Here is a 72,089-nt window from a genome sequence, read left to right on the forward strand (position 1 = left end):
TGTATGAGTGTGTGACGTTTACACAAGGTGACGTGCCTGTTTACCAGCATGTATAGCTCGTATATGGTTCTCAGACACGAGGGCTCACTAAGTTTTCTTTCTTGTTTAAGTGAACATAAACAGCTGTATGTTTATTAGTATATTGAAGCAGTGCCGTCTTAAAGCTGTCTTGGGTGTTCAAAGCTGTCTTAGGTGTTCAATGTTCATTACACAAAAAAAATGAAAACCCCTCACTACTATTAACTGAATACATTTCGCAGCTGCACATTTAATCCATACAGTGAGGACTGTCCAGTGTTTTATTTGTATTTATTGCTAAGGTTCATGTTAAAATCATGTTGACAGACAATTTCATAACTAATATATTTACATTTAATACAGATGCCTGAAAAGTAAAACAAGATGAGTATAGTATTATGATTAAGAGGAAATATTAAAAATTTGGTTGCTTTTCAGTAGCATTGTTGTAGTGACAGCCAAAATACATTGGCCTATATGTAATACACCCCAGACAGCACACGTACGTCTGCCCGACGTCGGCTCAAGAGCGTACGTCGGCCTCCTTATCTGAAACATCTAATAAGTATCGGCCAGGCATCGGCCAAATCTTCAGTCAAGTCAACGGTATTTCCCGCTCATCAAGCTTGTCTGTTACGTCGGCTTTGGGTCGGATGACTATACCGGAGGCCGATGCCGCGCTTCTCTCTGTTGGTGCGTGTCCAGTTACTCCTCCCTTTGCAATACAACCCACCAGAGCAAAGGCGACATCATGGGTGTATCAAGTATGTACAAGAACTAAGTAAATGATAATAAGTGAAGAAAATGGAATCCGTTAAGTAAATGTAAATGTTTTAATATAATATACATGTTGCGAATTCTTTATGGTTTATCTATTATTGTACGTAACTTATCTCGTTAATGTGTTGGGTTACGTGAAATGCGCAGTGCATAGTTTAAAGCACATACGTTTCTAGCGTAAGTGTGGTATTCTCTGTTACGAAAGTATACTAGCTGGAGTTTTCGTAGAGTTCGCAAGCTTTTCACTCGTGTGCAGCATCCTTCAGTGCAAGTTAAAGTTTATGACACAGTAAGTTCATATCATTATACTATGTTTAATGATTAATGTTTGTGTGCACCGTAACTATTTCTGGCATTACGCCAGTTTTGCCGCTGTTTCGTGATCTGTATAATTATCAGTGTAATCGCGCTAACACTTGCGTTAGCACGGGTGCTTATAACACTAATACCTGCAATATATGTTTAGTTCTTCTTATTATGGGCATAATCCTGTATTCTACAGTTTGTTATCTGTTGCTATAATAGTGCTGCATAACGTGATTTATGCTATTATATTTCTTTCCGTAGTTTATATCCTTGCTTAGTGTATATATGAGAGTTCATGATGTTTCATTTGTAATACGGTTGAATCCGTATGTAGACAGGTTATTTTTTATGTCTTATTTGTTTATTACAGAAACTACCTCAGTTGAATACTGGCATGTGTACAAGGTTGAAACTTGCATAAATAAAAGCGAAATCTGATGACTCCTCCCTAATCAGAGTACTGAAGTGGTTAACAATATTATTCAATGAATTCTCAACAATACAAGTAAAAATAAATAAAATAGCAGCGCTTTCTTTGCTTTTAATGACACACAGCTGCTAAGTTCCATTAATCCGAAGCAGGAGGGGGTAGTAATGTACATACGCTGGTTGCCAGCCGCCGTTAATACTCAAGTAAGTTAGAGAAAAGGCAACTCGGGAAAGTTAGTACAAATAAGGGATTATTGGCTTGTTTTACACGTATCATTGTTTTGTGTTCCCCTCCTTCGTAAAAAAACAGACAATTCCACGTCAACTCGAACACGCAAAACCCCCGTATGAAGCATTGTCATGAGCATGCCAAACCAACAGATGGCGATATATTCCTTAACCCAGAGAAGCCACTCCAGTCTCGTCTTGCCATGAACAAGGAAAAAATGCGGGAGCTGACTTCGCAGACGTACGTGGTTCAGGTAAGTTTTCGACAAAAATCTTATATTTAAAGTCTTAAAAGTTAGTATAAGGCACTCCGTCTACTACAGCACAGCAAATAAAGTCATAACGTTTGTAGTACTAGCAGCGCTATTCAGATTTGATGCATTTTTGCTAAAATGTTTTATTTAATAGAGATTATAATTTCCATTATTTTTATCAATCTAAATACCTTTCACTTGTTCAGTATTGTGTTTTTGTTGCTATGTAAACGATGAACTTAATATAGGCAGATGGCCATTGCTTTTCTGAACAGCAGTTGGAAGTATTCTGAGGTAATTTAAATTTTAGGAACAATATGAGGATGATTATCGATGATTATATAATTGAGTTCAATAACATAGTAATTTTGGTTGTTTCATTTCATTGTGAGTGTTTGTTTGATGTTTAAATGATCAACATAATATGGTTAATTGTTCTGTCCCGTTTGTTAGAAAAGCTTTTGCAAATATCTTGTCTGAGGTAAATTGTCATTTTAAACACATAGTGAGTGTGAATAATATCATTTTTGTCTCTATATATATTTATGATGCTCTGGCAGTTTTAGTTACTGTATAAAGTGTATTATTATGATCTGTATGATAGTTTGAGTGCTTACAATGGCAGCAAATTTAAAAACAAAACAAACAAAAGATGTTTACATTGACATTATTTAAGTTAGTTCAGATTTTTTGACAACCATTTTGTTATGCACAGTGCAATCTGATTTACGTTATTGTATATCAGATGCTCCCCCAGCAGAATTGCAGTCATTGGAACAACAGGTTTTGTTGTACTTAAGCACCAAACATATCGATCTAGATGATAGTATTATCTCTAGCTGCTATGCAATCCCAAACAAGAATCGTAAAGAGAAGCCATCTATAGTTGTACAGTTTGTGTCACAAAAGCACAAGATAGCGCTATTGCAACAGACCAGAAAGTTAAAAGGTACCGGAGTCTACATAAACGAGCATTTAACAAAGAAAAATGCAGAAATAGCAAACGCTAGCCGTATACTTAGGAAGCAAGACAAAATTCAAGCAACATGGACAAGGAATGGGAAGGTGTACATCAGACCAAATGGAGAGGATCAAAACAGGCCAATTATAATAAAAAAACTGCAAGAATTGGACAGCTATAAGTGATGGATCACGTAAGCAGGACTTTTTATTGTTATGGATGAACATGTTAAGAAATTGGGGAATATAACCATTGACGATATATCTGACTGGGATGAATTTAAGAGGTATGATTTTGACAATGATATTGATCCGGACATGCATTACTATAGCAATCTTGATATAAATTGTAATTATTACACAGAACAAGAATTTAATAAGAGTGTGGAAATGCATAATGCTCTGTCCGTTATACATTTCAATAGCAGAAGTATATGCAAAAATTACTCGGCTATCAAAGAATTTCTAAAGTCCCTTAAAAAATTTACTATAATAGCTATATCAGAGACTTGGCTTGATGATGGCAAAGTGGAGGATGTGGGTCTTGAGGGATATGAGCTGTATACCACCAATAGGAATAACAAAAAGGGCGGAGGAGTTGCTTTGTATATAGATCAATCATTAAGAAGTAAAATTGTAAAAAATGTTTCATATAGCATAGACAATGTTCTGGATTGTGTAACAGTGGAAATTGAAGTTGAACACCTTAGAAATATAATTATTAGCTGTGTGTATAGACCGCCAGGAACAAGTTTGTCAATATTTAATGAAAAAATAGCAGATTTGCTTAACAACATGACTACTGATAAAGTACAAATTTTGTGTGGAGACTTCAACATTGACACACTTAATCAACGTGTCTTTAAAGGTACTTCTGAGTTTATAAATATAATGTACAGTAATCATTTATGTCCACTCATTGATAAGCCAAGTAGAATTACAACAGAAACAGCAACACTAATAGACCATATTTTTACCAACAGATTTGAGGGAAAAGTTGTTGGGGGCTTGTTTATGTGGGATGTTAGTGATCATTTGCCAGTGTTTGCAATATTTCCAAATTATTTCATAAGAAAAAACGAATCCCAGACCATTAATAAATTTGTAAGAAGTTGTACACCAAAAAATATTGATGAATTCCAAAAGGAACTTAGTAATCAAGATTGGCGTGATGTTTATGTAGAAAGTGACGTAAATGTGGCATATGATACTTTCCTGAATAGATTTATTGAACTGTATAACATCAATTGCCCCATGAAGATGACCCAAAACCAAGAAAATAATTCAGCAAAAAAGCCATGGATAACCAAAGGCATTGAAAAAGCATCCAAAAAGAAGAACATGCTATATGCAAAATTTGTGAAAAATAGGACTATTGAGTCAGAAAAAAAATATAAAAAATATAAAAATAAATTGGTAAGCATTATCCGAAATAGTAAAAAGCAATATTTTGACACACTCTTAGAACAGCAAAAGCAAAGTATGCAAGGAACTTGGAAAGTACTAAACAAAATTATTAAAAAAACAAATAACAAACGAGAGTGTCCAAGTTATTTTATAAATGATAATGAAGTACCTATAAGAAATCCAAAGGGGATAGCAAATGAATTTAACGATTATTTTGTTAATGTTGGTTTCAATCTGGCAAAAGGAATTACTGATACAAAAAGTAAAAACATAAAGAGTTTTGAATATAATATCAGGAACTCTTCCTCTATGTATGTGTCTGACATTACCAAAAATGAAATACTGGAGATTGTGAATGGTTTCAAAAATAAAAGGTCAACTGATTGGACAGATATTGATATGAAACTAGTTAAAAATATAATACATTCAATATTAGAATCCTTGACTTATATTTTCAATTTGTCCTTTTATTCTGGTGTGTTTCCAGATCAGATGAAAACGGCAAAAATTATTCCAATTTATAAGAGTGGTGATAGTCATTTATATTCAAATTATAGACCAATTTCATTATTATCTCAATTTTCAAAAATACTGGAAAAACTTTTTTTGAAGAGGCTTGATAGTTTCATAGAAAAATGCAAGATATTAAGTGATGATTAATATGGATTCAGGAGCGGTCGATCGACTTCAATGGCAGTAATTAAATTAGTTGATCATATAGCATCTGCATTAGATAAAAAGTATTTTACTTTGGGTGTTTTTGTCGACCTCAAAAAAGCTTTCGATACCATAGATCACAAACTATTAACAGACCTGCCAACCTGTACGCATTTTGCGTAGCAGGTACTCATTTTGACCTCAAAGTACGGTGGTACGATTTGTCACTCTTAACTACGCAAAAACCTGATGACGCCCTTTGCCGCGCGAAGTACACAAAAGAAGCAACAGAAAAAAGAAAAATATGTCCAATCATAGCACTGGGCTCATCCACCACATAGAAAGTGGGGATGATTGACAAGTCGTATGGCCAATCAGTAACAAGAGTCTGTTATCGATGGAATCACAAAATCCAGCGTGATCTCCTTCCTCCACCCGCAGTTTCTGACCATCTTTTTCAACGGAGAGTCAAGACGTCTGACCCGCTAAGGTAAAGTGGTCAGGGTGGATGTGCAAATAATGAAATAATGCATTAGCTTAATTCTTTGAAGCCGACGGTCGCGCGGGCTCCGTTTCATACCGTGCACTTGACCGCAAGATGCGCTAACATTACTTCTGATTTGTAAATGAGCATCATTTATAATTGAGCGCTTACGAAAAAGTACAATGATTTTACCATGGGGAGAGCATCCAGTTTTAGTCAAATAAAAACGGAAAGTTCACTCTCAGTGAAGGGAATCCACCTGACATCCGAGTGAAGCGGATTAAATGCGTTCTGAAATAACGCGCTCTTGATAATTGTCAATAAAATAAAACGTCATATACAAACCACATCAAATAAAGTTTTATAAATGGAGAATATCTCGTGTCTCGAGCGCCCACGTGATAGGTGCCTATGCCGTACTGTACTGCACTGTAAACAAAGCTACAATAAATTACAGACAGACATACAGTTAACAGCACTACTGTCACAGTTATGGTTGAATTTAAAGCAGTGTTAACTCTAAAATACTGACTTAAAGATATAGTTAACTTAAAACATGTAATTCAGTCATAGTTTACATAACAGAACAGACCATCCAAACATTTATGAGTTTCTTTATTGTGTGATACACAAGTTATTTTAAAGAGTGTTGATAACCACAGTGTCTGGTCCCCACTCCATTGTATTTTTTGCTAGTCAGGGAAAAACAACATTTAAAAAAAAAATTTTTTTTGTGTGTGTTTCACTCAAGAAAGAAATCATGAAGGTTAGACACAATATGAGGTTGAGTAAATGATAACACAATGTCATTTGTGGGTTAACCATCTCCCACTATTTAACAGTAATATCACTTTTAACAGTGTTTGTGCAGACATGCTAAACTTTGGAGAATACAGTATTTAACATTAATAATGTTATTAATCACCATGTAAGGCAAATTTAGTTAAACATGATTTTATTCACATTTATAATTATTTTTAAAGCAGATTATGGCAGGATGGGGAAAAAAGTGCAATGTGCAGCATGTTACCTTGAAAGTTACCAAGAGGTGTGTGTGCGTGCATGTGCGCGTGCATGTGTTAAATTATATGTTAAAAACCCGTGTTCTGTCCTTTCGGCCGATGCTACTGTACTCAAAAAAAAATTCCAAGGTTGGCAGGTCTGTATTAATGAATAAATTAGAACAATATGGTTTTAGAGGCCGTGCCTATTCATGGTTAAAAAGCTATCTTGACAACAGACACCAGTATGTATATTTTAATGAGCATCAATCAGAAATGCGTAAAGTAACTTGTGGTGTGCCCCAGGGTTCTTTACTTGGTCCTAAGTTGTTTATTCTTTATATTAATGACATCTGTAAGGTATCCGACTTGCTAAAATGTGTTCTATTCGCAGATGACACAACACTGTATGTATCTGGGGATAATCTTCACCAAATAATTAGTGATGTGACTAGTGAACTATCCAGAATCAAGGAATAGTTTGACCGAAATAAATTATTTTTTAATCCAAGTAAAACTAAGTATATTATATTTGGTAATCGACAAATTGAAACTAGCATGAGCTTAAAGATCGATGATGTGGCACTAGAAAGGGTGAATGAAAACAAATTTCTTGGAATAATATTAGATTATAAATTATCCTGGAAACCACACATCGCTCATGTTCAATCAAAATTGTCCAAAACAATTGCTATATTACATAAAACCAAGTATCTTCTAAATACGTCTTCTTTGTATATGCTGTATTGTTCTCTTTTTGTTCCATATTTGTCTTACTGTGTTGAAATATGGGGGCATGCTTACATCACAAACACAGATCCAATTTTTACTTTACAAAAAAAAGCCATAAGGATAGTCAATCACTCACCGTATAATGAACCGACAAACTCAATATTCTGCAAATTTAAAGCAATGAAATTTACCGATCTAGTTAGTCTGAATACTGTTGTCTTTATGTTCAAAGTTAATAGGAAAGTAGTGCCTGAAAATATACTATGTTTGTTTGAAAATAGGGACCTGAAATATAACCTAAGAGGAGAGAACATGTTTAAAAAACAAATGGTCAGAACAAATCTTAAAAGAAATACTATTTCGGTAAAAGGGGTCAATTTGTGGAATGGTCTCACCGATAAACTTAAGAGGAGCAATTCCATTCATTATTTAAAAAAAACAATTTAAAATTTTAATTTTTGATAAATATATGAATACTTAAGAAAATTGTTTAATTGCTGTGCATAAAATAAAACAATGCAAGTAATGTATGTATATGAATATCTGTATGTATGTATGTTTGTATGTATGTGTGTATATATATATATATATATATATATATGTATATGTATATATGTGTATATATATATATATATATATATATGTATATATATATATGTGTGTATATGTATGTGTATATGTATGTATGTGTATGTATATGTATGTGTATATATGTGTGTATGTATGTGTATGTATGTATATGTATGTGTATGTATGTATGTATGTGTGTATGTACGTATATGTTTATGCAGGTATTGTTTATGTTTAATCTTGATTGGTAGATGTTGTTTTGTAAATAGGGTAGGCGCAATAAGCCGCGGCTTCAGCCTACACCTGTTCGGTTACTATTTTTGTTTGTATGTAATGAATTTTCTGTATATATATTTTGTTTAGTAACCGAATAAACAAACAAACATTCAAAACAGGTCATTGGCACTGCTGTGTAAGTGTTTCACTGACAGACACCTCAAGACATTTTAGTGGGTGTAACTGGACATCATTTATGTATCATTTAGGCAAATCATATCTGTAATATTCAATTATTATGTTTTATGTCTTTGCAAAACAGATCACAACATCATTTGCTGTAAGTTGTTTTTAACCAGCTGTTACAAACATTTTTATTATTTGACTTTAACCCTAAGTGTTTTTGATCTTAACCATACTGTCATATTAGTTTTATCGGAGATAGGGCATAGAGGTACTAAGCCATCTGTTTCTCTGTGCAGGGCATGTACATCTAGGATGCGATCAATCCAGATGAGATTCTCTCCAATGCCAGCAAACCGACAGTGGAAGACACGAGCCAGCACTTCTCCCACCACATTGCCTCAGGCTTTTGAGATACCGACTTATAACTGCTTCTCCCCCCTATGTTGGGATCACCGGGGCCTCCATCGCCCGGCATGTACACGCTACATTAGGTGTAGGTAGGACGCACACTCACTGCTTCCCTGGTGCTTGTGTTCTCAATGTTTCTGTGCAGGTGCCTGGGATAATGAAGACAATTTGGGTTGTCGTGTTACACGCCATGTGAACAACATCAGAGTGCGGCAGTCAGAGATCCTAAAGAAGGACTCCATATGTTTAGTCGAGACAGTACGCCGTACATCTCTTACGACGAGGATATTTGTTTCAGGACCGCTTTCCCGATACTGACAAGGACATTTAAGGTTCAATGGACAACTTGCTTTCAATGAATGGTTAATGTCTGTAGCCCTTTTCACACACATATTATGGAAAAAATACAGAGTACACATCCGGGAGTTGTTCGGGATTATTTGATTTTGGTTAATTCACGCTGCCAATAGTTATCTAGATTTGTTTGTGCTTTCACACACATGCACTTGGTAGGTTTTTCGTAGTATCTGTAGTTTGCTTATCCGTGATTTCTCTCTCGAGAAACCACACGTGTATTTTTTTGTTTATGATAAGATCATAAAGGAGTGTGTTACACCAGTGCTTCCCAATCCTGGTCCTCGAGCACGCCCTCTCAAAAAGTTTTAGATGTCTCCTTATTTAACTCATCAGCTTGTTAGGGAGACATGTTTACCATTTTGGAAGGAGGCTGATAAGTTGAATCAGGTGTTTTAAATAAGTTTTTGGGAGGGGGTGCTCGAGGACCAGGATTGGGAAGCACTGTGTTACACGCTGTTTTGTTATGCTGGTGAATGTTCATAGCTGATAGTGACGAGCCCCCTGACTTCTTCTTAAGTCCGGTTTGCAGATTTTTCTCATTGTGAATGTTAATCTGCATTTAAATCTGCCATGTCAAAGGGGAAAAGGCTATATTTTTGTCGTGATGACACAATATTTATGTTGACTAATTATCGACGTTGAAATTGACACCGCCGATTCTATCCACCAAAAGCAACAGCTCTAAGTCTAGCATACACATAATTGCATTCACTAACCTTTGCCTCAGGTTATAAATAACTTAATAATCACAACCATCCACTACCTAAAAAGCTATGAACAGCAGTCATGCAAATTTTCTCAATTTGCTTTTCTATTTCTACTAGCAATTATGTGAGCTGCAGTCTGGATCCTGCCTCTGTCAGATGACCTAACACAAATGGAAAGATGACATCGACCCTTGCAAGGACTTCAGACGATCCCAGCACTGGACTACATACAGTGGTAATCATGTGCGTTTCATGTTTAACTTTGGATACTTTTGGAGATCATTTCATCTTCCCCTCGCTTAAATGTTTACATTAACAGAATTTTTTTACCAGGGGTGCCCAAACTTGTGCATGTCCCTGTACTGATATATACTAAATAATGTAAGTTGAATTTACTTATTTGAAACGCATTATACTAAACACTACACTGCAATGTTGTTTTTAACGTTTGTGCATAATATATGATTTTTTGTCTTTTTCCTTCATTAGATTTTCAGTAGTCCGTGTCAAATTTTCTTTCAAGGTAAGATAGCTTTACATGTTTTTTATTGTGCTTTAGTGGTCACACAGGCCCGGTTTATGTTCTTAACCAGCATGAGTTTATTTATTGTGATATACACAAAACAAGATATTTTGATAAATGATGTTAAGTACACAGCTGCTCATTTACTTCAATAAAATGTCTTTTTCCTATTATGGAAGTCAATGGGTACCATCAACTGTATGATTGACATCATTTATCAGATTAAAGAATTTTTGGCAAGTTTATAACAACATGAAGGTGAGTAAATGATACAATTATAATTTTTACGTAAACTTTTAGCTTTGAAGGATTATTTACTCAACCCCATGTTATCCAAGATGTTTGTCTTTCTTTCTTTAGCCAAACACAATCAGAGTTATATTAAATACTGTCCTGGCCAGTGGCGGCTCGTGACTGCTCTTCTGAGGGGTGCGAATTCAAAATAAGTGTTCAGAGTGTCATGTGTGTTGCTCGTGTCTTCAAAAATATGTGTTTGTTACATCATGTAAACCATGTGCATCACGTGTCTTGTCAAAAGAAGTGCCTGCTGCACATGCGTCAAAACCTTTTATGATAAAAGAGATGCTCACGTTCACAAAATACACGCAACACATTCACTTAACATTAAACTCTGATTACGCATGAGATAATGCAGGTATCTTTTATCATAAACCATTATGACGTGTGTGCAGCAGGCACTTATTTTGAAATGACACGTAATTCACATGCGATACGCCTAACACATTTTAAAATGACGAACCACACACATGACGGGCTACATACATGTTGGGATGAGCTTCGCATTGCATTGTGCGCCCTCGGAAAATAAGTCATTGTCCGCCACTGGTCCTGGTTCTTCAATGCTTAAAGTAATAGTCTACTCATTTTCAATATTAAAATATGTTATTACCTTAACTAAGAACTGTTGAATCATCCCTCTATCATCTGTGTGTGTGCACGTAAGCGCTGGAGCGCGCTGCGACGCTACGATAGCATTTAGCTTAGCCCCATTCATTCAATGCTGCCATTTAGAGATAAAGTTAGAAGTGACCAAACACATCAACGTTTTTCCTATTTAAGACGAGTAGTTATACGAGCAAGTTTGGTGGTACAAAATAAAACGTAGCGCTTTTCTAAGCGGATTTAAAAGAGGAACTATATTTTATGGCGTAATAGCACTTTTGGGAGTACTTTGACTCGCCTGAAAAGTCCGCTCCCCTTCTCACTCTCATAATGGGAGAGGGAGGGTGTTACTGCGCCAAGTTGAAGTACTCCCAAAAGTGCTATTACGCCATAAAATATAGTTACTCTTTTAAATCCGCTTAGAAAAGCGCTATGTTTCATTTTGTACCACCAAACTTGCTCGTATAACTACTCGTCTTAAATAGGAAAAACGTTGATGTGTTTGGTCACTTCTAACTTTATCTCTAAATGGTACCATTAAATGAATGGGGCTAAGCTAAATGCTATTGTAGCATCGCAGCGCGCTCCAGCGCTTACGTGCACACACACATATGATAGAGGGATGATTCAACAGTTCTTAGTTAAGGTAATAACATATTTTAATATTGAAAATGAGTAGACTATTCCTTTAATAATGGCATTGACTGGGCATCAATGTTTTGAAGTTCCAAAAGTGCATCCATCCATCATTAAAGTGATCCATATATAACCCAGTGGGTCTTCTGATGCAAAATGATAGGCTTGTGAGAAAAACTTTATATTTTAAGCTTTAAGCGAGTTACGATGTATATGTAATGTAAACAGACTACAACAACTCCATCGCATTGTTTCTCATGTGTCTCTACTGTGTTTCATCACAATTCATTTTAGGACTAGTCATGAGCTGCATAACATCCAATGCGATAACACGTGCCGCCATATTTAAATTGTCTTTTTAACTTTGTAAATGTCTTGTCTCTATCATAAAAAGCTATAAATATGAATAGATTTTCTCACAAACATATTGTTTCGCCTCGGAAGACATTTATTAATCCACTGGGTTACATATGGATTACTTTAATGATGGATGGATATACTTTTGAGCTTTGAAAAACATTGATCCCAGTCAATGACATTATAAAGCAAAAATATAAATCCAATATATAAATGTAAAGAACCAGGAAATTATTTAATATAACTCTGATTGTGTTCTGTTAAAAAAGTTATAATCAGTCAATTTTCATTTTGGTGGGAGGAGTAATCCTTTAACTCATTCGAGTCATCAGACAGTCATCTTGTTGCTTTGACTGAATTCAGTTACAGATCAAAATCCCTGGTGGTAATTCAACACTGCTCAGTCTTATCTATTTAGGTACACTGACGATCCTGAAGGTGTGTTTAACATTAATAAAATAATAAAGTAATGCATAAAGTGATAATTGAACATTACTGATGATGTGTGCTGTTAACAAGCAGAAGGGTAAAGATAAACTAAAACAAAGACGTCAAAGCAACAAGATGACTTGGTTCAGACAACTCAACCCTTTTAAAATGTCTTTTATTTAACAGTGCATTTTATCCTTTATCTTAGACAAAGCAGACCATGTTATTTTCATTTAATACATTCTGGAACAAATCTGGGTCCACTTATCATTTCTACTTACAAATGAACATTTCTGTTCTGCTCCGTTTACAGTGTTTGGGTGAGATCTAGACCGAGGACTAAGGCGTATACTAGGACAGAACTAAGTGTTGTGGCCCACAGGTGAGACAAACTTTGCTACTTGGTATCTGTTAGACACGATACATTGAAGAAGGGCCCATTCATATTATACTTAAACTTGGTCCAGGACCATTTGATTTTTGGTTCATTCACACTGCCAATGATTTTCCGGAATCTGTGTTTATGCCGTAAAGACACATGATGTGTTTAAAGTCCTGCACTTGATAGGTTTTATCCACAGTGTCTGAAGGTTTGTTATTATTGGTTATTTCTCTCTGCAGAAGACTGCATTTTTGTTTATGATAAGACTATAATGGAGTGCGTGATGCGCTGTTCTAGTATGCACATGAATTAACCCAATTTCAAAGTGGATTTTTGAAACTCCCTGAACTCTGTTCTAGTCCAGTTTGCAGACATTTCTCATTGTGAATGTAAATGTTCATTTAAACCCCAGTTTTAAAGAGCTGAATGGTATATCTTGTTGCTATGACGCACATGTATTTTGTTTAATATAAGCTCATGTGAGCACCTGATGCGCTAGAACTGTTATGCTGCTAAATGATCTCTGCTTCAGCGTGGATAGTGACAAGCTCCCTGATCTCTGCTTCAGTCCAGTTTGCCGACCTTTGTAAAACCATTGTTTTAAAGAGCTGAACCATAACTTCAAAACTACGCCATTGTTTTTGCGTCTCATTCACAAAGAGGGCTTTCCAGGTATCTTACGGTAATGTTACTAGGTCCTCTTTCCTGGAACAATCCCAGAACATCTTTGCGTTCACACAAATGCCTGTCTGCCAATTTTATGGATATTTTCTGGGACCAAAGTGCTGTGTGAATAAGGTTATACTTTACTCGATTACATGAACACTGATGCAAGCACTTGTTCAACACAGTTTGGTGGTAAGCAAGTGGGTGACTGTTATCTTTAGATATCTCTAACAATAAAATGTATAATTTTCAAAATTTGCATTAATTCCTCCTATAGCACTCATTTTAAGTATAGCTGAGGATGCAAAGAAGAATTAACACTGTTAATAATGCACAGCCAGACACTCAGGAATGCAACAACACAGTAGACCAGATGTTTTATATGCTTACATAAAGTACCGTATGCTTTGTGGGTCCACTTTTTGATTATCTATCCAATATACACGATTGTTCATGTTTGCCATAGGCACCTAAATTTAAATATAAAAATGTGATCGTATGATTAATAATTTTTTGTTGGATGTTTCCATTTAGGTGATCCTAAAGCAACAAAGAGGAACCATGGAGAGGAAGAAGTGGTATCCAGATGTTTAAAAGGCGGTGTTCGGGACAGGAAACAAAGGCAACAAAGAGGAACCTCTAAGGTTTAAAGGCACTGCTTGCAGAGACGAGTGCAGAAAACAAGACAGAAGACCTGTCGAGAATGTTTTATGATTAAATGTTTTTGTTATGTACATGCACATTATTATTTACAATATATTTCTAAGATACATAAATATGTGACCTTGTATATGAAATCCAGGCTACTGTCTTAAAATCTAATGACATCTAAAGTTTGAATTTACTGATTTAACATTGAGTTCAGTCTTTGGCATGACCTTACTCAGTCAGTATTGAATATGTCAAGATTATATTTTCAGAGAATGTTTTCTGAATTGTGTAGGTTGATTTTATGTAGAAAACAGTAAGTCACAAAGAAATACTTTGCTGGGTTTTCACAGGCCGTGTCCCATTTGTACAACATATGTGAATTATCTTGAGACTAAAACTTCTGAAATCCAAACTGTTATATTTTAGCATTTCAAATGCAGCCACCCTTTGCCTAGAATTTGAAATATATACCCTTGGGTTTTTTCAGTACTTTTTTGACACCTCACCCTGAGATATTTTTAAAGAAATTTCTATGTATTATGGGCTTGAATTACTTGTTTATTTTATCATTTTGTCCAAGTAATTTGAAAAAAGTTTTAAATTAAATTTTAGTTCTCAATTGAAATAAATGTATATGTTGAGACTATATTTTTGTCCACAAACGTAATTGAATCATATACTTTAAGAGTATATTATTTTGAAGGGTATAAGAAATATTTTAGTTAAGTGTAAGTAAAACGTTTACACAGTAGTATAGCAGTGTATAATAGTTACAGAATATGTAATTTATGTGTGACACATGTAAATATTCTGTTACTGATTTATCCAAGTTGTTTATGTGTTATATTTGTCAAATGAATAAATTTGCAACGGTTATTGACAGTGGTGTACTTGTTTTTAGTTATTATTGCAAAGAAGCACATTATTCTGCATAAGTGTGAATGAATAAAGGTTTAATTTAATAAATAAATGCACGGTAAAGCCCGTGCAGAGCGGCTGTAATTGCATCGTTTAAACATCGGCCCGAGGGCATTTGCGACGAGATGCCGACATCTAGACGACATCTTCCCAATGAGCAAACGCTCCCTGAGCGACATCTTGCCGATGGAACTTTGAAAGTCGGCACAACGTCGGCCAGATGTATGTGTGCTGTCTGGGACATGAGTAGTACAAAGTCCATTTCCTACTTTGCAAACTCGACACAACAACAAAAAAACTAAACAAAAATGAGTGGAAGTGGCAACGAATATCCAAAGATGATAAATTGTGGACAAAAAGGTAGCACGAATTCCTTTATATGGAAGTGGTTTGGCTAGCTAAAAAACTGACGAGGCGCAGATTAAAATATAAATGAACCCTCTTATTTTTGTGGCTTCAGTCATTGTTGGCATACTGTTTTAAAGCTGGAAGCATTAACAACTTACATCGAAATATATATCATTATCGTTCAATATGGATTTTTGTCATATTGCCCAGCCCTAGGCCGATGTATTTTGGCTGTCACTACAACAATGCTACTGACAAGCAACCAAATGTTTTTTTTTTTTATCATAACACTATACTCATCTTGTTTTACTTTTCGCGCGCGCGCGCGTCTGTGTGCTTGATTCAAGATGGCGCCGGTGATGGCACGCCGTCTGCTTCTGCTTTGTTTGTTTGGGTTACTCCTGTCTTTGCTCTCACCCTGCCTCGCGCTATTGACTTATGATCGTCAATCACTGTTGGACGTTCGCCGTACACTCCTTGAAGCCGGCAAAGCCGAGCCCGCCGCCTTCATTTTCAAGCCGTGTGGATCACTGCCGTCGGAGCTACGAAACTGTACCTGCCGCTGGCATCTCGGATCCAAGCGGAAAAAACGCAAGAGAAAACGTGGCAGACGGGCAGGACTTTCCGTCAGATGGAGACTTTACGTGAGGGCCTGCTGCGCATCCAGCTCGTTATCATCGGCCAGGAAGTCGACTTACCGATCTGTGAGCAACGGGTCCTCGTTGGTTCCACATTCCCGTTGGCTTCGCCCGATTCTACCCCATCACAGTCCCTCACTTTCTCATATCGGTGGATATGGTGCCGGAGGACGACAAACTGGTGTAAACCTAGATAATCTTCGCCCTGTGCTGAGAGCTCCGACCACTGTTTTTAATACGATTTCTCCACCTAAGATGGCGTTGATAAACGCTCGCTCTCTGGCTAATAAGACCTTCTTGCTGAACGACTTTGTTCGCGATCACCAACTGGATTTTTTATTTATTACGGAATCCTGGACTCAGGTAGGAGATCTCACTCCTTTTTCAGAACTGGTGCCTAACGATTGCTCGTTTTTTAATTCTCCCCGACCACAAGGAAGGGGGGGCGGCTTAGTGACTATATTAAAAAAGTCATTATTTTCCCGTTGTCAGAAAGTCACTGTAAGAAACTTCTGCAGCTTCGAGGCTCAATTACTTCGCCTCGAATGGAAGTCCCCTATTATGATAGCGGTGATATACCGCCCCCCACATATGGTTCATAATTTCATTCTCGAACTCACAGAGCTATTAGGATACATTACAACAAACTATGATCGCTTTATTTTACTAGGCGATTTCAACGCCCACGTCTGCTGCCCTCTAAACTCCCTTTCAAGGGAGTTTTTAACTTTGATAGACTCTTTTAACCTTCAACAATGGGTAAATGAGCCCACCCATATACAGGGGCACACGTTGGACCTAGTACTAACGTATGGGCTATCGGTCTCTGAACTCACCATCTCTGACACTGTGATCTCGGACCACAAGCCAATAATTTTTTCTCTTTCACTTCCAAATTTAACGTGGCCGCGTGAAAGTGCGAAACTTTCTCGTGCCTACTCCTCCCATTTCCATGTGGATTTTAATGCCTTTTTTAATAATATGACCGCCCAGTGGCCTTTGGACAAGTTTGACACTGACCTAAATGCCGACCAACAGCTGGAACTGTTAAATAATTCCTGGATCACCACACTAAATGTGACTGCACCATTTAAAGTCTTTAAACCCAAACAAAAATCTGTAAAGTGGCTAACAACTGAAACTCGTAGGCTGAGGCAAGCGTGCAGGAAATTGGAACGAAAATGGAAAAAGGACAAATTGCAATCTTCTTTGGATTTGTTTAAGTCATCATTATTGGCATACCAGGCTGCTGCAAAAGCGGCTAAAGCAGCTTATTTCTCTAATTTGATCTTATGCAATAAAAATAAGCCAAAAGTTCTTTTTTCTGTTATAAATGCCATGCTAAATCCAGCTGTGAATTGTATACCTAATCCATCAGATGAACTATGTGATGACTTTCTGAAATTCTTTTCTGAAAAGATTGTAAATTTAAGGTCACATGTAGCAACTCAAAACTCATTGTCAATGTCAGCAGACACCTTTCAAACTTCTTGTGTATGGGACACCTTTGACCATGTTTCATCACAACAACTTTCTGAGGTGATAACTCTCCTTAAACCTTCTTCGTGTCCCTTTGATGAAATAAACCCTCGCTATTTCAAGCTGATCACAGAATCAGTTTGCCCTACATTACTTATTTTTATCAATAAGAGTTTAGCTACTGGTATGGTTCCTGCTGCTTTGAAACGGGCAGCTGTCACCCCTCTGCTCAAAAAACCTTCTTTGGACACATCTGTGTTGAATAATTTCCGTCCAATCTCTGTACTTCCATTTATCTCTAAGGTTCTAGAAAAACTGGTATTACCTCAATTACAGTCTTTTCTTAGCACTAATTACATCACTGAACGCTTTCAGTCTGGTTTTAAGCCTCTCCATAGTACTGAGTCAGCCCTCTTAAGAGTGTTCAATGATATTTTGGTTACCACTGATTCAGGGGACTCCATGATCCTAGTTCTCCTAGACTTAACCGCTGCCTTTGACACAATTGACCATCAGGTGCTTTTATCGAGATTAAAATCCCTAATTGGGCTCAATGGTTTTGTCTTAGAGTGGTTTAAATCCTACCTATCAGACCGTCATTTTTCAGTTAATATTGGAAACTTCACCTCTTCGGCTACACGTCTTGAGTTTGGCCTCCCTCAGGGTTCGATCCTATCTCCCCTGCTTTTTTCTCTATACATGCTACCGCTAGGCTCTATTTTGAGAAAGCATGGGGTCCTATATCATCTTTATGCTGACGATACCCAGATCTATCTGCCAATAAAAAGAGGAACTCCATTATCTACCACTTCATTGTTTACCTGCCTTGACGACGTAAAACATTGGCTGGCTAAAAATTTCTTATTTCTAAACAACTCAAAAACAGAGGTTATTGTCTTTAACCCCTCGAACGTTTCTAAATTTGATAACTCCAGCCTGGAGGACCTGGCAGTTCATCAAAAAAAGTGTGCCAAAAATCTTGGTGTTATGTTGGACTGTCAGCTCACTCTTGACAAACATGTCTCGTCAGTAGTTTCAGCAAGTTTTTTCCAGCTCCGTCTGCTCTCCAAAATCAAACACGCACTGCCAGAAAAATCTCTTGAGTCGGTTGTCCACGCTTTTATTGTGTCAAGGTTAGACTACTGCAACTCTTTGTACAGTGGTATTTCCAAAATCCAACTAGATCGATTGCAACTCGTCCAAAATGCAGCTGCTAAATTTTTAAAGAAAGGCCGCAAATACGATCACGCTACCCCACTTCTTCGAGCTCTCCACTGGCTGCCGATTCAGTACCGGATACATTTTAAAATACTTTTATTTGTCTACAAATGTTTGCACAGTCTGGCCCCAAGCTACCTATCGGAACTCCTACGACCATACAACCCCCCTCGAGATTTACGTTCTGGTAATCAAAATTTGCTTAAAATCCCCTCCACCAGATTAAAACACAGAGGTGATAGAGCCTTTTCTGTCACGGGCCCGAGGCTGTGGAACAGTCTGCCAATGCATATCAGAATTGCTCCATCTTTAGGTATTTTCAAGTCCCTTTTGAAAACCCATCTGTTTTCTCTAGCCTTTGTTAATGACTAAATATAAATGCCTGTTTTAATCGACTTGTGTAGTTTGTGTATTGTCAACTGACATACGCAGTTGCAGACATATTGCTTTCTGTCAAATGTATGTTGTGTGTTTGTCAACTGACATACACGGATTTATGTACTTTTTACTGACATGGGTTCTGCCATATTCTATTTTATTGTTGTTTTAATATATTACTATGCATTTGGTTTGTTTTATATGTTTACCTGTACAGCACTTTGGTCAGTCTGCTGACTGTGTAAAACGTGCTCTATAAATAAAAGAACTAGAACTAGAACTTTCAGGCATCTGTATTAAATGTAAAAATATTAGTTATTAGAATCTATGATTTAACATTAGCAATAAATACACACAAAACACTGCACAGTCCTCACTGTATGAATTAAATGTGCAGCTGCAAAAGTTGTTCAGTTAAGAAAAGTGAGTGATTTTCATTTCTGGGTGGAAAGAACATTTCTGACACAGAAAGCAGTAGGCTACTGTCACTTTAAGACCCAGAACAGCTTTAAGACTGCACTGCTTTAATATACTGATACTGACACATCTAGCTGTTTATGTTCACTTAAACAAGAAAGAAAACTTAGTTTACGCATGTGTTGACTGCGCGCTGTGTGCGTGCTTCGTGCTTCGCGAGCCCTCATGTCTGAGGAACAGATGTCAAGCGTGCGCGTTGTGGGAACGCTGAGTTGCACACTCATACAGAACAGTATATGCAGTGGTGAAGCTGCTACTTTTCTTCATTTTTTCTAAATTTGTGAATGTCCGCGGTACGGATGTGTGCGTGGGCAAAGCGGACATGGAAAGAAAGTATACTGTACCTTTTCTGTCTGTTCTGTTCCAGCCTTTATTGGAACCTGCTAGTGCTCTGAAAAACACATGAAAGATCTGAATTTCTTGTATAATAATTTTTAGACACATTATATTATTTATGTATATTTATTCAGAAAACCATTACATTTACTTGCTAATGTATATATACATAAACATACAATACATATATAATATTGATGGCTCTTGCTTCGTTCTGAAACCCTAGATGGCAGTTTTCTTATCCTCGAACAAACTGTCATCACAAGGGCCATGTTTACATGCACAAAATTTTGTCAATCCGACTGAATTTAATCCGATGAAAGGTTACAACAATACAGTTTACATGCACCCTAAACATGTTTAAATGTTTGCACCTCAAAATGTTTGTTTTCATGTACATTTTATATAAACCGAACATCTGTGCAAGCGCACAGCCAGGGTTGGCAGCTTCACATATCAAAATCATCCCCATGGACATTCAAAATTAGCCCAAAAGCATCCCAATGACTTATCACAGCCCAAATACCAATAACTAATGAACAAAATCCTTTCATATCTGACCCGCAGAAAAAACAACTCGCAAAGACAGTTTAAACAGTAGCCCAAATCTGAACGAAAAAAAGAGAGGACTTGGCAATGCCACCCCAAAGCCAAACCAAAGCAAATAAGAGGTAAATATACGACGTGAACTTGAGCACAAATTTTCTGTGCACATGCACAATGTATTTTTGCATTCGACAAAATACTTCGATTCACGCATTTACATGCATACTTTTCTCCTGCTGATCGGATCACAGATTGGACTACACCACCCCTTTCAATACGATTCAAATTTGCATCCAATCTACCTCAATCGTATTGATTAAGGTTTTTACATGACGGCTTTTTAATACGATTGAGCCATCAATACGATTACAAACTGATTAATTGGTTGCATGTAAACATAGCTACTAGAAACATAAGTACTAGAATAAGGGCACACCACTAAGGTAAAAAAAACGGTTTCATGCCCAATTGTGCCAGTGTTGTATTATCGAGAAAGTTCATTATTATTTTTATACCTTTTTAAGCCTTGCCTATTTAAAATTGTAATATTTGCAAGATGCAGCAAAAGAGAACTCAATTTGGTTCCCTTTCAGTCGGTCACTACGACGTCACGTCGTGACCGACGAATTGGGAACCGCTCCGCGGGTGACCTATCTACTTCGAGAAACTATAAAAACGCCAATGAACTTGGCATGCAGGTATTTGCATAATGCCGGCGCCGCCCCGCCAGGTGCGTATATAAGCCGCAGGTGCACAATACCAAATTAGCTTTTATTGCTTCGAAGCCGGCAGACATCTGCTCTCGAGAAGCTTTCTATCTGATCTTCGTAGATCCTGTTCTGGAAGGGAAGAAAATAAAATCTCAGCTTGCTGAAGTTGGTTGGGCAAAGACACCTCAGCGGAGGCTCGCAGTGTTTTTTCTCCACCCTTTCTCTCTCTCTCTCTGTCTCTTTAATTTAGGACTTGAGTTCGAGTGAGTGCGTTGCCTCTCCCTGTGTGTTTCACCAGCTCGCACAAAAGAGTGATTTCCCTAAACGAGCAGCACGTTTGAGCTTTGTGTCTTTTTAAAGACAGCCACTCATTCGTGTCACGGTCAGGGTCGTCTTTTTAAAGATGGATTTCCGTCCGTGTTCGGTTTCTGGATGCGGTGTGTTCATCGCCCCCCGGGATGGCCACCAGCGTTGTCTTTCGTGTCTGGGGCTCCAGCATGCAGAGGCAGCGTTGCGTGATAGTTCATGCTCCATCTGTGAGGGCATGACTATGGCGGATTTGCGGAGACGGGTGTCGTTTCTCCGGGAACGGCGCCCGCCTTCCAAGTCTGGTGCTGCTAAGAGCGCAGCTACCAAACTTGCGAAGGATGATCTCCGTATAACGGTGCTGGGTCGGTCTGCTGGTTCGTCCAGCAGCTCCCAGCGCCCTGATCCGTTGCCAGCGGAGGTCCCGATGGAGACGAGCGGCCCGTGTTCTACGGTGTCCTCGCGCTCTGTCGAGCCTCCACCCGACGCGATGTCCACCGTAACATCGGAAGGGGGGTTGTCAGCCTCGGACGTCGATCCGGATCCGCTCCCGCCTTCGGGCCAGGTTGCGGCTTCTGTGTTCGACCCCGAGATGGCAGCCATGCTCGCTCGGGCGGCGGAGGCGGTCGGCTTGGAGTGGACTAAACCTCCCCCACCTGAACTGTCCCGCCTCGATGATTGGTTCTTCGGGGGTGCCAGGGCTTCTCAGTCCTCGCCCCCGGTGCCTTTCTTCCCCGAGGTGCATGAAGAGCTGACGCGGTCGTGGAAAACCCCGTTTTCCGCCCGGAACCGACCGTTTCAGCCTTCACCCCTCACCTCTCTCGAGGGTGGAGATGCCAAGGGGTACACTGGTATCCCGTCAGTGGAGCGGCCGGTCGCGATGCAGTTGTGTCCGGCCGGTGTCGCTTCCTCCTGGCGGGACCAGCCTACTCTCCCCTCACGGGCCTGTAAGCAGACTTCGGCGCTGTCCGGTGCTGCTTACAAGGCTTGTGGGGAGGCAGCCTCTGCCCTGCATGCCATGGCACTGCTGCAGGTTCACCAGGCTAAGGCTCTGAGGGACCTGCACGCGGGAGGTCACGACTCGGCGGAGTTCTCTGAACTGCGTGCGGCTACGGATCTGGCGCTTCGTGCGACCAAGGTCACCGCACGCGCCGTCGGGCGTGCGATGTCTACCCTGGTAGTCCAGGAACGCCATCTCTGGCTGTGTCTGGCGGACATGAAGGATGCTGATAAGACCCGGCTCCTGAATGCTCCGGTTTCCCAGACCGGCCTGTTCGGCGAGACGGTCGAGGAGTTTGCCCAGCAATTCTCCGCGGCCAAGAAGCAGACTGAGGCCATCGCTCAGATCATGCCACGTCGGAGGCGTCCTGCGCCTGCCCCGTCCACGTCGGCACCTCAGCCTGCTCCTCGCCGAGGGCGTCCTGCGGCGGCCGCGTCCGTTCCTCCCCGGGGCTCTTCTAAGAAGCGAGGAACCGGTCGTCAGCAGCCCGCCCCGCCCGCTCAGCCCGCTTCAAAGGGTGGAAAAAGGAAATCGAAGCGGCCCTGAGACGGGCGACCTAGAGATGGAGGGGATCGCTCTTCGGGAGATGGTGAAGGCACCACTCCCCCCACCGGAGGAGGGCCGGTTGGGGAATCCTTTGTTTCATTTTTCTGTTCCGCCGACTTTTCAGTCGGCACCCACAATTCCACAAAAAGAGCGAATTCCACTTCCATCTCTAGGTCTTCAGATGAGCGCCGGAGACACGAGCGGGCTCATAACCCCCCCTCGTTCTCCGACTCATCAGAGGAGTACGAGAGCAACGCACGGGCTCATAACCCCTTCGCGCTCTCTGTCTTCTCAGGGGAGAGAAGACAATCACGGGCTCATAACCCATCGTCTTCCTCCCCCTTCGCCAGAGGGTGCATCGAGTGGCGTGAGGTGTCTCCAGCAGAGCCTCCCTTACTCACCCCCCCAGCAGCGGACTCAGGTGAGTGTTATCATGCACAACACTGCTGTCGGTGCGGCCAATACGCACACACCGGCGATCACCTCCGTTGCGCCCGCCGCGGGTACACCAATCGTGCCTTTAGTCCCTCTCGCACGGTGTCTGGGGGCGTGGGAACAGCTTCCCAGCCCGTCGCGTTGGCTTTTACGCACGATTCGTCTCGGCTATGCGATCCAATTTGCCCGGCGTCCCCCCAAATTCTCCGGCGTTCGTTTCACTACGGTGAGAGCTGCCGATGCGCACGTCCTCCGTGCGGAGATCGCTGTCCTATTGGCGAAGTACGCGATCGAGCCGGTCCCTCCAGCCGAGATGAGGTCGGGGTTTTACAGCCCTTACTTTATTGTACCCAAGAAAACCGGCGGCTTGCGACCGATCCTGGACCTGCGTTCACTGAACCGTGCACTTCACAGAATGCCGTTCAAGATGCTGACGCCCAAGCGCATATTTCCATGCATTCGTCCAAACGATTGGTTCGCATCTATCGACCTGAAGGACGCGTACTTCCACGTATCGATTCTCCCCCGGCACAGGCCGTTTCTCCGCTTTGCGTTCGAGGGGCGAGCATACCAGTACAAAGTCCTCCCATTCGGGCTCTCTCTGTCGCCCCGTGTATTCACCAAAGTAGTGGAGGGGGCTTTAAAACCCCTGAGAGAGAAAGGTGTGCGCATTCTCGCGTATTTAGACGATTGGCTCATAATAGCTCAAACACGTCAGACGCTGTGCGATCACAGAGATTTTACTCTAAAACACCTCGCTCGTTTGGGTCTTCGGGTCAACTGGGAAAAGAGCAAGCTTTGCCCCGTGCAGAGAATCTCTTTTCTCGGGATGGAACTGGACTCGATCGATTTGACAGCTCGTCTAACAGAAGCGCGTGTACAGTCGATTCTGACTTGCCTGAATACATTCAAGAGCAAGAGCGCGGTCCCGCTGAAACAATTTCAGAAGCTCCTGGGGCATATGGCAGCAGCCGCAGCTGTAACTCCGCTCGGACTGCTTCATATGCGACCGCTTCAGCATTGGCTTCACGATCGAGTCCCGAGGAGAGCGTGGCTGCACTGCATTCACCGTGTTATCATTACACCTGCGTGTCGTCGCACTTTCACTCCGTGTCAGACCATGCGTTTCTCCGAGCCGGTGTGCCTCTGAGACAGGTCTCCAGGCATGCGATAGTATGCACAGATGCTTCAGACACGGGGTGGGGGGCCACGTACGATGGGCTGGCGGTTTCGGGGGTCTGGACGACACCCCAGCTGCATTGGCACATAAACTGCCGGGAAATGTGGGCTGTATATCTTGCGCTCGTCCGTTTCAGCAACGAGTTACGGGGCAAAGATGTATTAGTTCGCACAGACATCACTGCGACCGTGGCGTACATCAATCGTCAAGGCGGTTTACGCTCGCGTCACCTGTCGCATCTCGCCCGTCATCTCCTCACTTGGAGTCAGAAGAATTTGAGGTCTCTTCGTGCCATTTACATCCCGGGCACGCTCAATGTAGAGGCGGATGCGCTCTCTCGGGCTGCGCATCCCGGCGAATGGCGACTCCACCCCATTGCGGTTCAGCAGATTTGGAGACGTTTCGGCAAAGCGCAGATAGATCAGTTTGCTTCCCCAGAGACGACCCATTGTCGCCTGTTCTATTCACTAGCCGACGACTCGCTCGGCGTGGATGCATTGGCACACAGCTGGCCGCGAAACATGCGCAAATACGCGTTCCCTCCGGTGAGCCTCATTGCGCAAACCCTATGCAAAATCCGGGAGGACGAGGAGAGCGTGCTGTTGGTGGCACCGTATTGGACAACCAGGAGTTGGTTTCCAGAACTCTCTCTCCTCGCGACAGCCCCTCCTTGGAAGATTCCCCTGAGGAAGGACCTTCTTTCTCAAAAAGAGGGCACATTATGGCACCCGCGCCCCGACCTGTGGAACCTCCATGTGTGGTCTCTGGACGGGGCACGGAGGATTTGAGTGATTTACCGCAAGAGGTATCTAACACTATTGCTGCAGCGCGAGCGCCGTCTACGAGACAGGCTTACGCGCTTAAATGGAACCTGTTTGTCGACTGGTGTTCTTCCCAAAGTGAAAACCCCCGAGAATGCCCGATTAGTGTTGTGCTTTTGTATCTCCAGCGTCGTTTGGAGATTAGGCTGTCACCATCCACTATTAAGGTCGATGTCGCTGCGATATCAGCTCACCATTCACCCGTAAACGGTAGGACAGTGGGTCAGCACGACCTGGTCATTAGATTTCTTAGAGGCGCTGGAAGACTGAATCCTTCGCGTCCTCCCTCTATTCCTCCGTGGGACCGGCCCTTGGTGCTGAAATCACTCCAGGAAGCCCCATTTGAGCCTCTGCATAGTGTGAGTGTTAAATTTCTTACTATGAAGACATTAACTCTCCTCGCTTTGGCTTCTGTTAAGAGGATAGGGGATATTCATGCATTTTCGGTCGACGATTCGTGCCTCCAGTTCGGGCCGGCTGCATCCAGCGTAACACTGAGACCCCGGCCCGGCTTTGTGCCCAAAGTTCCCACCACTCCTTTCAGAGATCAAGTGGTGAACCTGCAAGCGCTGCCTTTGGAGCAGGCAGACCCAGCCACGGCTTTGTTATGCCCTGTTCGTGCACTACGTGTGTATATAGACAGGACGCAAAGCTTTAGGACCTCAGATCAGCTCTTTGTTTGTTACGGTGGTCAGCAGAAAGAAAAAGCTGTCACCAAGCAGAGGATGTCCCATTGGATTGTGGATACTATAGCCCTTGCATATCAAAAGCAGAATGTGCCTTGTCCGTTTAATTTACGTGTCCACTCTACACGCAGTGTGGCATCATCTTGGGCACTGGCTCGCGGTTCCTCGCTAACAGATATTTGTAGAGCTGCAGGCTGGGCGACACCTATACGTTCACAAGATTCTATAGTGTTCGTGTCGAACCGGTTTCCACTCGGGTTCTTTCTACTAACTAGTTAAGAATGCCGAGGGTCGGCTCGTGTGTCGGCTTGGAGCCTCTATTTTGGTGCTGCACATCTGCACCAATATGGAAGGCCATCGGGGAAAAACGTCTCAAAAACTGTTTTTGCCTCTTCTCCACCGCCCTGATAGCTGGTGTTGCGGAGCATCCGCTGTCAACCTATCACTGATGTATTCTCTGTAATCCTGTGTAGGCTAGGCGTCCACATTTGTCCCCTACGTGGGGTTCATTTGTGTGTATACTCCGTGGGGTACTAATCCTCCACGTTTTCCTTAGCAGAGCCTGCTCTGCATCTCTCTGCATACTATGTTTTGTTCAGAGACTTCTTATGAGCAACCTATCGGTTGTTTCATATTTTTATGTCATCCATTCAACCTTCTTAGGGGATGGCTTCCGCAGTGTTCTAGCTCCGCTCAGTTTAGACGCTTCCCCAGTTCGCTGCTTCACTATCGTGGGTTAAGGAACAGGTAGTGACCGGCCTTCTGCATTTCGCCTTAGGTTCCGCCCCTTATGTGGAGGGCGGAGGGCTTTTACAGACACTGGAAGGGTTCAGCTGCAGTGGCGTTTTGGTAGGGATTCCCAATTCGTCGGTCACGACGTGACGTCGTAGTGACCGACTGAAAGGGAATGTCTCGGTTACGTATGTAACCCTCGTTCCCTGAAGGAAGGGAACGGAGACGTCACGTCCCGTCGCCACAGTTTGCTGTTCCATTGCTGTTTTTCAGGCCGGGCACTGTTGCTCGGCTTCTCAGCAATAATATAGCTAATTTGGTATTGTGCACCTGCGGCTTATATACGCACCTGGCGGGGCGGCGCCGGCATTATGCAAATACCTGCATGCCAAGTTCATTGGCGTTTTTATAGTTTCTCGAAGTAGATAGGTCACCCGCGGAGCGGTTCCCAATTCGTCGGTCACGACGCGACGTCTCCGTTCCCTTCCTTCAGGGAACGAGGGTTACATACGTAACCGAGACGTTTTTAAGGGTTGTTTTGAGATTTTCAATTATATAAAAAAGTAAGTTTTCCTTACTCTTAATCACACACATCCACAGATAATTGTGTTTTCTCTACCATTATATTTATTTTTCAAAATGACTGCAAATGCCAAATCCATAAACTGGAATTGTGATCTAATAGAATATCTTGTTATTATAGTTTACATAACAACGTTTACATATCAAAGTTTAGTTTAGACTACTTAATGTAAAGACTTTTTAAAGACTTGTTATTTGTAATATGTATTTGTAGCCCTAAACGAATCCCTATCATACTTCTGGCCCCAATTGACCCCTCAGACAGTCCTGACATTAACAATGCAACAAAACTGATTCCCAAGAAATATCCATGCCCCGTCCAATATTGTACTTTTACTTACATTAATTCTTCAAATGAATTCTGTCCAAACTGATGATCTTGAGAAATCTAAATGTGACAAAAACAATCACAATAAGTTGTTAAGTTGTATAACAGACAGACAGATCATAGATACAAAATGTTGAGTAATAATTACATAATTAAGGTTCACTCATTTTCTACAAAGTATCTTTCAATAGATGAAATCGGTTATAATGTTGTGCAACAGTGAGGTGGAAATATTTTTACTGCAGGTGCACTTTAAGTAAAGAAGTTTAACTACCAGCTGTGTCCTGTAGCTGCAATGCTCTCGATTCTGTGAAATTTAAACGTTTTCTGTACCAGACAAAGTTATCCCTTGGTAAAAAAAATTACCTCAGTCAGCTGTATAATAGCGGAACTGGCTGAGGTGGCTAAGAGTGTTTAGCAGAATAGCTTCACGATCCCTCAGTTACTCCCGCCTGTTGCATAGACTGCTGAGGCAAATCCTCAGACCAGTTTTATGAGTTGCGAAATATTATTTGTTTGTTATGCTAAACGAAATATTACTGTTTAAGTAAGTTTATTAAACTGAGCAGAGTTCATTTCTTATGTCCGAATTCTCCTTGTCAGATAAATTATAAAAATCGATTTTCTACTCAAATTTATCTAGAAAGACTTCAGTATTTTAATAATAAGTTCAAATGCTAATTTACATATTTGTTGAAGTGGGATTGTGGTCATTTAAAAAATTACGTATACTATATCAGTCACACCAGTTTGTCCTTCTTTTAAATGAAGTTTACATATATCTAATATGTGCAGAGTATAAATATTTTAAGCATTAAAATTATGTTAAATAACTTCCAAAAAGTCTTACCTCAGAGAAATTGCAGCAGACTTCATGCAGCTACAACCGTTAAAGCCCGGTAAATGTCGTCACTAGATGTCGCAGCTAGTGCGCATGTCTTGAAACAGCAGCAGTTCTTTTTCCAAAATAAAAGTTCCTTTAACCAGCTTTAATTGTCTAAAAATTGTAATCGATAAATTATAAATAGATCAATCTTTATGATCAAATTAGTTCAAATTCTGGAAAAGGGCTGAAAAATTGTAGTTGTAATAAATTAAACAAATTGACAAGCTTTACAGCTTATAAAATGTTTTTATAAAATCTCAATTTAGTATTTGACCATTAATTAATACAATATGTGTTTGTTGAAATATTACATACATAGAAAATATTTCAGTATAAACTTAATAGCCCAGATACTTACATTCAATAGGCTAATGGCACTTTATGCCTCTACAAACCTATTCTTAACATTAAAATATGCTTCTCCCCTTCCCTTATTTTATTAGGGAAAAATTTCTGAGGTTAACTTTTCCTCACATACTTTTCACTTATTGACATAGGCTACCATTAATCAGGAAAACTAAAAACAATTATCAAAACATTAAATAGAAACAATTATATGCATATCAATTGTTAAATTAATATATTTTTTATTAAAACAAACGTGAAATGTGAAAGCCAATATGTGGAAAATATGCCATTTGTCAGCCAAAATCGGACCAAATCCGCATATCCACAGCCTAGCCGAATCTGGCAACTTTTGCTGGGCCAGTGCTGGCTTAATGCTGGTAAGCCGCAGCCAGAACACAGCCGTGTGCGCCGACACTCAGCCGGATCTGGCCCGAATGCACTGGCTACCTGGGTCTCTTCGATTACCACCTACCAACCTATTTCTTTTGACACTATTCTTAATTTGATATGGCGAGAAGCCTGTCGGGCTCCTCCAATCACATGCGAGGTTATTGATATAAGGAAAATCTTGTGAGACGTGCGCGCATGCGTATGATATAAACAACAAACGCGATGTGCCGGAAGCTCTGTGTGATATCAACACAGTGTGCTGTCAGTTGAAAGATGGAAGTCCCAAGACTGAAGAAACGACCTCGGCGCTTCTGTAAACATTGCAACACTGAACTGTGTCATACACAGTATTTTGACCACAGAAAGCGCTATTTCAATAATGGAGTTTGGAAGAAAAAAATCCAAAAGGGCTACTTCAGATAACGTACAGAGCCTGCTGCTATCCAGTCATTAACCCGCTGTGAGTGATGTCCCGTCATGTGTCTGGAGTTAGAGAGATTGGTGAAAGTGAAATTCACTCCGAGGACCCAGAAAAAGAAGTGATTAAAGAATTTGAAGAAACGCACCCAGCGAATTGCAGTTCAGACAACGGTGAGCATAATTACATATTTTTTTATATAAGCTTGGCTTGCTTTACGTATGTTAACATTTTAAACAATACTTAAACATAACAACAAGTAAATTAAAGTAAAATCAACAAGTTAAACAAAAAAGTTTTGAGTATATACTATATCAAAAAGTAGCCCTCCAGCATGTTTTATCCATTGTGGCAGCCCTTGCTCACAAAAAGGTTGGAGTTAAATGTGGTTGATTATCACTGTTGTTGTTATTTTAATAGTAAATTATAATTGAATAGGAATACCGCATTATAATGCATAACGATATCTTCTGTTTGTTGTTTTTCAGACGAAACAGCAGATGACCAAAGCATTCATCTTTTCCTGGACATCTCCTGTTGTGTGGTAAGCATGAAATTACATTTGGATATACTAGTATAAAGTTCAATACATGCTAATCCAGAGCTGAAATGAGAAAACCTAACAATTTTCACCCATATGATTGTTTTCCACTCTTAAATTTCTGTTAGTTAACTAATGAAAGCAACTAAAGTATAAACACACTTTATAAAGTATTAAAAAATCCTAAAATGAAGTGGATGAAGTTCCCACAAACTACTTAACTGGTTCATTGCACTAAAGCTAGCTGTTTGAGATGCACATGATCTTTTTCAACTACAGTTTTCAAATCTTTTCATACTCAAATGGCCATATTGATGAGAAATGAACATTTTAATTATGTTCTTTTTAAATCTCAAATGACCATATTAACGATGGGCTTTTCAATCTCAAATGGCCACATTCATGATGGACTTTTCAATCTCAAATGGTCTAATGGTGGTGCTGAGTATGTGCATTGCATGTGTTTTAAATATGTCCTTTAAATTTTCATAGGATGACTATGTGGATGAAGAGGGGGAAATCCTTGCTGAGGAGCAGAGTGAAGCCTATCCTCACATACAAGATGGGGAGGAGCATGGAAGTGATCAGGCCAGAAGTGAAAAACCAGAACACTTTTTGATGAACCTTTCGGCCATGATGAAATTGACTGGTATCCTCCGTGACGACTTCTTACAGTATGTGGTTTGTCCAAAATGTATGACAGTGTACATGCTTACTGAAACCTATGAGCTCAGATGGGATGGTACAAAGGTTTGCAGGACTTGTGGTCACATCCCATTCTACAATCACCCACAGCAGAGGTCTGCATTAAGGAAGAAATGTTTGTTTTGCCTTGCTAAGCAAGGCTACATATTTGAGCAGTGAAGAGTATGTCCATCCAATACGTTCTTACTGATACAAGAGTGTTGTGCAGTCTCTGGGAGGACTTGTTAAAAGACTTGGATTTGAAGAGAAATTAGTTGAAAGGCAAAAGCGGGAAATGCCAAAGGGTGTGTTAGGAGATGTATATGATGGACAAGTATGGCAGGATTACCAGTATGTGAATTCAATAACTGTAGTCATGCCACTATGCACAGTATTTGAGCTGTGATGTAATTGCACAAGATTCCTTGCTTCATTCCCTTCCAGACAGACATTTTGTTGTTTGACATGTTGTTTGATGTTGTTTGCATAGAATGCACAAATTGAGCCTGATTAAAACTCTGTTAAAACAATTAAAATTGTTGAAATAAATTGTTTTGTGTATCTTTTTTTTTACCTAACATTGGTTATTGCTAATGACATACAGAGATATTAATATATACTGTTAGCCTGGACAAACTGAATCTACTTAAAGAGATAGTTTGAAAAAATTAGTGAAAAATATTTTGAAAGTATTGTGATAAATTGTGATTTTGAATTACTCTGTCCAACATCTCCGCTTAGTTAACTGAGTTGAAAGATTTTTTATTTTTAATTCATTTATAATTATAATTCTCTTAGTGTTATAAATGGTATTATAACACAAAACTCATGACTAAGTCAGTCATTGAATAAACTTGATTCTCCACTGAGAAACACACAAAACTGCGAAAAATACAATACAATGTGCTGTTTATGTCAATAAACACTGATCACCTGAGCGGTGACTTTCATTAACAAAAATGGTAATTGATCATTTAAAACTAAACAACATGAATAATATTAGAGCATAAACCTCTATGAAATTTTAACAAATATTTAAGTAGTTAAAGTTCTTATTAGTTCTTAATTCTGTAAAAAAGCTTAAATAATTATAATATTCAGGGACAAAGGATTATGGGTATAATATATTTTTAAGTATATGTCCAAAACTCAAAATATTAAGTAATGTTTACATCATTAAGACAATATCGGGGTTAACAGTGTAGCATACTTTGAAAATAAATCAATTCAAGCTACAATTTAAGAGTTTGTAATTTGGCTATACTGATACCAGAGATTTTATTACAGTTTTTTTCAATTGTTTACACACAATTTTGAAAACCAGGTTCTTTTTTTTCAAACTATAATCACAATTATCCAAACACCACACTCAATTTGCATAATTCCTAGATTGTTTGCAAAATGACACGTTTCAGTCAAAACATACACACTTCAGTCAAAACATATACACATCTTTGTGAAAATGCTATTAGTTTTCATTTAACCAACACAGTCCTCAATGATCAGACACTATTGCAGCCAGTTTTACACTGGTGTGATAAATAAAAAACACATTTGTAAAAAAATTATTTTAGAAAATAGCAATTTTTGTCCAAACAAACCCACAACAATCTTCATGATTAGTTTGAAATAAGGGGAGAATGTACACAAGTATGCCTACTATAAACTGCACAACACTGATGCTGCAGACTGAATATTTCAAGTATTTATTTCAATACTTACAGTATTTCTTACCATAATCAGTTACAGTAATCAACCAACAATGAAATCATTGAAACAAATAACATCTGTAGACAAATAAAAAATTATGCATGAAGTACCTACATACACTTTGACTCTGAAGAAAAACTACTGTAAAAGCAACAAGTATACTGTAACTATTCATCATCTCTCCGTCTGGCTGCATCAGGCCATAAGATTTCATCCACATCACAGGCTATGTCTTCATTGGCAAGGCACCGTTGGAAGTATCGCCTCATGTGACAAATTCACCCCTGCACAGACGCTGCTACGATATGATCACAGGCCTCCTCCATGGCCTGAATGAGGAGCACACGGTCATAGGGCCACAGGTCATAAACCTTCCACCGCCATGCTGAAAAAAAAACTCTTTTATTGGATTCAGGAAGGTGTAGTATGGGGGAAGGTATAAGACTTCAAATTCAGGGTGCTCATGGAACCAACTATGGACCAGAGCAGCCCGATGCAATGAGACATTGTTCCAAATGACAAGGACCCCATTTTGTGTGATAGCAGCGCAAAGGGAGATGTTAACCCCTCACTGCCCTGGCACATTGGTGATTGCCATGTGTCCAATTACATTTCTTTCTCTTCTTCTTTTTCTTCTTCTTCTAGTCTTTCCATTTAGATTACAGTTGCCTTTGATTACAGGTGTGAAAATGTGTGTAAAGTTTTACAAATCACTGTGTGTAATGTTTTGCAAAAAGGGTGAAGCAAACATTGTGTGTAATGTTGTGCAAATCTGTGGAGGTTTTTGGTCATTGGAGTAGAATTTTGCAAATTTTAGTGTCTAAACAATCGTAAAAAACTGTAAAATCAAAGTTTAAAACCTCTCAGAATGTCACCTGAGTAAAACTCCCTCAGCTGCTACCCTGATTTGCATTTGTATAGCTCACAGCATGTTCATTTACATGTTAAAGCCTCCCCTAGAATTAGGGGAAGGGGGGACAACTTCAGAGCAAGACCCACGTCAACTTCTGACAACTTACGGCAGTTTACGGTGTTGGCTGCAAATTGTCATGCGCAGTCGTATACTTGGAGTTTCACAACAATCTACAGTGCCACATTCTGACGAAAATTCCACTTTTCATGCAGTGACACCACTTCCCCTTTAACTTACTCTGTTGACCAGGCCTGGCTGCAGTATGAAATGACTGAGGGGGCTTTTGAAATTGTTGAGGGGGCTTAACTTTATACCATCAATGAATAATACACATTGAGATCTCCCTTTGGAACGCTCCATAAAACACTCCATATGCAACTGCACAAGTAACCAGAAACCGACTAGCAAAATTTTAACAGCGTAATGATGATAGATCATGAGATATTATTTGATAGACTAGTAAATGTGGATTAAGGATGTTTAAAATCTCTAGCCTGGTGGCCGGGGCATAATGGATTAAATCAGCAGATTTGCAAGGGTTATTTATTTCCACATATATCATAAATAAAATTAGCAGGGCAACTTTTCAGTATACCACATTATATATTTCCTACTATGTGATTTCCATATTATAGATGAGAGTATTCAACGGCAATAGCAATAAATATCCTCACAACATTATTATATCTCAAAACTTTGACAAAAATAAATTTCAAAGGAACTGTATTCTTACAGTTAATCAAAGGTGCACAAATTATTCCGAATATGATTTGAATAATAGACGAGAGTATTCATATAACGGCAATGAACGTCTCATATGGCAATAAATATCCACATATAACTTAACACAACAGCATAATGAAATTGATAAATGGACAAGGAAGCAGGATTGACTTGTAAATTGTATTATTACCAGAAAAAAAGCAATATTACTGAAATAAACTCTGAGGTAAATGCGCAAAACACTGTTAACCGCATTAACAAGTCTAAGCAATAAAAGTGGAAAAAAACATTATTATCTTTTAAAACTTTATATGACAAAAATGATATTTAAAGGAAATGTATTCTTACAGTTATTTAAAGAAGCACAAATTATTCTATATATTATGTCCTGTTTAAAAGCACGTTCGTCTCTGGCCTCGCTCTGTTATGTAATAGCTGCTTGACAGATGCGCATCTCCGTCTCTCAAACAGGTATCATTATAACCTTTATAACAATAAAGTAAACTTTATACTTCCACTGTGTTTGTCTGATATGAATAACATACATCGGCAAATTATTATTATTTGAAAATAATATTGATTTATTATTTGCAAATTACTACCTTATTTGAATAGATTTTTATTGTTGTCACGGTAGGAAATCCACTGTTTCCTCCGTGTCATGTTTGTGTGTGTGTGTTTGTTACTCACAGCTCTGCCATGTGCTCGTTAGGCTGATGCCGCTCACCTGTGTGTTGATTGCCTCGCTCCAGCTGCTCATCATTACATCTCCTCCATAAATACTCACATGACTCTCTGTTCCCTGCCAGATGATCACTTTCTGTTTGGTCCTCGTGTTGTGTGGTTCTTCGTCTCTGTCTTGGATTACGAGTCGCATTGTGGATTGTTTATTGTCGTCGTCGTCTCCGTGTGGATGTTCCGTGTACAGTCTGGATTCACCACTGCTCACCACTCCACCAACGCCGCACTCAATAACCACCTACCACCGTAGTCCTCGTCATCATTGCCAACAACACCGGACATTTCCTGCTTGTGTCATTTCTCTCTCTGTGTTTATAAATAAACATTGTGTTTTCACCTGCAATTGCTTCCGCTCAGTTCGTGTCATTACAATTGTAGCTTCCACAGACATCAGTGTGTATTTTACAAACTATAAGCTATTGTTTTACCAGTGCTTATGTGTATTTAAATGTCTGAAATCTAAAATAAACATTATGAGGTTGAAAACACTGCATAGTGTTGCTATGACAGCGCTGAGCTCGTCCATCTGGCCATGCCAACCAACGCGAAAGATGTTTGAATCTGGCAGTAATGTCACGTCACTGAACATTCTAAATCCCATATGGGGATAAGGTTAAATTATTATTTAAATCAAAAGGTTGAACATTTTAACCATGAATACAAAAATGAAACAGAGGGGGCACAAATCAGATCTGAGGGGGCAATGCCCCCTTTTGCCCTCTCATGGCGCCGGGCCTGCTGTTGGCATTAAACATATTGTAACCTTTAATCTGAACATCATTAATATCGGAGTCCTTCAACCAGCTTTCTGTTATAGCAGTTTTCTAACTGACAAAGTAATTATTTTATTTTTACTAAATTACCCTTAAAACTTCAACTATTAAGAGTTTATAAGCAGAGAAAAAATATAGATAGGATGAAACGTTTTTTTTTCCTGTTTGTTTGTTTGTTTATTGTTTGTTTCAAAGCAGAGGGTCTGTTCTTTCATTTGATGTATTTGTATGTTTATATATTTTTAGAAGAAAATTTTCCTGGAACCCATTTTTTGAAATTCACAACTTAAAAAAAAATGGCTGGTGGGGAATGAGTTAAAGAGCAACATTACACCCTAATTGAAGTAAACAAAAAGGGAAATCACAATCAAGGAACCATTTAAACAAATAAGAAATCAAAAGAAAACTTGATTCTGCCTGTTGTTGATAAATATCAGTGGTGATGTTTCACAATGCGTCACAGAAAAATACCTCATCATTGTCCCAGTGTATAGAGATCCAGGATCCTTACCAGTGCCTAAACCCACACTGTAAAAAATACTTTGCTGCCTTAAAATTTTTTGTTAAATCAACTAAGATTTACAAATCATGTCAACACAGATGAGTTGTCACAACTTATAAAATATAGTTGAAAAAAGTCTACTTAATTTTATAAGTTATAACAACTCACCTGTAGTTATAACAACTCATCTCTAGTCAAGATAAATAATAGAAAGTTGAAATGACTTATAAATCCGAGTTGATTCAACAAAAATTTTTAAGGCAGCTAAGTATTTTTTACAGTGCATGATTTACTGATGTGTGTACATTATGGTGTACCTCTACTGACCTATGGTGTATGATATGCTGATTTATAGCCTATGGATCTAGGGAGGTGGTGGAGACACACCCCTCGATCATTAGCAACTCTATAAAGCACAGTTTTTTGCAGTTTACTGGTCTGAGGCATTCAAAAGTATTAAGTCAATGACAGGGAGGAAAAACATCGGTAATGATCTTAGCGAAGCACTTGTCACTGCCCATCAATCTAGAAATGGATATAAGGCTTTTTCCATTTCCAACAAGTAGTGCTTTTTTAACTCTTTCACCGCCAGGGTTTTTTAAAAAGTTGCCAGCCAGCGCCAGCGTTTTTCATGATTTTCACCAAAGTTTAATGCCTTCCAGAAAATGTTCTTTAAATATATGAACATACAATATACCAAATGAAAGAACAGACCCTCTGCTTTCAAAAAAAAAAAAAAAAAACAGTTTCATCCTACCTTCAGTGGTTCTTTTGTAATCAGCTTTTGAATATGGGTAGGTTTCTGCAAAAACACCACATTTTGAGCAAAAAGCTGAGATAATTCCATTTTGTGACGGACTTTTCATAGAGATCCCATTCAGAGCAATCTTTAAAACAGACACGGACATGCAGCCGCCATAGGGCAATACTTCCTGGTTTAAAAAGTTGCGGAAGCAATGGTGGATAATAGCGGTATTGCGGAAAGACGGAAAATCTTGTCATTGGCAGGGAAGCGTTTTCTCTTGATTGACAAGATATCTCGTCAATGGTGGCGAAAGAGTTAAAAGGGTGGTCAGGAGAAAGCTTATTCTCTCTATAAAGAACATGGCAGCATAGCTTAGGTTAGTAAATTTGACTCCTATGTATATATATATATATATATATATATATATATATATATATATATATATATATAAGTATTCTACATTCAAATGGAGCCTCGGATGAGTCATGTGGTCTTTCTGTGAGGAGTTTGCATATTCTCCTTGTGTCAGTGTGGATTTACTCCAGTATTCATCCCACAGTCAGAAAACATGCAAGTTATATGAATTAGAGATGCCAGATTGTCCTTCCCCGTCCTTCGTGTGGTTTAACTTAATATTTACAAATATAGCCGTCGTGCCACCTTGGGTAATAAATCAATCCAATTTGGCTGCATCCAGGAGTGCTCTTTGAAATCATGTGACTATTTCAACCAACAGAATATGCAAACTGTCATTCTGAGGAAAAGCCTGTAGGTGTTCATTTGATATGTGTCTAATTTGTTTACAGAGGCACGAGCTCAGTCAGGTGGAAACAAGTACTGTAGCTTCAATCTATAGAATCTTGGGTAACTTGAGTCTAACTGGGTGTGAGGCAAAAATAGTTCATTCTCTGGGTTTGGGTTAGTTTTAACCACAACACCGTAAATCAACTGTCGAGTTTGTGTTTTCAATTTCACCAGGGCACATTATGGCACATCATCTTATGCATGTGAACGCTGTGGGCATGATGGTTTATTTAGGATTTTTATGTAAATATAATGTAAATGTTAAGTTCCATGTGATTTGAATTTCAAATGTGGTCACTTATTGAAGTTTGCGACACTGACCCATCAAGTATGATCTCATTGACATAATTTAACATGAACAGACTGTATGTTTTGAACACTGCTATGAATTATGATAAGATTAAGGGACAGATTTACTAAACATGGGAAATCAGCGTGGTTTTAATAAAGTGGAAATTTTTATGGTTGATTTACTAACAAGACACAGGTTAAAGAACATGGGTGCAAAATCTAATTTCCATAATGCCAACATAAAACCTACAATAATTTGCGCTGCTCTTGGTGTTTTTAGGTGTTACATAATGGCAAATACCAGTAAACTGACAAGTGCAAAGCTTAGTAAACAATGTTGCGTGATTCATTTAAAAACTATTTTCCCGAAAATCCGACAAATGCATATGCAATAAGGTCAGTCGCAAAAGCAACTGTATCCATGCATTTAAATTTTCCATTGCCTGTCATTAGTAAATTCTGATAGTATTTTTAATATGCCAAAGGAAGCGTTTGCTTTGGCCCAAGTTGTAAGTAAATGTGGTAAGTGGAGTGCCATCAGGCTCAGGCTTCATAACTACAGTAGCAATTTGCAGTTCAGTTGGTAATAGGTGGGTTGAAATGGTCTTATGTTTAGCATAAATGTACCATAAGTCATCACTGTAGAGTAAACATCTGGCAGAAACATAAATGTAAAGATCAGTGTTGTCTGCTGAGTCATTTGAGAGGAGGAGCAGAGGGGACAGGTGAGTCCAAGTCCAAATAAAAACATCTGCACGTCCGCCTTTGACGTCTTGACTCTTTGATGGTGAAGACGAATAAACTGCAGAACAGGAGTTGTACCAGGTAAATGAAATTGAATAATTGAGATGGGCTTTATATTATTGTTTAATTAATATGTGTAGCTACTTCTGTTGCAGTAATTCTCTTTTTTTGGTAAAAAAGAAATAAATTTAATAGTAAGGTATGCAATTTTTGCTTTTTTAAATATTTTTAAAACCTCAAAAAACAAAAACACTGCAGGATACTTCATACTAGTCATACTTTTTTTAAAGTGTTAAAATGAAAAACATTTTTCTTTTAGGCATCATGCTACATTTTGTGTGGCTCATTTTTCTTTGCGGTAAGAAAAAACTCGATTTCTTTATTATGAAGCTATACTTTTGCTAAATTTATGTTTTGTCACTTTTCATATAGAATACTCAAATCTCTCAGAATTTTGTATCCATGTATCTTTGTTTTGACTTGTAATACAATTGCACACAGACTTTATAAATGCACAAGCCGAATCTCCTGTCAGGCTGGTGAATGGTGTCAGCTACTGTTCAGGACGAGTGGAGATTTTCTATAATGAAACATGGGGAACAGTGTGCGATGATTTCTGGGAGTTTTCAGATGCTACAGTGGTGTGTAGAGAAATGGGCTGTGGAGATGTGATAGAGGTGAAAAGTGTTGCATATTTTGGACAAGGTCCAGGTCCAATATGGATGGATGATGTAAGATGTAATGGCACGGAGTCTTCACTGATAAACTGTGGAAGTGCAGGGTGGGGAGTAACCAACTGTTATCATTGGGAAGACGCAGGAGTCGTTTGTCAAGGTAAATATAAGCTACATAAAAAAACTGCAAACTGAACAGAACCAAAGCGACAAAAAAACAATTTCTAATCCCAGATCCTGGTTGTTTGTAAGGTTCTGTTAGGTTGGTGAACGGTATGGACTCTTGTTCTGGACGAGTGGAGGTTCTTCATGATGGTCAATGGGGAACAGTGTGTGATAACGGCTGGGATCTATCAGACGCTGCAGTGGTGTGTAGAGAAGTGGGCTGTGCAGAAGCTCAAGGGGTGAAGATTGGTGCTTATTTTGGTGAAGGTTCCGGACAAACATGGATGGACGCTGCACAATGTTCTGGGAGTGAGGCTACATTAGTGAGCTGTAACTCGACAAAATGGGGAATACAGGAATGTACTCACTCAAAAGATGCTGGAGTCATCTGTAACCGTGAGCTTAAAATTCTTTGATATAAATATTGTATGTAGTTCCCCTAAAAGTATAAACTCTGTCATTATTCATTTGCTTTAAACCTGTTTGCTAACACAAAAGAGACATTTTGACGATCTTCATGTGACTTATTTCCAATGACAGTGATGTATGACCAGATTGTAGTTATTTCATGATGGAAAATCTTGTATAGGAAAAAAATGTTGCGCTCTCTATAAACTATATATTTCTTCAGGTGCGTAGAACCAAGAAAGATATGTAGAATGAGGTAGAAAAATGGCTGACCGCACACTGAATCCAAACAGACTCAAAAGGTCTAGAAAGTACAAAATTTATTCATTAAAGTGCATAGTGTAAAAATGTGAATTTAAAACCTGAGCAAACGTTTCAGCAGCTTGCTATCCTCAGTGCTCAATGTACAACAAACAAGCACCCTCGCCATCAGCTGAGTCCAATTATCACAATCATCAATTAGCACAAATGGCAATCAATAATCACAGAAATCTAACATAACAAACTATGTAAACATCCATACAGAAATAATGTTACAAAAAATTACACAAAATAAACAAATAAATCACAAAAAACATGGAAGTTCAAATTCTTCATTCATACCCTCAGGAAATAAAGATTTAAGTTCAAAAATCCAAAAGGCCTCCCTTTGTAACAGTTTCTTGTCTCTATCTCCACCTCTTCTGTGAGGTAAAATCCTCTCGATGCCCAGGAACTTCATATCAGACAAAGAGTGTTTAGCAAGATTAAAATGACGATAGATGGGAGATGCATCATCACATCTACGAATTGCACTGGTATGTTCAATCATTCTGGTGTGTAAAGCACGTGTGGTTTTGCCTACATATAACAGAGAACAAGGACAAATAATGATATAAATCACATATGTACTCTTGCAAGTTATCAATTGTTTGATCTTATATCTTTTTTTGTGTACGAGGATGTATAAATGATTGGCATTTGACATATTTTGTGCAAGAAGTACATCTGTAGCATGGAAAATTACCCTGGGCATCAGTTAGAGTAGTTGGAGAAGAGACATGAGTGTCTGCAAAAACAAGCTTATCCCTCAGACTAGAACTCCTAGAAGAAACACAAAGTGGTGGATCATGAAATACATTTATTAACTGGGGATCACTTTAAATAATGTGCCAGTGACTGTAAATAATCTTCCTGATATCATTACTCAATGGACTAAATGTAGATTTAAAAACACAAAAATAGATTTTCTTACTTTTGTTTACAGTCAAGTTGCTTTCTTCCCGTTCCTGTAAACTACAAACTTTCTCAAGTGCAATATCAAGCCATTTATTGGGATAACCACATAACCACGTGATTTAAAATCTGCGTATAGATTCTGGGCTTTAGCATCAAAATCCTCTTTCCTAGAACAGATACGATGAAGTCTTAAAAATTGACTATAGGGTAACCCACGTTTTAAAGGAGTAGGATGAGCACTGTTAGCATGGAGAAGACTATTCTTGGCTGTGTCTTTTCTATAAAGAGAGGAAACTATATGTTTGTCCACAATTGATATGCAAGTATCCAAAAAACTAACATTTGTAGTTCCAACCTCATGAGTAAATTTGATCGATGGTCTTAAACAATTCATGTATAGAACAAATATTTCAAAATCACTTGTAGAACCTTTGTAAATGACAAAGCAATCATCAATGTACCTCTTAAACAAGATAATATTGAAAACATATTTGTCCTCCAAAAAACCAAAATATAAATTGGCATAGTCAGGCGCCATAGTAGCCCCCATGGCCGTGCCTTCAATCTGTAAGTAATACTGGTTTTCAAATAAGAAATAGTTTTTAGTGAGAACCATTTCAGCCATGTCAATTATGAATTTGGATGGAAGGCCATCATCTTCAACACATAAATCAAGGAAATGTTTTAAGGCCACTAAACCTTCATGATGTGGAATGTTAGTATATAATGAGGTCACATCCATTGTAGCAAGTATTACACCCTGATCAACATTATGAATGGTTGATAAACACTGGAGGAAATCTGATGTATCTCTAAGATAACTAGGGAGGGATGTGACTAAAGGTCTCAGAACAAAATCAACAAAATTTGAGAGTGGTTCAGTGAGACTATTGTTACCAGCTACTATAGGCCGTCCAGGTGGATTAATCAAGCTTTTATGTACCTTAGGCAGAATGTAAAAGACTGGCCTACTTGGAGAGCGATTGAACAAGTATTGCAACTCTTTATCAGAGATCAATGAGTGAGCATGTGCTTCCTAAAGAAACATCTCAATCTCTCTCTGAAACTGGGCTGTTGGGTCTGATGGTAAAACTTGATAGTAAGAGGAATTTTCTAATTGTCGAAGAGCCTCCTGATTATAAAGCCCTCGGGGTAAGATCACTAAACCCCCTCCTTTATCAGCAGGTTTGATTACAAAGTCTTTATTTCGACACAATTTGTCAAGAGCCTCTTTTTCAGAGTGTGTCAAATTAGACTTTTGGTTCTGAGCTAAGGATGACTGCTCAAATAAACTAGTCACATCCCTTTCCACTAGCCTACAATATGTATCGATGGATGAATTAGATATAGAAGGAAAAAAGTACTAGTAGGTTTGAATTTTGCTCTAGCATTGTACACATTTACATATGTTTGGTCTGCATGGGCATTTTTATAGAAACATTTGAGTCTTAATGACCGAAAAAACTGATGGAAAATGATGGAAAATCTTCCCATTGACTTTAGCCCAGTAGCTTAATTCACCACCCCACATTTTCAATCCGACTGATTTCTCCTTTTGTATTCCACAGTCTAAACAACAGCTTATACCTTTGAAACAACATGAGGATGAGTAAATAATGACAGAATTTGCAAGAACATTTGAGCATATTTAATTACATGTCCTTTATTCATGTTTGTTTAGATCCTGTTAGGTTGATGAATGGCAGTAACTCTTGTTCTGGACGAGTGGAGGTTTATCATAATGGTCAATGGGGAACAGTGTGTTCAGATTACTGGGACTCTATTGATGCTGCAGTGGTATGCAAAGAGTTGGGGTGTCCAACCGGTGCTGAAGCAAAAACATATTCCTATTTTGGACCTGGTATGGGACCAATATGGATGGAAAATGTTCAATGTACAGGGACTGAATTATCAGTAATGAATTGCACACCAAGTGGATGGGGAACAAACATCTGTAACCAAAGAAATGATGCTGGAGTCATCTGTCGAGGTAGGATATGATACAGTGTTCTCTCAATTTTGTTCCTTCTTACAGAAACTGACTTTAGAGTGGTCCATTAAATTGGCCCCAGTGGGTTCCAGGCGGGGCTTGTCTCTATGGGCAGGTGGGGCAGTGCCCCACACAAAATATTTATCCATTTGAAAATATGAAAGTCTATGGGGTGGTTTCCTGGACATGGCTTATCCTATCCCCAGACTAAAATGCATGTTTGAGCTGCTTACATTTAAAAACATCTGCACTGTCATATCTTAACATATATTAGTGCCATTGTTTGTCTCAAGATGCAGAGTACTGTTTTTTCTAAGGTTGTTTGTAATGACTAAAATGTCAAAATTACTAGGCCTAGTCCTGGATTAATATAAACCCTGTCCAGGAAACTGCCCCTACATAAACTTAATAAAATCTAAACTGTTAACTCATAGCGTGTTGAATATTTTTATGAGTTTCTAGACTATTTTAAGTTGTAAAGTGAGATGAATATGTTTGGAAATTGAGCGCAAGGCTCGGTTGGCTGCTGTATGTAATCGGGCTATGAGGTGCAAAGGCTGCCCTCAGCGCCCCACATTTTCCTATGTAAATTTGAGGTGAAAAATGAAAATGTACCAAAACCTAATAGATATTTGAATCTACCCCTCTAGCTTTTACATTATGTAAAATTAAAATTACATAATAAAACTTAATAAATTGCATATCATTCCAAGTAAGCAAAGTGCATATTAGTAGTATAGTTGTTCAGGTTGTGAGCATCTCGAGTGGTACAAATCAACCGAATTGTAATAGTTGAGTTTTTATTACAGAATTTGTTTGAAACATTTTTATTTATTAAGAAAATGGACATCAAATAAATTTGCCCTGACAAGCCAGATATAAAAATTGTGCAACAGCCAAACAATCTTATCGGTCCCGTTCTGTTATCTGCCGGTTTCCCTTTGTTTTCCCAGTCATCTCCCTTTGGACAAATCCTCAACTCTCCATCACCTGATCATCATTGTCAATCATCATCACCTGTCAGCTATTCCCTCATCAACTCCACTGCATTTATACATGTTGTTTGTCCTAGTCCTTGTCCGTTCTCGATTAAGTCATGTTGATGTGTTGTATATGTATACTTTTCTAATATGTTTATTAAAGTATTTGTTTCGTCGTCATCGTCTTAGTCTAGTTGTCATCCTAGTCGTCTTAAGCCCGGTATACACTGTGCGATTTTAAATAGTCTTTTAGGATTGTTGCTTGCCACACTGTGCGATTAAGATCGTAATTAAGTCCATGTCACACTATATGATCTCAGTTTCCATCAATGTCAGACTGTAAGAGTTTAAAGACTTTTAAAAATCGGACGCACGCAAACAAACGCATCCGCAGTTTTACGTCATTGATTGACGACGGCTGGGAAAACACACGCTGAAGCGAAGGCTAACAAACCGAAACAACATCTACTGCTCATTTTAATCATAACTTGTCTCGAGCATAAAAAGAAGAAAAAACGAAGGAGACGAGTACCTGGCATTTGAATTTCCAGCGCGATTTCTCTCCAGTCTGCTTCATTTTTATCCTATCATGGTACAGTGGCGATGACACGTTGTACAAACACTCTTTATTGTTTCCATAACTCCACAAGTTTCTCCTCCTGCTGTACAGTCTAACTGGTTCTTTTTTACATGTGTCTGCGTTGATTTGTTGTTGTCGCCGCACTAATTGTGTCATCGGGTTCTGTGCTTCTATTGGTTATTGAGCTGCCAGTTGTCGTAGGGAGATGTCACACAGCAGGATTGTATCTCAAAATTTCTGACACTGCCAGAATTTTGTCGGAGGATAATTTTGATCGCAACGGTCATTAATCGGCTGTCTGTGAACATGTCAAACTAGCGATTAAAGATGGCAGATATTAGCCTGGGATTCCAGAAATCGTTTAGGATTTCAAAATTTGTCCCAGAAAGCTAAATCCTGGCTGACATCTCACAGTGTGCACCGGGCTTTAGTCCCAGTTGTCGTCCTAGTCATTGTCATTCCAGTTGTCGTCATCCTAGTCGTCATCCTAGTTGTTGTCCTATTTGTCATCCTACACCCACCAGCATATAACAAACAACTAGTGGTATGTCATTTAATATGGCATATAATATGGCATGCTTACTTTTCTTGCAGAGGCAAAGAACCACCCAACATGAAGCAGAGTGCCTCCACAAAGTGCATTTAAAATCTTTTAATGCATGGCAAGCCATGGTTATATTAAGTAATATACTGTGAAGAGATATGTCACTGGAATCTCTAAAATAGGTTCACTTTTACTTAAAAATATTTAACAGTTTTTCTCAGTCGCTTTGGTGCATTTCTCACATCACTATTTACATTTGCACAACAGTTAATGCAGTTCTCAATAGAATTAGTACAAACTGCAAAACCTAGTTTATAACCTGCAAAAGCGTGTCACCTGCTCAAAATGGATAGGTCATTCCTCAAAAGCAAGTATTCATGTCAATGAAAGTGTCAGTGTCATCAAAAGAAAAGTCCTGACACCATTGTTTATAAACAAAATAGTCAAATTGGTTTGTCATGTTTTCATTATGATAGTTTATTATATAAATGTTTTCCAATGCAAAAAAGTCAGATCTTGGTGACAGTACCTGAAAATGCTCAAGACAACACTATACTGTATACTATTTGCTGTATACTGTATACTATTTACTGTATACTAAAGTTACACATTACTGTAGTTAGAGGTTTTTTTACAGACGCAAGGATATATTTCACAATACTTAGGTCACTTTTGCTAAACTCTTCACACAGTTCTCCTAACCAACTTTCGGCTTGGCAAAGCAGTTCATTTCACATTCAAAATGCACTACAACTACCAAAACACTTTATTCAGGTCTCAAATCAACTCATTCTTCCAGAACACTAGCAAAGGTTGACAGCCGACAAACACACATTGTCACCCACAAAACAATGACCTAAATAACACTAACAACATATAGCATTATACAATGTTTTCTTGTGTAAAACAAGGACACATCTCTGTTTATAATTCACCGCAATATATGTTACTGGAATGAATCAGACATGATGCAGAATTCTTTAATTTTTTATGTCGTTTTGTAAGGGAGCCAACCAGTTGGAGTAGAAAAAAGGAAATGACGTGCTGTACTAAAAAGTTAATGCAGGATCCAAATGGTGTTTTATTTGAAGGTGCAAAAATATTTACAGTGTATGAGAAAACAAAAATAAATAAAAACTGTACAAAAACGAAAACAAAGAGCAACAATGTGCTATTTTGGCTAAACCGAATGGCCCAAGTTTGCAACACTGCTTAGTTGTAGCTTCACAATGAGTTCACAATGAAAAACTGAATGTATTCTTTTTAGAGATTTTACGGAAGCCGGCATCCAAAAAAGTTGCATTGCTGCAATCTATAGGACTAACACCTTACTGCACTATATTCGATAGTATAAACCAGTTTCTATTAAAAAACTGAATGTATTGTAACAAGCAAGCCTATTTATAGGCTGAAGCCCCAGGTGTCCTAAAGAGGTAATCAGCTGTACAATTTTGTGACCCAGTTTTGTATAAGACATCAAAGTCAAATGGTTGGATGGCTAAAAACCATCTGGTTATATGGGCATTTGTGTCCCTCATACGACACAACCAGGCCAATACCCTGTGATCAGTCTCAAGTTTAAATTTGCGGCCCACCAAGTAGTATCTTACAGAGTCCAATGCCCATTTAATTGCCAGACACTCCTTTTCAATTGTAGAATACCTGGATTCCCATGGAAGGAGCTTTCTGCTGATGTAGGCAATGGGTTGGAGCTGTCCTTGACCTTCCTGAAGTAGTACAGCCCCAATACCATGCTCTGAAGCATCAGTCTGTACGGTAAACATTTTTTCAAAGGCTGGACTCTGTAAAACAGGCTTTGTGCATAAGGAGTTTGTTAGATCCTGGAAAGCCCTCTCACAGTCCTGAGTCCAGTTAACTAAATTTGGCATGTCTTTTTTAGTTAAGTCTGTTAGGGCAAAGGCTCGTTCAGAAAAAGTTGGAGATAAAACGCCTGTACCACCCTACAAGTCCTAGAAAAGAGCGGACCTGTTTCTTGGTCACTGGCCGTTCTGCATTTTTGATGATCTCCACTTTCCCCACCTGTGGACGTATTACTCCATGACCCAGCACATACCCTAGGTATTGTGTCTCAGTTCCAGCTAGGGTGCACTTGTCTGGGCGAATGGTTAGACCAGCATTCTTTATTCATTGTAGCACATCCTTCAGATGATTTAGGTGCTCCTGCCAAGTTTGACTGTAGATGATAATGTCATCCAAGTATGCAGAAGCAAACTTCTCAGTCCCCTGAAGGAGCTGGTCCATCATCCTTTGGAAAGTAGCTGGAGCTCTGTGAAGCCCAAAGGGAAGGACACAGAACTGAAAATGGCCAAAGGGTGTCTTAAACGCAGTCATCTCCTTACTCTCTGGACTTGCCAATAACCCTTGCAGAGGTCAAGTGTGGTAAGATCCTTTGCTCTTCCAAGACTCTCCACTAATTTGTCCATGTGGATGGGATCTCGATCTCATATGTCACAAGACCTACTTTACGTTTTATTTGGTAAGGCCCCTGCCACTTAGCCAACAGTCTATGGTCACTTGTCGGTAACAACAGCAAAACTTCCTCACCTGGCTCAAATGTACGAGATCTGGCTGTTCGGTCCTACCACTCTTTCTGGCGTGCTTGGGACTGCAGGAGGTTTTCTCGTGCAAGAGCTGTTGTCTTCTGCAAATGTTCTGTCATCTTCAGCACATAGGAAAGAATGTTTTTCTTGCCTGGTTTATCATTAGCCTCCCAACTCTCCCTTAGAACATCCAGAGGCCCTCGGACTGGATGGGCATACAACAGTTCAAATGGCGAGAACCCAGTAGATGCCTGGGGCACCTCCCTATATGCAAACAGGAGGAATGGAAGCCCCTTGTCCCAGTCCTTGCCCATGTCAGAAACATACTTCATCAGCATAGTTTTCAAGGTCTGGTTGAAATGTTCAAACAGGCCATCAGTCTGAGGATGGTAAGGGGTGGTTCGCACTCTCTTTATGCCCAGTAATTGGTCTACTTTCTGGAGGGTATGACTCATAAAGTTTAGGCCCTGATCTGTGAGCACTTCCCGAGGTATGCCAACCTGCGAGAAAAATCGTAACAGTACAGTGGCAATTTGCTTAGCTGTGACCTCTCGTAGTGGATATGCCTCCGGGTACCTGGTAGCATAATCGCAAATAACCAAAATAAATCTGTTCCCTCTCTGACTCTTTTCCACAGGCCCAACTATGTCAACTCCTATTCTGTCAAAAGGAGTGTCAACTACCGGGAGTGGTATAAGGGGTGCAAAGGCAGGGGTATGGCCAGTAGTGAGCTGGCTTGCTGGACATGATTTACAGAACTTTTTAACCTCACTGTACATCTTTGGCCAGTAAAATATTTTGGCAATTCGCATTAATGTTGTCATAAAAGCCAAGTGACCTGCCCAGGGGATAGAATGCCCAAGTTCTAATACCTCCTTCCTGTATGCCTTAGGTACTACAAGTTGCATTCCATCTTCTTTACTCTGTCTCTACAAAAGGCCACTTTGCATAAGAAAAGTCTCACCTAGCAAAGAAACAGCACCCTTGTTTAACTCAGTATGTTTAAAACATTAATTTAGTGTTGAGTCCTCATGCTGAAGCTGGGCTAGGTTACCAGGGACAACTCTGTCTTCTTCAGTTAGTTTGGGTTCTTCTATCCCTTCCTCAGTTTGCTCAGAAGTTTCCAACAACTCCTCAACCCACTCCCTATGTCTCTGCAGCCTCTCCTGCTCTGTTGGCCTTGACTCACCTAAACTAGTCTCAGAGTTGAATGGCATTTCTTGCAGTGTGTTGGGGTTTGTTTCTTGGGGATGTGGTACCTGAGTAAGCTGCTTTGATTGGGCTCTTGTGACAACGCCACACCATACAGTCTATTGCACCAATTCAGCTAGTGCAGGAAAGTCAGTACCTAACAGGACAGAATATGGCAACTTGGTGGCAATACCAACATTCATAAGATACGACTGATTACAGACCTCAATATAAACCTCAGCAGTAGGCAACTCAGTGCTATCTTCATGCACACAACAAACTGTGACTGCAAGTCCTTCACTCTAGGAATCTCTGTGTATATATTTGGCCTGTACCAGCGTATGTGAACAACCGGTGTCCACCAAAGCTGAAAAAGGGGTTTACCATTTAACAGTACAGTGATGACTGGCTCCTGATTGTGCTGTGTTCTTAACTGTTCAGGACAGGGAACATAACAAAGACCAGTTGTCTTGGACTTTTTAGTGAGCAAATGGGCCTAGTATGACCTGGCTCACCACAATTACAACATACAACACTCTCTCCCTTAACTGTTGACTGGGGCATTGTGGAAGATGTTGGGGGTTTAACATTAATTGGCCTAAAAATCTTAGGACCACCTTGAGAGTTTGAACCCACCCCCAACCCTTCAGGCTTACCCTTCGAAGAGTGTAGAATTCGAGTAGTTCCGGGTATGTAGGCCTCAACTAGTTTTGCAGCATCTGCAGCAGTGGCAGGATCCCTTTCCTTGACCCACGTCCTCACCTCCGGGTACAATACTCGCAAGTACTGTTCCAGCACAAGGGTCTCCATAATGTCCCTCTTATTACTTTGCTCATAGTGCACCCATTTGGAGAACAAGTCCTTCAGTCGGATGTAAAGTTCAGTAGGGGTCTCCTCTGCAGGGGTATTAAGGGACTGGAATCTCAACCGGTATGTCTCTGCACCGATTTCATATTTTTTTTGAATTCCAGCTTTAACTTGGTCATAGTCTCTGGTTTGTGAGGGGTTCATAGCCACAAAAGCACTTCCGTAGGTGAACGATACGGATACAGTGAGTACAGATCAAAGATATCTTTTACGACGGACATAAGTAACAGTATTGGAGTATTATCCACTGTTTAACGGCCCCACCATGTATGTTGAGACGGGTGGGCGAGCCAAAGTCTTGGAGGACGAGCTGGTGTTGTGTTGCGGAGCTACTACACCTGGGCAGGTCATGGTTTGGTTCAGTGAACTCAAGTCTCCTTCAGGGCGGATCTCGACCAGGTGAAGAGTACGGACCTTATTAATCACTGAAGTGTGTGTCGTGCAGTGTGTGAATCTGTCTTTGACGTGTGTGCACCTGAAGCTTTGCAGTGTTGTGCCGTGTCTCTTGTCGTCTGTACTTGCCCCAGGTCAAGAAGGTCTCTGTGGAAATGAGTGTGAGCTGCTGAGACGGTGATCACCAATTTCATAACTGCCCGCTATAACCCCAGTCCAGAGGAAGTGGATTGTGTACGTCGAATGAGGTACTGTGAATGTAGATGATACTTACCTACACGTCGAGTTAAAGCTGCACTCACCTTGTGAAACTCGTAAGCCCAGAGTAAGAAGCCTGTGACTGTTATTGATACTTACCTGCACGTCAAGCTAAAGCTGCACTCACCTTGTGAAACTCGTAAGCCCAGAGTAAAGAGCCTGTGACTGTTATTGATACTTACCTGCATGTTGAGTTAAAGCTATACTCACCTTGTGGAACCCCGCAGGTCCAGTGTTGAGGGCCCGTGGTGACCACGGTCACTTACCTGTATATCGAGTCCAAGCTGTCCTTACCTCAAGTTTTGCACAGTGTGCTGCCCGTGCTCGGAAGCCCACTGGAGTTGAGGGATCGTTGGACGTCACACTGGGCTGGATCCGAGGAAATACGCCTTTGCAAGGCCCAGGTAGTTGCTTTCTGTCTTACCCGTACTCATTGTGTGTCTCTGATCTGCCTTCAAGAGAAGAGAAGGGTGCCACGGTAACAACAACAATGCAGGAAGTGTGCACAGAGACGAAAGAGCTCTGTCCTGTCCTTGCCCTGCAAGTACTTACCTTTGCTGGCTGGCCCGTCCCCTACTCTCTGGACCCCCCGTCTTCTCCTGGAGGGGAGAGAGAAAATATTTTAGATTCCCTTTCCCAAACTCATTTAAAATAATTTAATAAAGATTTTTATATATTTGACTTATCTCGCTCCTGTGTCTGGTCATTGGGGTGCTTTTGGGACCTCCTCGAGGTGGAACCTAAGAAGGGGCGCGACTCACAAATCTGTGGTCCGCCCGGACCTGTGACATAAGCAATTGATAATGTAGGAAAAGGTAGAGAATTGTACATAATCATTTGCATGGATGTACCAAAGCATTTGCAACTTGTTCAAAGAAATGAGAAACTGCTTTTTTGATGTGCACAAGTGACACAATGAAGTGAGAATTGAACAAGTAGTTTTTAGGATTTCAATTCTGATCTGAGAAATGTACCAAAGCGATTGAAAAAAAAAATGTAACATTTTTGTATGTAATAACTCATGTAATAATGTAATAACGCAATGAAATGAGGACTATTAGTTTTATATGAAATAACTATTCAGCATTCACAAGTATAGTTAATTTTGACTGCCATGACATAAGCAAATTATAATGTTATAAAACAGCTGAGAACTGTATGAAAGCAATTGATGGATGTCCAAAAGCATTTGCAAATTGTTTGAAGGAATCAGAAACTGCTACTATGATGTGCACAAATTACTAAATGTTGTGGAGGTTGAACTAACTGTTGTGCAAATGTAAATTGATGAGACTTTCTACTGCTCAAAGAGCCATAATACATGAAACAGCTGTGCATAATATCGCCCCATGTGTTGTCCTACACATGACAGTGCATGGGACTTCTCACCCTATGTGCGACCTCAAGACTATATTGCCTGTATTGCTTGAAAATGTACATGTAATTATGGTTTTGTCCATTTTATTTTAGATGTTAGACTTGTAAATGGATCTAATCACTGTTCTGGAAGAGTGGAGGTTGTACATGATAATCAATGGGGAACCGTCTGTGACGCTGGCTGGGATTTAAAAGATGCTGCAGTGGTGTGTAATAGCATGGGTTGTGGGACTCCTATAGCAGCAGAGACTGGGGCTTTCTTTGGACAGGGTTCAGGACCCGTGTGGCTGGATGATGTGAGATGTTCTGGGAATGAGTCAGCAGTAAAAAATTGTTCAACAAAGGCATTAGGAACAAGCACCTGTGGTCATGAACAAGATGCTGGAGTCGTCTGTCATGGTAAGTTTAAATGATGATTTATGGCTAAAGATCTCATAATAATGAACTACAATGTCTGAAAGAGCTTATGTTCTATATGAAACCATTATTTTTTGCAGTTGTGAAGCTGGTTAATGGCACCAATCCATGTAATGGCAGAGTTCAGACTCATTATAATAATGACTGGGGTTCAGTGTGTTACACTGGCTGGGATGAGGAAGATGCTACAGTTTTGTGTAAAGAGCTGATCTGTGGTGAAGCTGGAGAGCCAGTGTCGTATGAGCTTCCATCTGTTCTGCCAATATGGATGGATAATGTTGCATGTAGTGGAAATGAGTTGGCACTGCAGAGCTGTCCGTCTGGATTGGGTGTGAGCAGTTGTCTGAATGATCTTCAGGCTGGAGTTATTTGCCTGAGTGAGAATAAACCTGGACTTAAGTTGAAGATTTAAAACTTCCCAATAAAGACACAGCTTAATGATGTAGAAAATGTATTACGTAATTCAAGTCTCTTGCTGTCTGATCAACCCAGTCTCACCCCATTTCGTCAATATTTGACGACACTTGACCATTCGTCATATGTTGACGTGAAGGGTATACCTTTCGCGTCATTTTTTGACGAACTGGGGACTTCAATACTATTACGTCCGTTGCATTCTCTTTCCTATTTTATTACCATTTGCGCGTCGGTTTAGGGTTAGATTTACATAATGACATCCCTACCCAAACCTAACTCTAACCCCAACGCCAGGTGACAACTGTTTCTAACCCCAACGCCAGGTGACAACTGTTTAATTTCGCGTACACTGTTTAATTTCGCGTACACTGTTTAATTTTGCGTAATCTAACCCTAAACCGACGCGCAAATGGTAATAAAATAGGAAAGAGAATGCAACGGACGTAATAGTATTGAAGTCCCCAGTTCGTCAAAAAATGACGCGAAAGGTATACCCTTCACGTCAACATATGACGAATGGTCAAGTGTCGTCAAATATTGACGAAATGGGGTGAGACTGTGTTAGTCTGATCTTCTACCTTGCTAAATATGAACTAAATATATGTTACAGTAAAATGATCTTACTGTAAGTTTTATTTTGTGTGTATTTATATAGGTCTCGTGAAAACAGGTGTGGTTAGAGTTGTACTTAAAGCCGATCCTGGCATTAATATCAATGATCCAAATATCAAAAAGGAACTTATGGTCAAGGTAAGATTAGTCAGTTTTATTGTGTACATAAACAATTAGTCCACTGACCATTTGGCATACAAAGAAGACCAAAGAGATTCATAGACAACTTATTTTGAGAAAGAAATTGCAAAGCATTACAGAAGTCAAATTATTTGAATTGCAGCATAATATTTTCTAACAAATTACAAATGAATCAGCTTAAGTATAAAACCATAGTAATGACGCAATGTAATAATGTTTATTTAAGTTCAATTCAAACTTTTCCACTATCATAAAGTCAAAAAAATGGTCCATAGCTCACAGAGGCAGTAACCTTTTTAAAAAGTACACCTATGCACCAAAAATTATTTTAGTACATCTATTGGTACCAAATTTATATTTGTACCTTAATGTACGCATTAGTACCTTTTAAAAGGGTACAGCTCCAGTGACAGCTTGTGACCATTTCTTTCTGACAGTGATAAAAAAAGTTGTAAAAAATGGTTGTTATACTTCAAAACCCATTTTAATAAAATAATTGTCATTGTTTTCTCAAAGAAAATTTTACTGGCAATGGGCATAAATTTTGTTATACATTTTGTAATTTTGTCCTCCTATTTGCAATTGTCAATATTTTATTCCTCTCTGTTTGTAGTAAGTTGACTGAAGATTCAAGCAGTTAAATTTACTTAATGAAGTTTTCAATTCCACAGATGAGGAGTGTGATTGGAAGTAAAGGGGATTATTCTGTCAACTGGAAAACACAGCCTGATGGAATGATATTCCACAATACTAGGGAAATGATAAATTTCTAATCTAAATGGTTTGTTCTCGTTTTCTCTTCTTTAAACATTATATATTTAGTACAGCTGTCAAAAGATATATAATAAACTTGATATATACATAAATAAAAATTTTCTACATGGATTCAAAATGTATACGTTTATGTGTGTTTTTATATATACATAATTGCACTCAATACACACACACACATATATTATTACACACAAAGTTTATTTTGTATGTGATTAATCACAATTCATCTTTTGACAGCCCTAATATTTAGATGTGTGTATTTGGTAGTATTTAGAGATTGTGTGCGTGCGTGTGCGCGTGTCTATGCGTGTGTGCATGGGCGTCGGAACCATTATACGTTGGTGGGACAGGACCCACCCACTTTTTAAGACCAATGATAATGGACCCACCCACTTTTTCTCTAATTTAGCGCATTTGTCTGTTCACTTATCAAAGCGCTGTTAGTCAAAATCCATTCCATTAGAGCAGGGATCCCCAACCTTTGCTTTTTTACACCGCGGACCCGTTTCAGCTGTTAAAAAAATTAGCGGAGGGAGGTGTCGCTGAGTTGCTGTTCGAAAAAAGTGCTGAAAACCTCCTTTGTGAAATGTATAACGTTTTAAACGGATATAAAGGTCTAACAACCATGCATTAGGAAAATTAATAACTGCTTTATTTGTAGTATATTTTCTATAGAAGTGTAAAACCATATTATGGCGAATTATTTAACTTTCACTGTTTCACGAGTTTGCCTGCCCATTTAGTCTTAATTATTAACGGTAAACGAACTTGGCTTGCTGTTCTTAAAGGCAGCTCGAACCTTAGGTCGGACTCGAGCCTCAAGTTCAAAAAACAGAAGATAAAACGGAGGAGATGAGGAGGAGAGATGCCAGAAGACTCGGAGACTCCCGTTTACCACATGCTTTTAATGATAATTGACACAGCACTAAATTTGTTTCCTTTCAAACCTATTTTTAAAGTATAGGCTACTCGTTAAAATATTATTACTGCAGTAAAATAGTTTATTTTGATTATGGTGCCACGATCGCTGGATAATTTTAAAGTTTTTTTTACAGAAGCCTGCAATTACTTTTCATGCGATTATTACAGAGATGAACGTCTTCACGTATTAACATTATTTGCGAGGTACATTTGCAAATGATTCATAAAGTCATACCTCTGCAATGTTTGATCGATTGTGTTTCAGAAGTACACATGCTCAAACTCTTATGACAGCATTGTTTCCCGACGGATACCATTAAATAAATTCATCTAATTTCCAGATTCTCACATTTATATTTCTCTAAGAGAGAGAAAGAGAGATTGGGTATAACAAATAAAAAAGGGTATAAATTGTACCAGTTTACCTTCATTCGTTTTCCTTACTTTTTATTTCCTCAAAATAAAAAATAAACATTGTAGCCTAATGTCAGCAGGGTAGAGAAAAAATAAATAAATGAAATATGACATCTGTCATTATTTGCAAAATATTCAAAGGGCTATTACCAGAATTCTGACCGCAATAATGTCTTTTACTTAGTAAACACAAAATGTTCATGCTAATTAAAAGGAAACATGAAAATTGCATCTATTGCAGTAAATGTATTTTCCGTGGGGGGTGGGGGGTTGACGTGGGGACCCACCCACTTTGCATTTGCTTCCGACGCCCATGCGTGTGTGTATGTTTACGTGGATCAATGACAAGATGCTTATTTTTGTGTCTGTGGGCATTAATATGTACTATAAACATGGGTCATTTTTTGACTCTGATTTAAAGTTTGACAAACAAATAAACTCCCTGAGTCAGAGCTATTTTTTCCAGCTAAAGCGACTTAAAAAATTTATGCAAATCCTTTGCTTTAAGGATTTGGAGATCGTTATTCAGGCCTTTATATCCTTACGGCTTGACTATTGCAATGCCCTGTACGCTGGAATTATTCAGTCATCTCTTTCACGTCTACAGATTGTACAAAAAGCTGCTGCTCGCTTTTTGATGGGGACAAAATTATTTTTTTAAATACTATAAGCTGTGGTGATGTATAGATGACTGCAATTTGTTCTGTTTTTACCTTATTTAAATTGCTTGATTAATTTATTGCATTGTTGTTTTGCTTGTGAAGCACTTTGGTCAACCTTCGTGTTGTGTAAAGGTGCTATATAAATAAACCTTGACCTTGATAAAAATAACTTTATACATTTATGACATGTGTCTCTCATTTTGTTTTGTTATCAAACTTGTAAAATGGCAGGCGGGGCAACTGTCTGTACAAATAAGCCGTTTAAAACAAGTTTTTATAGCAGTTTTTATTTGGCATTATTTTATGTTAGAAACCTTTCCTTCAAACAAATTTCACAAATATCTGTAGTTGCTGGGATGTTGGCATGATAAAAAAAATTGGTCCAACAATTTGGATGTTCTCAAATGTCAAGGTATCACAATCATGGGCCTTTTTAATAAAATGCTGAAGAAACCCACTCTCAATCCTGCTATGCTAGAGAACTACAGACCCGTTTCTCTTCTTCCCTTCATTTCCAAGACTCTTGAACGCATTGTGTTCAACCAGCTCTCCACTTTCTTCACACAAAATAACCTCCTGGATAGCAATCAGTCTGGGTTCAAAAGTGGTCACTCCACTGAGACTGCGCTGCTCTCAGTCATTGAGGCCCTAAGGCAGGCAAGGGCAGCCTCCAAATCATCTGTGCTGATCTTATTGGATCTATCTGCAGCTTTTGACACGGTCAATCACTGCATCCTCCTGTCGACTCTCATGTCTATGGGTGTCACTGACACAGCGCTTCTATGGTTCAAGTCGTACCTCTCAGATAGGTCATTTCGGGTATCCTGGAGAGGTGACGTCTCCGAACCCCAACGTCTTGATACTGGGGTCCCTCAAGGCTCTGTGCTTGGACCGCTGCTCTTTTCGATATACATGACATCCCTGGGCTCTGTCATTCGGAAACATGGCTTTTCCTACCACTGCTACGCAGACGACACTCAACTCCACTTGTAGTTCCACTTGTGATCCTAGGGTTTCTGCCCGCATCTCGGCATGCCTGAGGGACATCTCGCTCTGGATGAAGGATCACCATCTCCAGCTTAACCTTGCGAAGACAGAACTGCTTGTCATATCATCTGATCCAAAGATTCAGCACAACATTTCCATTCAGCTAGGTTCCTCGACCATCACGCCTTCCAAGACGGCCAAAAACCTGGGAGTGGTCATTGATGATCGGCTTAGCTTCACGGAGCATGTTGCCAGCACCGCTCGCTCTTGTAGATTCATCCTCTACAATATTAGGAAAATTAGACCTTTCCTAGATGAGCCTGCTACGCAGGTCCTGGTCCAAGCTCTTGTCCTGTCCAGACTGGACTACTGCAATGCGCTACTGGCAGGACTTCCAGCCTGCACGACCAAACCCCTACAGATGATTCAGAACGCAGCGGCAAGAGTGGTCTTCAATGAGCCAAAGAGGGCGCACGTCACTCCTTTCTTTGTCAAGTTACACAGGCTTCCTATAGCAGCCCGCATCAAATTTAAGGCTCTGCTCCTGGCCTTTAAACCACCACTGGGTCAGCACCCCCTTACCTTCGCTTGCTTATAGAGCCTTATGTACCCTCTCGATCACTGCGCTCTGCCACCGAGCGACGGCTTGTGGTACCATCTCAAAAAGGGAAGAAAACACTAACGCGTACCTTCTCAGAAACTGTCCCACAACTGTGGAATGATCTGCCGGTCGTGACACGATCAGCTGACACTGTAGCTGTCTTTAAGACTCGGCTAAAAACCCATCTCTTCCACCATTACCTAACTTTTTAACTACAAATTTACTATCTTTCTTTAGTTACCCTTCTCTTTATCTCTTTCTCTATTTACCTTCCTCTTTATCTAAAAAAAAAAAAAAATTACTTACATACCCTTGGCTATGTATATTGTATTGGACTTGATGAGACTATTTCCAGTGCACTTATGTATTGCTGTTCTTATGTTGCCATAATTGCTTCTTTTGTTTACCTCACTTGTAAGTCGCTTTGGACAAAAGCGTCTGCTAAATGACAAAATGTAAATGTGAATGTAAATGTTACCAAATATAAACAGTAAACATAATATCACATATTTATGAATTTTATATCACAGACAAAATCTGTTAAATGTAAATTCATTCATTGCAGTGGTCAGGGGGTGCAACCAGAAAGTCAAAGTGTGCAACCGCTATGAATGCCCCTAAGAAAAAAAAAAAAAACATTAAGCTAAATAATTTTGATAAGATAATAGCTAATAATCTTAGTTTTAATAAGGTGGTCTATAGTTTGGTAACACTTTACAATAAGGTTCATTAGTTAACATTGGTTAATGTATTACTTAACATGAACAAACCATGAGCAATACATTTGTTACAGTATTTATTCATCTTTGTTAATGTTAGTTAATAGAAATAAAGCTTTTATTTGTTTGTTTATGTTACTTCACAGTGCATTAACTAACCTTAACAAGATTTTAATAAAGTACCGTATGTACCTGAATATAAGACGAGGTTTTTGTCTTAAAAATAGGCTTAAAAATGGGGGGGGGTCGTCTTATATTCGCATTATTGACAAAATCACAGGGGAAAGTGTAAAAGCAGGGGGAAACAGTAGAGGGCGCCAACACGATAGGCTACGTAATTAGTAACAGTGTAATTAATTAAATAAACATAAATTAACATAAATAAAGTGCCGGCATGGAGAAGTCAAGAGATGGTCTTGAGAAAAGTGCTTCAAAAGTTGGTCAAATAAACAAACACATTCAAAACAGTTATGACACCAACTTTAAACCTTTGGTCTTGAATGAGGCAGAATCATCAAATAATTGCAAAGCTGCCAAATAATTTGGAGTCACAGAATGCAACGTTCGTAGGTGGCGAGCACAAAAAGAACGACTAAAAAATACCAACAGCCAACGTAAAGCTTTTTGCGGACCTCAAAGTGGCAAATTTGCAGAACTTGATGATAGAATCTATGAATATGTGATAGAAAAACGTTGGGATGCGATGCCAATCACAAGAGAAATCATACGGCTGAGGGCTCTGGAGATAGCCAAAGAGCTGAACATACCGGCAAATGAATTCAAGTCTCAAGACTTAGAGAAGAAATTACTGTCTTTTCAGCGATATGTGCTTAAACTGAGGAAAACTCACTCATACCCCTAGATCAGATAGGGAATGCTGACCAAACACCAGTGTTTTTTGACATGCCAACATCTGTCACTGTTGCCAAGAAAGGGGACAAATCAGTTATTGGGCGATCTATTGGAAATGAAAAAAAAAAAAAAACGAATCACTGTAATGTTGGCGTGTCTCGCTGACGGGACCATACTCCCCCCATATGTGATTTTGAAACGCAAGACTATGCCAAAGGAGACGTTGCCAGCTGGCATTATCGTACCAAAAGGGAAAATGGACACTAACCTGGTAGTGGACTGGCTTAAAGTAGTGTGGGGCAGGCGCCGCGATGCGCTTCATAAGAAGAGAAATTATGCTCGTTTTAAATGCATTCCGCGGACACTTGACGTAGAACATCAAAACTCAGTTGCGGAAAATGAACGGCGATCTAGTGATCATACCGAGGGGATGACGAGCCAGCTACAGGTATTGGATTTAGTCGTCAACAAGCCATTCAAGGATAATCTGCGCAAGAGGTACACTGAGTTGTTACTGTCATGCGATCACTCACTGACACCTAATGGAAAACTTAAGAAGCCAGCTGTGTATCTGCTCTGTACTTGGATCCTCCAAGCATGGGATGCCATATGCCAGGAGAGCATCATTCATGGATTTAAGAGATGCTGCATATCAAATACCCTTGATAGGAGCGAGGATGACATTCTGTGGGAGGGGCTCGTGGTGGAGCATCATGATAGTGATGACAGTGAGAGTGAGCATAGCGAGGCAGGGGATCTCTGTGAGGAATAGGCCTAGTTTAATGTGCATTATAAAGGCCCATTTGCACTGCTGTTCTTATTGCAACCCCAGTTTGGTTTGTTTCAAGACTTTAATGTCAGATGTGTTTGATTAAAAGCAGAATGTTATTTTCTATCTATCTTTACAGTACCACACAATTACATACATATAAAGGTTATTCATTTTTGTCACTCACTCATTCATTCATTTCTGAACTCATTGACAGAGTGGACTTTATGTTGTGACAAATTAATCCAAATGTTTAATGAATGGAGTTGAAATGTTTTTCAAATAAAATTGTTTTATGTTGAAAACCAGATTTTTTCCCAAAAAAATATGTCTGGAAAATGGGGGGTCGTCTTATATTCAGGGTCATCTTATATTCGGGTATATACGGTAATAGTAATTGTTGAATTTAACAGTAACAAAGATAAATAAATGCTTTATAAGTGCAGTTCATTATTAGTTAACTTATGTAGTTAACTAATGTTAACTAATGAACCTTATCGTAAAGTGTTACCTCTAATTTTTATATAATTTTAATCATTGTTCTTAAATGTAAAGTTCTCAAATGTTTTATAGTAAAGTTGTTTTTCCCTTTTAAACTATTTTCAGGATTATAAAGTTAAATGCCCCTATTGTCAGGAAAAGACTTCGGAGTCAAGTGCAAGTTAACAATATTTATTGAGAAAAATAGAATGAGAGAACTGGAGAGCAAAGTCACTGGTAGATCCACACACGGGTGATGATGCAAGCCGATAAGAAAAAGAGACAGCTGGTGTACCGCCTAAAAATGAAGCGAAACAGCTGTTCCGAGAAACAAACAGTCATAGAGTCAATGTAATCCAAAATGGTGAAAATGGTGTAATCCACTCACGGGTGAAGATACAAGCCGATGAGAAACAGACAGCTGGTGTACCGCCTAAAAACTAAGCGAACCAGCTGTTCCGAGAAACAAACAGTCATAGACTCAATGTAATCCAAAATGGTGAAAATGGTGTAATCCACAAGCGAGCGGTCCGGGCGAAGACGAGCCTCCGGATGCCGAAATCCAAACCTGGGGTAACTAGAGGAGGAGACAGAAAGCGGCCGACAAGACAAGGCAGAGCAGCAAGATTGTGATTAAAACAATGAGCGTGCAACGAAAGACAAGACTACGTGCAATATAAAGGAAAAGGTAAACGAGACACCACCGGTGAACAATTACCGAAACAAGGGGGCGGAGTTTAGTGAACACACGAGGAACCGGCACCACAGGTAAACAACACACACACACATACCCCACACACAGCCATCGAACACCCAGCAGTCATGACAGTAGCCCCCCCTCCACGACCGGCACCAGATGGACCGGGAGACTCACCCTGTCGCCGACGGAGGTCCTCGATCAATCCAGGATCCAGTATATCCCGAGCCGGGACCCAGCTCCTCTCATCAGGACCGTATCCTTCCCAATCCACTAAATACTGAAATCCTCTGCCCCTACGGCGGGGGTCTAGTAACCTCTTAACAGTATAGACAGGGGCACCATCCACTGGACGAGGGGCGGGGGGATTAGGGGCAGAGACAGGAGGGTTATAACGAGCAAACATCACAGGTTTAACCTTGGATACATGAAAAACAGGGTGAACCCGACCAAGAGAAAGAGGTAACTTAAGCTTTATCGTCACCGGATTAATGACCTTAGAAATACTGTATGGTCCAATGAATCTCGGAGCCAGCTTACGAGAAGGCTCACGGAGAGACAGATCCTTGGTAGAAAGCCATACCTTTTGACCACAAACGTAACGGGGTGGAGGTCGCCGATGACGATCAGCCGCAGCTTTGGTTCATCTGGAATTAGATAATAACAGTGTCTTAGCTCTCCTCCAAGTGCGTCTGCACCTGCGTACGAAAGCTAACGAAGACGGAACCGCTGCCTCGGGCTCCTGTGATGGAAACAGGGGAGGTTGATAACCGATGGAAAGTTCAAACAGGGATAAATTGGTAGACGTAACGGGAAGAGAATTATGAGAATACTCAACCCACGGGAGCTGGTCGCACCAGGAATTCGGATATTGTGACGACAGACAGCGGAGCGTTCTACCGAGATCCTGATTAGCCCGTTCGCATTGCCCATTGGTCTGCGGGTGATAACCAGAAGACAAGCTGGCCGTAGCACCAATTTGTCTACAAAACTCCTGCCAAAAACGAGAGATGAACTGAGGACCCCATCTGACACTACGTCAGTCGGAATACCATGTAACCGAAAGACGTGACTAATCAAAACCTGAGCCATCTCTTTTGCAGAAGGTAGCTTGGGCAGGGGATTGAAATGAACCGCCTTCGAAAAACGATCCACCACAGTAAGAACAACAGTGTTACCATTAGATGCCGGTAAGCCAGTGACAAAATCAAGGGCTATATGAGACCAGGGGCGGGAGGGCACGGGCAAAGATTTAAGCAGACCAGCGGGTGGTAAATTAGATGCTTTATTACGAGCACAAACCGAACAGGCTAGTACAAACTGTCTGACGTCTGTGGACATAGAAGACCACCAAAAACGCTGACGGACGGCAGCCAACGTTCTCCGAATACCTGGATGGCCGACAAACTTGGACTCGTGACCCCACCGGATGACATCGGAACGTAACCGCTCAGGAACCCATAGGCGACCCGCTGGACACCCCTCCGGAACTTCCCCCTCCCGACCGGCCTCTCTCACCCGCTGTTCGATTCCCCATACGAGGGCGCCGACCACTCTCCCCTCCGGGAGAATGGTCTCCGTCCGCTCTGAATCGGACTTCTCGAACAGACGGGAGAGAGCATCAGGTTTAGTATTCTTCGAGCCAGGCCCGTACGAGAGAGTGAAGTCGAAACGATCAAAGAAGAGTGCCCAACGAGCCTGTCTAGATGTTAGTCTTCTGGCCGAACGGATGTACTCAAGATTTTTATGATCCGTCCAGACCAGAAAGGGCTCCGAGGTTCCCTCCAACCAGTGACGCCATTCACCCAAAGCGAGTCTAACCGCCAACAGCTCCCGATTCCCTATGTCGTAATTACGTTCTGCTGGGTTTAACCGGTGAGAGAAAAAAGCACACGGATGTACCTTCCCATCAATAGACGATCGCTGAGATAAAACGGCGCCTACACCGACATCAGATGCATCCACTTCAACTATAAATTGTTTAGCCGGATCAGGAATAGAGAGGACAGGCGCAGAGATGAAACGGGACTTTAACGCATCAAAGGCCTCCTGAGCCTCTCTATTCCAACGGAAACATACGTTAGGTGAAGTGAGAGCGGTAAGAGGCTTAGCGATCTGACCAAAATTTCTGATGAAACGCCGATAAAAATTGGCGAATCCCAGAAATCGCTGAAGCTCTTTCCGAGTGTCGGGTAATGGCCAATCGGCAACCGTCTTAACCTTAGCGGGATCGGGACGGATCTCTCCCTCGGCAAAAACAAAACCCAGAAACGAAACCGACTTCCTGTGGAACTCGCACTTCTCCGCCTTAACAAATAGTTGATTCTCTAAAAGCCGTTGTAAAACCATGCGAACATGCTGAGTGTGTATCTGCATGGAGGGAGAAAAGATGAGAATGTCATCAAGATACACAAAGACAAATCTGTTAATCATGTCACCCAGCACTTCATTGACCATGGTCTGAAAGACAGCCGGAGCGGTACAAAGACCGAACGGCAGAACGGAATATTCCCAGTGTCCTGAGGGTGTATTAAAGGCTGTCTTCCACTCATCGCCCTCTTTAATACGTACCAAGTGATAAGCGTTGCGCAGATCTAGCTTGGTAAATACGCGCGCTCCCTGTAATAACTCGAATGCTGATGACATTAATGGCAAGGGGTACTTATTCTTAACAGTAATGTCATTCAGCCCTCGATAATCAATGCACGGACGAAGAGACCCGTCTTTCTTCTTTACAAAGAAAAATCCAGCACCAGCTGGAGACGAGGAGCGGCGAATGAGACCGGCTTTAAGAGCGTCATTAATGTATTTATCCATAGCCTCTCTTTCTGGTTTAGCTAGGGAAAATATACGACCCTTAGGCGGAGAAGTGTTGGGAAGTAGTTTGATCTCGCAATCATACGACCGATGAGGAGGCAGAGAAGTGGCCCGGGATTTACTGAAAACCTGATACAGATCCGAGTACTCCGCCGGGACTCCTGAGAGTTCGACAGCCGGAACCTGCGAGACAGAACAAGAGACAAGAGAAGGAGCAGGACCAAGACAAGAAACATAACACAAAGACTTCCAAGATAACACAACATTGTTCTGCCAATCAACGTGAGGATTATGATTGGATAACCAGTCATGACCTAAAATGACTGGTGATTGTGAATCCTCTAAGATGTAAAACTCAATTTCCTCACGATGATTGCCAGAAACAAACTCACAGGGGGTGTGCGGTGCGTGATCACAGCCATATGCTGGCCCTTCAATGTCCAGGCAGACAAAGGAGAGGAGAGAGGGATGAAAGGGATACCCCAGGACTTGGCCAACCCAGCATCCAAAAGACACGCCTCCGCACCGGAATCCAGCAATGCCTGTGAATGGAAGGAATTAATAATGACAGGAAGTGTTGTGCTGCTTACGGGAGACTTAAATGACGATGCACCCACCGAGACTCCCAAGTTCATCGGTGGGCGTGAGCTTTTTACCGGACATGTGGCCTCCAGGTGCCCCGGCTTGCCACAATATAAGCAGAGACCATCTGACAGACGACGACTTCTCTCACCAGCAGAGATACGAAACTTGCCCAGCTGCATAGGCTCCTCGGAGGGCATCTCTGAAGCGGTCTCCCCTGGTTCCGACATCAGATGGCGAAATGTGCGACGCAGATCTCTCTGCCGATGGCGAGACTCAACCCTCAGAGCCAGATCGATGGCAGCTTCCAGTGACGTGGGTGGCTCCCTCAGTGCAATCTCGTCTTGGATGCCCAGTGTGAGACCCTCGAGAAATTGAGCTCTTAATGCCGCGTCGTTCCAATTGCAGCAAATAGCGAGAGTCTTAAATCTGATAGCAAAGTCAGTAACAGAGTCATTACGTTGCCGTAATCTCACCAACTCAGCCGCTGCCATGTCTCCCTTGAGTGACCGATCAAACAATTTTAACATCTCCTCCTCAAGAGCCTCGAATGAAAATGTAAATGGAGCTTTAGCCCCCCAGGCGGCCATACCCCAGTCTCTCGCTCTTCCCGTGAGTAACGTCAGAACATAGACCACCTTGGAAGTGGATGAAGAAAATCGACGGGGTTGGAGCGCAAAGACGAGAGAGCATTGTTGCAAAAAGGATCTGCAGGTGTTGGGATCGCCGTTGTAGGTGGGAGGTGTTGCCGTGTGTGGCTCCCGTTCAGTCGATACGGCTCCTCCGGATGTGGCTGGAGCTTCATAGTGAGGAGTCACTTGGTCCAAGCGATTACTGAGCTCCTTAAGTTGCTCAGACAAAATACTGAAATCTCTGGCCGCAGCAGACAATAATGATGAATGTTGATCGATGGCCGCCCCCTGCTGGTAAAGGGCGGTCTGCACCTCCAGACTCTCCAAACTTGCTGACTCCATTAGTGGCGCGCTCATCTGTCAAGAAAAGACTTCGGAGTCAAGTGCAAGTTAACAATATTTATTGAGAAAAATAGAATGAGAGAACTGGAGAGCAAAGTCACTGGTAGATCCACACACGGGTGATGATGCAAGCCGATGAGAAACAGAGACAGCTGGTGTACCGCCTAAAAACGAAGCAAACCAGCTGTTCCGAGAAACAAACAGTCATAGAGTCAATGTAATCCAAAATGGTGAAAATGGTGTAATCCACAAGTGAGCGGTCCGGGCGAAGACGAGCCTCCGGATGCCGAAATCCAAACCTGGGGTAACTAGAGGAGGAGACAGAAAGCGTCCGACAAGACAAGGCAGAGCAGCAAGACTGTGATAAAAACAATGAGCGCGCAACGAAAGACAAGACTACGTGCAATATAAAGGAAAAGGTAAACGAGACACCACCGGGAACAATTACCGAAACAAGGGGGCGGAGTTTAGTGAACACACGAGGAACCGGCACCACAGGTAAACAACACACACACACATACCCCACACACAGCCATCGATCACCCAGCAGTCATGACACCTATCAAATAAACAACCAATCAGCAGGACACAGGTAGCACATTAAAACTTTTCTGGCAAATAAACAATGATTGGTTGTATCACCTGACTTTTTTAAGGGAATATCAAAAAAAAAAATGTTAAAACATTAAAAACCATTCAAATGTACTGAAATGTTCAATTAACAAAACACTTAAATGCATTGCTCCTGACTCCATTTTTAACATATAGAGATAGAAAGATATTAAGTTTCTCAGAGAACTCAAAGTTCCTTTAGTTCATTAAAGAGATACATAATACATAAAGTTGTCTAAAGTTTTATTTCAGTGTTCCAGCATTTAAAATAAATAATAAAACATTTGTTTATTTCTTGTTGATTTGATATTACGTGAAATCCTTAATAATTCGTAACGTTATTTTCGCAGATCCTCTCTGAATGCTAGACAAAACAAACATTTTAATAATATAAAGTGTTCACTTTGCTAACAATTACATTTTTGTGTACACAATCACAATAAATGGAAACTGTAAACTATAAACTTGTTTGAATGACATGTACTGCCACTAAGAGGCACTGTAAGCTCATGCCTTTAACATGTATGACAGTGACAAGTCAATTAAAGATAATTCAGTTCAGTTATTATTGTGTGTTTAGATTGTTTTTACAGCTTTAAAGGATCCACAGCTGTGACACAATTAAAGCCATGATTGTCCTTACAGATCACTGTGTAAAACATAATTTGAAAGTACAGATAAGGCCAACCAGAGATCTCCAAATGGCAGAGATGGGGACTTGAGTTTGAGACTCGGACTCGAGTGCGACTTAAGTCGCACACACAGTGACTTCAGACTCGACTTGAGACTCGTCCTCAAAAGACTTCAGACTCGACTCGGACTCGAGCTTCGGGACTCATGAACAATGTTTATTTTTAGAAAACATCCCTGCTGAAAAAATCAATAAAACCATTACAGAAAATTCTATTGGTTTTATTGGGAATTTTATTGGTTCTAATGGAATATGGCCCAAAACACACTATAGTGTATTGGTTTTTGTTGGTCTCTAATGGTATGTATTGGTTCTATGTATTGGTTCTAATGGAATATGTATTGGTTCTAATGGAATATGGCCCAAAACACACTACAGTGTAGTGGTTTTAATGGTAAAAGCTAATGGTTCCTATTGGTATTTTAATGGAAACCATTAGAAATTTTCTGTAATGGTTTTAATGTTTTTTTTTCAGCAGGGATCTGACGAGCTGACTGTTATTCCCCCTATCGGTAAGCAGGGTAAGCGTTGCTTACGGGCCCGGACCAATCAGGGGCCCGCCCGATCTGGAAGCATTTGATTGACAATCGGCGGGCCCTATCACATATTCGTTGCTATCCGCTGTTCCCAGGCTTTCTCACGGGTTTTCAACGGGGCCGTCCGGGGCTAAGCCCCGGCACATAGGCTGAAGGTTTCGCTCTGCTCTTGCCAGTGTACCAGCTGCGCTTGTGCGCGTGCACTCGCTGCGCTGTTGCGTGTGCACTAAAGTGAAGGGAATAATGCGTTTCCATTCATTATAGGGCATACTCACCAACGCAAGTTTAACGATTTGCGCGAACAGATTACATACAAAGTCAATGCAAAGACGCAACCAGGTGCGTTCTCACAGGGCGATGCAAGTGACGCGAATTGGGCGGCGCAATTGCCGCGAAAACACGCGCTTTCCCCTTTAAACGCGTCTTCGCGCAAGTTATGCAACTCAAGCGAAAAAACTCAACTGCAAGAACGCGCTCTCACACAGGATCATTTGACATTGTAGAGGAGAGAGCGAGCGAGAGAGAGAGAGGTAAGAATGGTGCCAACGTCGAGAAAACTTAATAGAAGACTAGAAACGTGTAAAGAATTAAAGTATTTGTCACTCATTTAATTACAGTATGTTAACTGGATAACACTGGATATAACTCATTGTATAGGCATAGTTTAATAAAATAATGTATTTTGATTACACAAATCAAACCTAACTATATGATTGTTTTAGCTGCTGACCAGCATAGGGAATCTCTATGGCTAATTTTGGGTATCTTATGCCTAGAATTATTCAAGGAGGTTAATTCTTTTAACTTCCTTTAAAGTTTGATCAGTTGTGCATAATGACATGTGGAACAAATGGATATAGGGTGTCAAACTCATAGATTTGCATCATTTAAAATTCAGATGCTCTTTTTAAAATATTTGGGGTCAACCTCTGGCACCAACCTAGTCTCACCCCATGGCGTCAATATTTGACGACACTTGACCATGCGTCAATATGTTGGTATACCTTTCGCGTCATTTTTTGACGAACTGGGGACTTCAATACTATTAAGTCCGTTGCATTCTCTTTCCTATTTTCTTACCATTTTCGCGTCGGTTTAGGGTTAGATTTACATAATGACATCCCTACCCATACCTAACTCTAACCCCAACGCCAGGTGACAACTGTTTAATTTCGCGTACCTAACTCTAACCCCAACGCCAGGTGACAACTGTTTAATTTCGCGTACACTGTTTAATTTTGCGTAATCTAACCCTAAACCGACGCGAAAATGGTAAGAAAATAGGAAAGAGAATGCAACGGACGTAATAGTATTGAAGTCCCCAGTTCGTCAAAAAATGACGCGAAAGGTATACCCTCCGCGTCAACATATGACGCATGGTCAAGTGTCGTCAAATATTGACGCCATGGGGTGAGACTGTGTTACTGGCACAGCTTTAAAGCTGAAACTTATCAAATCCTATCAGAGGTCCAGAATGTCACTGAAACACACCAGTGGCTTTGCTGTCATCAGTAGTAAACATGTTACCCATCGAAGTACCCCTCCACGCAGAGCCCCCCCACATAACAAATCCCAATTTAACCCCTGAATGTAAGTGAGCATCTTTTTTATGTATTTAGAGCTAGGTGTATGTGTGTCTGTAGTCATAGCAGTGAGTAACAAAATGTTATAGTGTGCTGTCACCAGCAGTGTTGTTTGGTGCGCTGTCACCGATGTTATGTTTTTGTTGTGGTGCGCGTAGGCTATTTCTGATTTTGTCAGTCATCTCATGTCTCTATGATCCTGTCCTGTCCCATTCATTGTAGCCTGCTTGTGGACATTGCGTCATCACGTGCTGTAGTAAAGGGCCCGCGTTGATAATCCTGCTAAGGGGCCCGGTGTTGGCTCGTTACGCTACTGTTCCCCCTCCCACTGTTACCTATAACCTACCCACGACGTAACACGTGACGTACTACGTATCTGCTCCGCGTGCACGGCCAAACATTAGAGGAGAGCGAACATGTCAACTGCACCGGCCGCTGCTGTGCCATTAATTATAAGCTTTGCTTTTAAAAACTTCCAAAACGACGGAAACAAAAGAAGTGCTCAGTGCGGAACATGCGGTCTGAAGATTAAAGATTCTGGCTCAACCACATCTAATTTTATCAGGCATCTTAACACACATCCTGACAGATCAGTAAACATGTTTAACTGTAGCTCAGCTTTGACCATCTAATATTACCGTTAGCTTGCTTCTTGGTTTAGCTACGAGGAAGCTAACGTGATGGGAGGATAACTCCGACTGTCTTTCTTATGAAATATAAATGAGCGTTTGTTTAACCATTGTAGGTGTTTTCAAAGAGTGGGAGAAAAAGTTTTAAATTTTTTTTAAATTTTAAGGTCCTGTATACCTGTCCTCATCCTGTCAGGGCCTGCTGTTATTGTGTGTGTGTAGGTTTGTGTGTGCGCGCGCTTCCGTCCGTCCGTGCGTGTGTTTTGTATATGGTTTATTAGGACACAAATGTGTTGTATGACATGGGTATTACAATGTGCGTGTCCTCATAAACCAAACAGCTTAAAATTTACTAAATGGTGTTTATTTAAATTCCAAAAAGGGCAAAAGTTTTCTGTGATTGGTTGGTTTAGATGTAGGGTTAGTGTAGATGGATAGATTATACAGTTTGAACATTAGTAAAACCATTGCGCCTATGGAGAGTCCCAGTAAACCACGTGCTTCAGTGTGCTAGAGTGTGTGTTTGAGTGTGTGTGTGTGTGTGTGTGTGTGTGTGTGTGTGTGTGTGTGTGTGTGTGTGTGTGTGTGTGTGTGTGTGTGTGTGTGTGTGTGTGTGTGCGTGCGTGCGTGTGTGTATATAATATATATATTTTTTTTTTCATTTTTAGACAATGCTTGTATTATCTGCAAATAAAATAAATAAGCTTTTTATATCAATGACTCTGCATTAAATGTGTATTAATTAAAAACATTTACACCATTAAAGGAACAGTATGTAGGATTGTGGCCAAAACTGGTATTGCAATCACAAAACTTGTGGCTAAAACTGGTACTGCAATCACACAACTGGTGGCCAATACACAAAATGACAACATAAACATCAGTTGAGGGCTGCAACTCCACTTTTTAAATGACAATATCCTGGCCGGACCACTGTTGTCAGTGATATAAGTATTTGAAATGAAAATGACTTTTAATGTCTAGTGACATATCAGGGCCATTTTATGATTAATTGATATACATTTCTTACATACTGGTCCTTTAAATTACACATGGTAATGTTATCAATAGTTGTCAGATAATAGCTATTGAAAGAGTGGATATTATTTTCTGTCCTTCAATGCATGTGTTAGCCATGGATTGAAGATTGTAAACAGTTTATTTAATTTTAATTAACAGTTGAGTAACTTAGATGATGATTAACACTAAACCAGTCTAAAAATCAGTCCAGTTTCCCCAGCTGTAAACCCGCTGTTAAAGTCTTTTTTTTTCTTATAATAAACTGACATGTTGATAACACATTCAGTTTATGTGTTTATGAGTACACTTTAGGAATGCTCTCAGTCACATGAAGATTCATACTGTATGCATCTGTGAGTGTGGTGGTGCTTATGGGGTGTCGTGCTGGGAAGAGTGAGCATGAGGGTTAGAGGGAAAAATCACAGTATACTCACTACAAAAATCTAGACTACATCACTGCAGCTAAGTCACTACATTGACATGGCAGAAGGACAGAATGCCCTTTTGTTCTGGGCACTGAACAGTAAGACTCTTCCTTCATTCTTTCAAGTAGCCATCTGAGTCTTGGCAGTGCCTGCTTCTAGTGCTCCAGTGGAGCGAGTTTTCAGCCATGATTCTGCATCCCCATCGCGCACAAATGACTGACAGACTTTTGGCCAATTTGATCTTTTGATCCTCCACCTGTCCACAGCACGCATTTTATTTCTGTGGTAAGAAGACTTGAAATGACACGAAACTAAAATACAAGGACTTTGGACTCAAACTCAAGATTTGTTGGCTTTGACTTTTGACTTGACTCGGGACTTGCCTCATCTTTGACTCGACTTGACTCGAGGGCAAAGACTTGAGACT

At 40.1% G+C, this 72,089-nt stretch overlaps 1 protein-coding gene and 1 long non-coding RNA gene across 2 annotated transcripts; one reads left to right on the plus strand and one right to left on the minus strand.

Annotated features, from left to right (window-relative positions):
- Nucleotides 1–20,047: 20,047 nt before the first annotated feature.
- On the minus strand, nt 20,048–29,036 carry LOC135747242 (uncharacterized). Its single transcript, XR_010531813.2, has 3 exons — nt 28,762–29,036; nt 27,925–27,971; nt 20,048–20,094 (listed from the first exon to the last, which is right to left on the minus strand). It is a non-coding gene; the product is annotated as an uncharacterized lncRNA (long non-coding RNA).
- Nucleotides 29,037–33,193: 4,157 nt separating this feature from the next.
- LOC135747052 (scavenger receptor cysteine-rich domain-containing group B protein-like) lies at nt 33,194–40,379 on the plus strand. The gene is made up of 4 exons (XM_073815918.1): nt 33,194–33,250; nt 38,092–38,119; nt 39,626–39,958; nt 40,051–40,379. Exons 1-4 carry the CDS (start codon nt 33,194–33,196, stop codon nt 40,377–40,379), a joined length of 747 nt encoding a protein of 248 aa, XP_073672019.1.
- Nucleotides 40,380–72,089: the final 31,710 nt, after the last annotated feature.

This window comes from Paramisgurnus dabryanus, chromosome 1, assembly GCF_030506205.2.
Source record: "Paramisgurnus dabryanus chromosome 1, PD_genome_1.1, whole genome shotgun sequence".
NCBI classification, from domain to species: domain Eukaryota; kingdom Metazoa; phylum Chordata; class Actinopteri; order Cypriniformes; family Cobitidae; genus Paramisgurnus; species Paramisgurnus dabryanus.

Bases quoted from the DNA above. Each gene is read 5' to 3' on its own strand.
- LOC135747052 (XM_073815918.1), top strand. From the start codon at position 33,194: ATGATCACAGGCCTCCTCCATGGCCTGAATGAGGAGCACACGGTCATA. The intron at 38,120-39,625 runs GTACTGTAGCTT...AATTGCACACAG, and splicing joins GCTCAGTCAGGTGGAAACAA to ACTTTATAAATGCACAAGCC. The intron at 39,959-40,050 runs GTAAATATAAGC...GTTGTTTGTAAG, and splicing joins CGCAGGAGTCGTTTGTCAAG to GTTCTGTTAGGTTGGTGAAC.